Source organism: Larus michahellis, chromosome 7 (assembly GCF_964199755.1).
Source record: "Larus michahellis chromosome 7, bLarMic1.1, whole genome shotgun sequence".
NCBI classification, from domain to species: domain Eukaryota; kingdom Metazoa; phylum Chordata; class Aves; order Charadriiformes; family Laridae; genus Larus; species Larus michahellis.
Window position 1 is genome coordinate 18,842,696 of NC_133902.1, and position 70,670 is coordinate 18,913,365.

At 44.9% G+C, this 70,670-nt stretch overlaps 2 protein-coding genes across 4 annotated transcripts in view; one reads left to right on the top strand and one right to left on the bottom strand.

Annotated features, from left to right (window-relative positions):
* Positions 1–5,455: 5,455 nt before the first annotated feature.
* FN1 (fibronectin 1) lies at positions 5,456–60,076 on the top strand. Of its 3 annotated transcripts, XM_074593576.1 has the most exons (46): positions 5,463–5,745; positions 6,128–6,256; positions 7,733–7,870; positions 9,709–9,840; positions 9,956–10,093; positions 12,608–12,766; positions 14,162–14,362; positions 14,846–15,025; positions 16,465–16,641; positions 17,539–17,691; positions 19,589–19,717; positions 21,341–21,484; positions 23,915–24,036; positions 25,162–25,339; positions 25,464–25,640; positions 27,274–27,402; positions 27,523–27,612; positions 28,148–28,342; positions 29,749–30,021; positions 33,255–33,521; positions 35,108–35,202; positions 35,549–35,717; positions 36,024–36,110; positions 36,879–37,070; positions 39,452–39,724; positions 40,781–40,963; positions 41,933–42,022; positions 42,572–42,841; positions 43,247–43,363; positions 43,772–43,936; positions 44,633–44,788; positions 45,574–45,687; positions 47,416–47,685; positions 49,542–49,729; positions 50,838–50,925; positions 51,107–51,283; positions 51,527–51,616; positions 51,829–52,008; positions 52,563–52,652; positions 53,492–53,958; positions 54,551–54,689; positions 56,162–56,326; positions 57,589–57,714; positions 58,304–58,410; positions 58,665–58,775; positions 59,239–60,075. In XM_074593576.1, exons 1-46 carry the CDS (start codon positions 5,586–5,588, stop codon positions 59,311–59,313), a joined length of 7,455 nt encoding a protein of 2,484 aa, XP_074449677.1. In that variant the 5' UTR covers positions 5,463–5,585; the 3' UTR covers positions 59,314–60,075. The 3 variants fall into 3 exon arrangements, with proteins under 3 accessions (XP_074449676.1, XP_074449677.1, XP_074449675.1); XM_074593575.1 differs by lacking the exon at positions 39,452–39,724 and having other exon boundaries at positions 5,456–5,745; positions 59,239–60,076; XM_074593574.1 differs by lacking the exons at positions 39,452–39,724; positions 47,416–47,685 and having other exon boundaries at positions 59,239–60,076.
* A 5,666-nt stretch (positions 60,077–65,742) lies between these two features.
* Positions 65,743–70,670, bottom strand: part of ATIC (5-aminoimidazole-4-carboxamide ribonucleotide formyltransferase/IMP cyclohydrolase) — a 24,463-nt gene continuing 19,535 nt past the window's right edge. Inside the window, exons 14-16 of the mRNA XM_074594790.1 lie at positions 68,238–68,420; positions 66,594–66,749; positions 65,743–66,095 (exon numbers count right to left, since the gene is read on the bottom strand). Coding sequence (XP_074450891.1) covers positions 65,976–66,095; positions 66,594–66,749; positions 68,238–68,420 — 459 coding nt within the window. The 3' untranslated portion in view covers positions 65,743–65,975. The remainder of the gene's footprint in view (positions 66,096–66,593; positions 66,750–68,237; positions 68,421–70,670) is intronic.

Sequence of the window (70,670 nt, forward strand, 5' to 3'; positions counted from 1 at the left end):
CCAAGTTAAAATAAATACATCAGAAACCAAGGAACATCTTGCTGGCCAGGAGACCTGGACTGCCAGAAGGGAGAGGGTGGAAGAGTAGGGAAAAGAAAGTGAGAATGAAGACAGGGAGAAGAACTTCCCCAGAAGCTGGAAAGTATAAACGGCGGCCAAAGAGAACTTCTGGGCAGGGCTGAAAAACAAGTGAAAGTGAGAGCTTCTCTCATCTCTGACAGTGCAGCCAAAAAATCAGGTTACCAACAGTAAGACAAGGAAAAAAAATAAAGCAAACCCTTCAAAATTGGCAGCAAAGAACTATCCACACTCCTTGGCTCCATGTAAGGCTGGGTGGAAGGGGTAAGAAGGAAACAGGGGACAAACTGCAGCTTGGAGCCAAAATATTTTCCTTCTGGATGCTCCTGGCTCCGTTCAGCCCTTTGTGACTCTCAATTTCAACCCGTTACGCATTCCCCCATAATCATCATAATAAATAGCTGTTTGCTTGCTCAGTGTATTCAACTTCCTCACAGCAAGCCAAGCTCAACCCAGCACTAGCATTTATTTCTGGATTTTGACCAGGCCTGCCTAAAACCAAACGAGACTCGGTGTGACTTGCCATATTCACTGGGAGAGAATAAAAGCAATTGCACTCAAACACCAGGGTTTGTGGCCAAGTTCACCTCATGCTGCTGGTGGTGATATCACCATTATTTAACTTTGCTTTAGTACTTCTAAGACTGCTGTGGAAAAAGGGAGGGTTTCAATTCTGTTTCTGGGCTTTCAGGGAGACGCAAGTTATGCTAACAACATGGACATAACTAACTGTTGTCCTTCCATCAAAAGAAAAAAACCATCTATTACTCAAAAGTCAAATCATTGTTAGAAACCCATAATGACTAAATAAAAAAAGCCACTAGATTTAGGAGCCTTCCCCCATCAACACCATTGGGTGGGATTTTGGCCAAAGCACAAAAATTAAAAAGAAAATAACAGTCATAAGAAACTGTGCTTTTCCAGCTGTCATAACTTTTTTCCTTCCTTTGTCCATGCTTAACGTGTACAGGTTTCCACATGATTGCAGGCATTGCTAATTCTCCCCTGCTAACTGTGGAGGGAGCTTCTGGCTCCTGATGGGTGATCTGTCCCCCCCTGTGATGAGCAATGCAAACACCCATGCTGCGCAGGCTCCTTGCAGCAATCCTCTCTAGCACATTTTGTCCCAGGAGCCCCATTTCAGGGACTTTTGGAGCTCTCTCATCTTTGCCTTGGGGAGAAGCTGCAAGATTCCCATCTCCTTCCACGCAAGGAGTACTGGGCCATGAGCTGGAGGAAGAGAAGGTTTGCCCGTTCCCTACAGTGCTCCTTGGGGGCTCCTTCACCTCTGAATGGAGGAAAGTAAGTGGCACAAGCAGCCAGTTAGAGGGGGTTTTCCTTTGAGCAGGGCAGACATCTACTGGGGAGATGGAACATCCCTCATTACGACCAAATAGTTCCAACTCTGCCTAAAATAACATGTTTCAAGAGGTGGCAACACCTCTTGTTCGGGTAGAACCGATTAAATAACATAATCCACGGACAGCTACAGAAAGCAAATGCGTTTTTCTGCGTTGATGACACTGAACATTTCATTAGGAAAGACTGGGGGGAGGGAGAAGAGAAGGGAATTTCCATTGAGAGTGCCAAAGGTCTAATTAATGCCCTGTTACAGACCGTTTATACATGATGAAATTCATTCCTACACTGAGAGCCGGCATAAAGTTATGTGCCGCTGAAGTTGCAGTTAACCGACAGAAGGAATGAATTTCATTTAAAGAGTGATGATCCAGATTCCTGGACAAGACTTTCAGGAGTGAATGAAGCACTGTGCAGTAGAGCCTCAGCAGCCTTGAAATGAATTTTGCTGTGACCTAACAAAAACCACAGACTTGAAATTGTGATGATTCAGAAATTTTCAGCTCGCAACAGGAGTTCTTGCAAAATATTTGGGAACTGCAGGAAGCGTTTAATGGTCTCCCTATGTCAAGGAGAGGAATCCTGACCTCTTGTCTTTATGGTTCTTGTTCCTACGAGTGATAATTTTAGAAGATGATTCAGCCTGTGTGGCCTTTCTTCTAAGGTTGCTAAAAGAATAGCAAGTGACCCGTCCTTTCTGTACTGATTCATCTTCTCTCTTTGCTGTTGGAAATTGCAGAATGGTTACAGGGACAGATCGTGCTCCCAGTCCTATGTGCAGCCCTCCACGAGTATGTGCGGTAAAGGAAATCAAGTTGACCCAGTGGAGGGGTTTATCTGCAGAGCGATACAATGGAGCAACAAAAGTCAGGAGAACCTTGTAAGGGCATGTACCTTGTCTAACCAAGAGTAGAAAAGTTATGATTTCAGTAGGAAAAAATTTTGAAAAGACCAAGAACATGAATCAGAATACCCATGGCTAAAGCAAAGTTTTAGGACGTTCTTAATCCTTAATCGGATGCAAAACCCACAGAAGGGTTGTTATAAATTCAAACTGATCTAATCCTAGGAAAGACGTCAGGTGAATCTTCCTTTCATTTCCTGTTAGCTTCGGGGATGAACTGACAGCAGGACAGACAAAAGAGTTGCATCCATTTCCCGAAATAAGTAAGAGACATCTCTGAAAGTCTAACAGCATGCAATATAATAATTACTACATGTTTGTGTCATAATTACTGTCAGAGATTCCTTTAGAAGTGAAAACCGGCTGTTCCAAATTGTGTTGAAATACAACTCATAAGATTATTTCTGGCTGCTAATAAATGATGGCTATGCAAGAAACTAATTTGAGCACTGTTGAAAATTATCTTTTTGTTTTGTGTGCTTCCAGTAATGTTTTCTTAAAGAAGAATCTTACATTTGTCCCTGTATTTGTGTAACTAATGCCATGGAAAGCATTAGACACAGTCACACACTTGCTAACACTGTATTTCTCATTCAATTTTCAGACCGAATTCCATTTTCAGTTTTGTGTAAATACTTACACTGTCCTTGAAGACCTAAGTGCAACACAAAATTACATGAACTGGACTTAAACCAGACATAAATGAGGTCAATGGCAACCATTTAGCCTTCATGGGGGGTATATCCCATATATGAACCTTTTAAATGCTACTTTAAAATAGTTGCTGAAGGCAGCATGCTGGAAATAGGGGGTGACTAAAAGCAGTGTTCTGGAAATGCACCTAAAAGTCTTATTTCTTAGGACCAGGGCCTCTCCTCTTCTAATGCCTACAGAGAGCTGATAGGTACTATGTACCTAGACCTACAGAGGTTATAAACTACCCGGAACACTCTTCAGCTGTGTTTGCCCAGCATCTAGCACCCACGGGTGAAGGCTGCTGGTTGCTTCCTCAGGTTTGCTTATTCCACCATAGCCTGTTCATTAGGGATTACCTGTGCCATTACCTCCTACATTTTAAGCAGATTTCCCCTAGCAATTTTTGTGTATCATAATCCTCCTGTACTTGAAGACTCCTCGTTACCTTTTCCTTTTCCATGTCAATTGAGCTTAATTAGCAGCTCATAGCAGCAGCAAGACCTGTTCACATGTTCATTGGAAGGGTACTCAGAAACAAGCATTGTGCAGAAGCAGCGCTACGCTGAAAATTTGACCAAGACCTACACACAGTAACTGGAAAAATGACCTAAACTTGCCTTCTTATTGCACATATGTGTTTCCTAGAAGGAAAACCCCTCTTTTCCACTGATTTCCATTCAGTAATGCTTCCTTTGGAGCAGGCCAAGTAAAGTACGTCCCAGTTATAAGCGGTCATACAGCATCATCTGTGTTTTTCACCTTGCTTTTATCAGAGAATTCCAGATATGTTGCAAGATGGAATTTGAGGATGACACTTTGTATCTTAGGCCTCAGAAAAGCAGTAACACTTTCTGAAAGCAGGTTCTCATTTTAAGAAACCAGGTATTTGCTGGTGTATGATGATATGTCCCGCTTCAAAAGCTAATGATCTCCCTCACTATGGCCACCGTGGTTCTGAAATTATTTTGGGGGATAATGTGTGTCTGGTAACTCAAAAAAAAAAAAGCAGTACAGTAGATCTAAAAATAAAAATTAGGAAAGATAGGAATTAGCTCACCACAGCTCACCTCAATTGCCAGGTAAGGTTTCAATTTCCAGTAAGTTTTCAGCAGGGAAGCTTGTGTTAATGTATCTGTGGGCATTTGTCACACAGAGGAATAGAAATTTCTTTGAAAACAGATACCTGACATCACAGCTATGTGCTTTCCTGGAACAAAACATGTGGTGGATCTTCACACTGCCTACTGAAAGAGTCTTCATCCCAAGTGAGGTAGTACTGCTTGCATTTCAGTAAACGTAATACAACTGGTTTGCAGTAAGTGGGACAAGAGCTTGGTGCCCCGCTTGCTGAAGAACTCTTATGGAGACCTGCAGATGTTCAGCTTAAGAGGTCTGGAAACACCGTAGACCACTTCACACTCACGTTTGTCTGAAGAGCTGCTTTAATACATTAGGAACAACAGCAGACTTTTAGTTTAATAATCCCTTTGTCAAAAGAGTATGCATGAGAGGCACAAAAACAGTTAGTAACGTGGCCTTCTTACACAATTTGAGTGCTGGTCCAGGCACTGTACCAGATCGGGGCACACTGTGCTTTGCTCACTAGCAGCTTCCTGCTTGAGAGCCACAGTGCATGCTCTCTGCCTTGCAGTATTCCTTCAAACTAGGGAAGAGACACCCCCAAAGCATGGGAAGAAGACAGGGAAAAGAGATGACAAAATTTGTATACAGCAGGGTTACGTTAGACAGTCACACTGAAGATCCCATACACTTAAAAGGGGTTCAAAGCCTAGCATTTCTTTTTTCTTTTTTCTTTTGTTCTCAGAATTGATTTCAGACAGCAAGAAATAAAGTCAGAGAAAGAGGCTATTAAATTTATTTTGAACGGAATGTAACCACACCGTTTTTTCCAAGTGAGGTGTGAAAGATTTTAACCTTGAGTCACCAGCAGTAGATGAGACATCACTTCGGTTTTCCTGTTTCCAACCTGTACACGTATGTTACGCCTCACCTTCTCCCCTGTGCAGAACGTTATTGCTCCTGAATGGAGCGGTATCAGCTTACAGGCAGCACTGCTCAAAGGAAAAAGAAAAGTTTGTCTCTCCTCAAAAAAGCCATTTTGTTAAGCCAAACATTCCACAAAATGGCACGGCCGCCTTGCAGCCCGCTCTCCTTGCGGGGACGGGCCTCTCGCCCCGGCCGAGCTCCCCATCGCTCGCAGCCCCCACCCCACCCGGGGCTCAGCCCTTTGTGGCGACCGGGCCGGGTAGGGCCGGGCAGGCTACTCTCGGCGGGGCGGCGGCAGCCCCCGCCCGGCCCCCGCCTGCACCGAGGCCAATGGGCGCCGGGGCGGCGGCGGCCGCCCCCTCCCCGCGCCGCCCGTCCTATATATGTCCCGGGCGGCGCCGCTGTCCCGTCTGTCGGGCTGCCTGCGAGCGGCGCCGCTGTCCGTGCCGTGCCGTGCCGTGCCGTGCCGTGCCGTGCCGTGCCGTGCCGTGCCGTGCCGTGCCGTGCCGTGCCGTGCCGTGCCGTGCCGTGCCGTGCCAGGATGCCGGGCCGCACCGTGTGGCGGCTGGCGCTGCTCGCCCTCTGCCTGGGGGCTGCAGCGGCGGGGGGTGGCGGCGGGCAGCGCCGTGGAGGCGGCGGCAAGAGCCGGCGGCAGGCGCAGACCACCTCGGTACCTCAGGGCACCCCCGCGCAGGGCAAGCGTGAGTACCGCGCCGGGATGGGGTCCCGCGGGCAGGGCAGGGCACGGCACGGCCGGGGGCTCGGCCCGGCCCCTCCGCAGCGCGGACGGGTCGCGAGCGTTGCCCCGATCCCCCGGGACGCGGCGGCAGCGGGAGCCCCCCATCCCGCCGAGTGATACCCCCCCCGCGTGGCTTTTTTGCTTCCCTCAGGCCGCGCAGCTCAGCCCTTTGCTGGCCCTCGGGCTCGGCAGGGCCCGCACATGAGCGAGGCCGGGGCAGAGCAGCCGGTGCCCGCTGCAGGCGGGGTTTGCCCGTGCCGTGCCCCTGCCCTCGCTAACTCCAAACTTTTCTTTCTCTTTCCCCGCTGCTTCCTTCCTCCTCCTCTTCCCCCCCGCCCCCCCAGAGAGCTGCTTTGACAATGGAAGATACTATCAGATAAACCAGCAGTGGGAGCGCATTTACCTGGGAAACACGTTGGTCTGTACCTGCTATGGTGGAAGCAGAGGGTTTAACTGCGAAAGCAAGCCTGAACGTAAGTTGGTGATCTCTCTTTCTCTGCATCAAGACCCCAGAATGGCTTTTGGTGCCGAGTAAGCTATGCCTTGTACTGAGTTATAACTTCAGCTGAAGTTTGGTACTTAGGGTCAGTAACGGATCTACACTCAATTACATTGAAGATGTGGCTTGGGATTTTAAGAAATGCTTTTCATTAGCGATGGGCCTGCCACCAGAACCCTGAGCCAAACATCACTCATCTCTCTGGAGGATTGGATCTAAACATTAATTTTGGAGCCAACCTCTTCTTTATAATGAACTGAACTGACTCCTGGACTCGCATGGGGGAAGTTCAAATCTGGACTCACTTTGCAGCTCTGGCTCTGTGCTGTTTGATTGCTTCACCCCAACTTTTCATAGCTGTGCAGTGTCGTCAGCATGTTTAAAAATATTTCAACTTACAACTTTCCACAGCCCCCCAGCCATGCTGTGAGCTTTCTATAATTGAGTGTAAAATGAGATTGTTTAGTCTTCTGCAGAAAAAGTTTAGGTAACAAAGAACTTCAAATGCAAAGTCTGCTGGAAGATGCCTCCTTCTGGGATACAATGTGGTTTAGGTAATCAGATGCGATCTATCTGTATTTATTGGTCTGAAGCCACTGGTTTGCCATAACTCCTTTATGTTGCCCTGGAGATATAAGAGAGAAAAACTGGTTCCTGGCTGACAGTGTTCATGTAAGACAGATGGGAGCGTCCCAGCAATCTGTTTTGTAAGGCTTGTGTGCTGCCTGCCTCACAGCTACAGTATTTTAAAGACGTACTCAGTTCTCTTACTCCCCCATAAAAGGGGGTTTAATCTAGCTTTCCTTCCCCTGCAGGAATTCCCAAGCTTCAAAGTCCAACAGCAAGTTTCCCTTATGGCACAGTTAACTTTATCTGTCCAGTAGTGAAGAAGGTTGTTCTGTTGCAGATCTCAAGTCTGGTGGCAGCACTGACATAACCATTCTGTAATCACTCATGCACGAGTGTGAACAATTCACAAGTAGGGCTGTTGACTTTGATGGGACTGCTGTACAATTTGGAATTAATATACTCAATTTTTTAAAATTTTTTTTTTGCCAGATCAGAACAAGGAGGATTAGCATGACAAAGCACACAGTTTCTAGGGGGTGTTTGCTCCCTCCTGTCTTCTGTACTGTTGCCCTTCAGGCAGATGGGATTGATCCTTTCAGGGCATGGATGTCCATGTGCCATGCTCAACTTCTGGCTTACTGGGGGAGGGAAGCCGAGGTTATTCAGCATCATGGGGACCTTGAGGGGGGCAAATTTCACATGGCTTCCTCTCTGCTGTTCCATCCCAAGAAGGAAGAGGAGACTGATAGCATTTTTCCCCAGGAAAAAAGAGCATCTGTGTGAGGAGGCGAGGAATGTGTGTTTCTGTTGACTGTACATGTTACTGGCACGGTTACATGAAGTTGATTTTTTTTTTTTTTTTTTTTTCCTCCCCTCATAGCTGAAGAGACTTGCTTTGACAAATACACTGGATCCACTTACCGAGTAGGAGAGACGTACGAGCGCCCCAAGGACTCCATGATCTGGGACTGTACTTGCATTGGAGCCGGACGTGGGAGAATCAGCTGCACCATTGCCAGTATGTAACCAACCAAGAGCCTGTTACTACAGCTATTGTTCCTTAGCGTCATATTTTCCAGAGCAATTTACACAATATTCCCAATGCCCATTAGCTAGAATTTGGGGGGTGGTTTAATCCAAAGTCTGCTAAAATCTTGGAATTTAAAGTCTTTGTCCCATGTACATACATTTGCACAACCAGATTCCTCTTTTATTTAAGAGGTAAAGTGCTATGTGTAAAATCATACGCCAAAAACTACTGTTAGCGTCCAGCCATACAGGTTAGTACACTTACAATATACAAGAGTGTGTTACACCTTCACAGGTGAGTTTTATGAAAGTAGGGCATTTTTACTGGAAAAAAAGAGTAAGGGTCTGCTGTGCAGCTGGTGAGTCAGAATAACATCATCAGCATTAACAGAACTACTCTGAATAAATAATAATAAATAAATACCACCTGAGAGCCAGTCCCCCTGTCCTCCAAAAATTTCATGCCAACACTTGTCCCTGAAGGAGCTGGGATTTGGTATCTAGACACCAGCTCAATGTGTTTCTGCAACTCCTTTTTCACCAGTCTGACCCATATTTTCCTCTTGTTCCTCCCTCTCTTCCCTTGATCCTCTCTCCCCAGCTCTCCCTTTCAGAGAGAAGGGAGAGCTTTCTCTGTCTCTGTCTGGAAATCCTTTCCTTATTGAGTCACTGAATTGTTCACAATTTCCCTTTGGTTCATAATTAGACTTTCTGTGAGCACAGATGAAGATCACTGTGTCAGGACTTTTAGACTGAGATTTCAAAGTCCCTGAGGCACCTTTTGAGAAAAGTCTTGTTCTTAAAAGTATCCAGTTTCTTATTTAAGACACACATGCTGATGCTAGTAGCATTGCCACAGAGGACTCGGAAGCCAGCCATCATTAGAGCATGGAAAAAAACCCAAAAAGTATTGAATCTAACAACTAGACCTGAAGCCCTTCTGAATTCAACGGCATTTTATTGGGCAGGGATAAGTGTTGTAAGAAAAGGAGTCAGTAAGGAAACTGCAGACATAAGAGCAGTCTCATTTCCTCATCATCAGCCTGGTTTAGAGCTTGCTGGAGAGTCTCACTGACTGCAACTGGCTTTGGCTCAATCTTCATAACTCTTAGATTCCCTGCTTTCATAAATGAGCCAACAAAACATTTTAGTGGCTCCTTAATAAATGAACCGGATGTGTTTCTCCTTTCTTTCTTGGAAGAAGACCCTGTGTTTGCAAGCTGCCCTTCACCATGTTTCCCTCCCTGAGCCTGGGCCAAGCGGTGGGTCCAGGCTGCCTCAGCACTGTGGGGCATCAGCGGGCTGGGGATCTGCCTCTCCAGGGCAGGGTTTCCAAACCCAAGAGAACCAGTGTCCCACTGTGGTGTCACACCAAGCACCTCCTTATTCTCCACGTGCTGGCCTTGCCACCATGTCCCTCATGCTGTAGAGGGACAGCCACAGAGAGGCCCAGTGGCACCACCTCAGAACAAGATGGAGGCAAACCGTCTTTCACCAGCCCTCAGGCTGTGAGCGGAGTCTGAGGGAGAAAGAGCAAGTCCTCGGACCCTTGTGTTCCCCTTTCACCAGCTGGATCTCAGCTGTGGTTTGAAACCTGGAGGGGGTTTGTGGAGAGGAAAGAGGACAGGGCCTGGGAGCTTCAGAAAATGGCAGGTGCCATTTTGGAGGTTGGAGAAGGAGGTGGCCGTCTTCTCCCCCACTCCTCAGGGCTCCCCACCTTGCCCCCAGCTGACTCCCTTTGCCCCTGGCCAGGTGGCCCTTACCTTGTCCCCACGATGCTGTCCCTGGTGTGGCTCCTCACCTCAGCTCCCCTTTCTCTCACTGCAGATCGCTGCCATGAGGGGGGCCAGTCCTACAAGATTGGCGATACCTGGCGCCGTCCCCACGAGACCGGTGGCTACATGCTGGAGTGCGTGTGCCTGGGCAACGGGAAGGGCGAGTGGACCTGCAAGCCCGTGGGTAGGTAGCACTCTTAGCTTGGTCAAGGTGTATGGCCTCTTCCTCCTTTTCTTCTCTCAGGCGTCCCCATCTGGGATAGCCCTGGGTGGACTCTTATGCCCTTTCCCTCTTGCAGCTGAGCGATGCTACGACAACACGGCCGGGACATCCTACGTGGTTGGCGAGACCTGGGAGAAGCCCTACCAGGGCTGGATGATGGTGGACTGCACCTGCCTGGGGGAGGGCAGCGGCCGCATCACCTGCACCTCCAGAAGTAAGTGCTGGCCTGGCATCCACCGCCTGATCCATTTTATTTATCTTACTTATTTTTCACATCTGTCCTGCATCAAAAAGAAAAGATGTTCCTTTTTCTGCCCCATTGCAACTGATGGTAGTTTTAGAGGGATGGCTGTCTCCTGAGGAGGGGTGGGACACAGACCCCGCTGAGGTGAGAGGGAAGCGTTTGCTCATCCCGGTTGCCATTTGCGATCTGGGGACACGCGGGGGAGTTGGTGATCTATGCTGGTGACAGAGTAGCTGGATTATTTGGCGTTTTAACCTGATTTAGAGGGAAAAGTTTTAAGAAATCCGCAGGCCAGCTGAGTCACAGTCGCGTGTCTCCCAGGAAGTCGGGGGAATTGCCTGGTCTGCAAGGTGGCAGAGAGTTTGGCCTAATATCTCTGTTTCTGTTTTTTTAAGTAGCCTCCTGAGGGAGAATTAGGCGCTTTTAAAGCGAAATAGTTACCTGCTCCAACAGCAGGATCTGTCAGATTAAAATGTCTTCTTATTTTTTTCTCTTTATTACTGTTTAATATATATGTTAGCTAAAACGGGGTTTATTTTGTCTGCTTTTGCATCTTGCTTAGTTTTTCCCACCATTTTGCCTTCAGTGTAAACATGCATCACCAGCGCAGGTGACTGGTTTAGCTTTTTAATCATTGAAGGAGATTACTGTAAATATTCCATTTTATTTGTATTTGCAAAGCAAACAAGGCTTTTAAAAATCCAAAATCTTGTTTGTCTACCTTCTGCTCCGATTTTGTTAGGAGCAAGCTCCGTTGTGGAGTTATCACAGTTTACACCAGTTGCCTCAAGAAAATTTAACTTTGTACTTTACACCTTTGTTATGCAAGGTTTGAGAAACTCTTTTGTAGCCTTTAAATTGCCTCATAATCAGTTGCCTTGGGGCGCACAGATAATGGCTTTCTGCTGATATAAAGTGCAGACCGGTAGAGAACTGAAACACTAAGGAGGGTTGTGATTAAACCTGAAGATCTGGAGAGACTTGGTCAAGAAATAGGCTGTAAAAATCAAACCAGCCTTGACAATATGAAGTCTGTAAAAACATATGGGGAAAAATCATTAACTGTCAAATAGGAATGAATAAAACAGAATGTGTTGTTTGTGAATTTTGGAGGAGTAGTTATTACTAGTAAAAATGATTTGGCAGTATCTTTCCTCCCATAACTGGGGTCTGCATTGTTGTATCATAGGGGAAATTGCAATAAAATGACCTGTTCATTTTTCATTTTGTTTTTCAAATGTAATCAAACAGAGAAATTCAAATTTATGTATGTAAAATGATAGCTGTAGCCCACAAAGTGACATTATGCTTCAGTATGTGCAGCTGTTTTGTGTCTTTTATGGCCAGTGTTTTCCAGAATCACAGCTGATTTCTTGGGGAGCACTTCAGCTTTTCATTGTCTAACTTGAGAATCTGAGTGTCCATAAGACAGTGGGTTTTTTTCACATTTGCCAAATTACATTATGAATACTTCACCAATTTACCACTCTTCTGGTAAATACTCAGTTTTTGGTCATTTTAAATACTATGAATTAGTAATGTGTTTTCCACATTCATATTCTATCCCCTGTGCTCTCTCAGTGGCAATCTGGCATATGTCCTTCCACATTTCTTCATAAATCCATGTTCATTGATCCATGATTATATCTGAGCTCTCAAGTTGCCCTTGCATGAGAAGGTAGAATGTTGTAATGGAAGAAGAACTAGTTAATCCATGTGGATCTGGCACCCAGACAAAAGTAGTTTGTTATGCTGTCCTTTGAACCGATTTACTCAATTCATCAGGGGCTGTGGGTTATTAAAGACAACAGGGAGATTTAGAAAGTCTAATATCCTTGGTATGACATGAGCAACTTATATTAACTTTACTGGAGCTTCATGGACACTTCTTTTGGAAGAAACGGAATTTAACATATTGCCCTCAAACAGATTTTAGTTTCTTCCAGCTGAAGTAGACCCCCAAACTTGAACTGTGCCCTGCGTATAGTATGAAATGACCCAAGCTACAAAGACTTCTGCTTCAAAAAAAAAAACCAACCCAAAAACCAGACATTAAAACAACTTTAAGGTGTGTGCTAGACAGAATGGTCTTAGAATCGCTGTAAAAGTAACTAGCAGGAAGGTTTTCAATCCAGAATGTGCTTTTTCACGTTGATTTTGAACATAGCTTACCATGTTCACACTGGGAAAGTTATGATGCTAGTTTTGACAGTGGCTACAAAGTGAAATTGCAGTTCTGGAAATAAATGGGAATTTTCCCTTAGAATAAAGTATCAGGATTTTCAGAATCTCTCAGCCTGTGAGGTTTAGCGCAGGCTTTAGTGCATATAGGACTTGTAATACTGGGCTGCAGAAAATGAAGAGGGCTGTCAATAAAGGCTTTAAGCTATCAGTTTGTTTGATTGTGTTGGTGGTTCAGTACTATAAATTGTACGGTGAAGCCATCCAAAGCAGAAACAGCTAACAGTCTTGTTCCTTATACAGATAGGTGCAATGACCATGACACCAAGACTTCCTACAGAATTGGAGACACCTGGAGCAAGAAGGATAACCGTGGAAACTTGCTTCAGTGCGTCTGTACTGGTAACGGCAGAGGTGAATGGAAATGCGAAAGACACACATCCCTGCATACGACTAGCACTGGTAAGTGGGGCATTGTAGTGTGTCAGGTAGGGGAAGGGACAAGAAATGGCACATTTTGAATGGTTAGGATTTAGTGCCGAACTGTGCCATCCCAATTTAGGCATCTAGGCATCTTGTCAGGGAAGGATCATCAACAAAGAGGGTCAGAGTTCAAACGTTTGTGCGTTTGTAAATAAGATTAATTTATATCTTGTTTCTGTGCAGAAGTGAGGCTTGCAGATACAGATGTGATTGCCTGCACAATCACAGTGCAGTAAATCACAGGTAGACCCATGCATCCACAGGAACTAGCTTTGTTTTGGAAGCATGGCACTTCAAGTTAGTATTTGAACTTTATGTATTCGCCTCAGGGTAACTTTGTTGAAATGTCCTTAATTTAAACTCCACTGAGACCATCTGGTTTCTTTGACAAGATAAATACACCTACTAATGGTTGAGCTTTAAAAAACAGAAATGCCAAGGAATGTATACAATGCTATTTAATACATGTACATAGTTTGTAATTTTGGTATGAAATATTACTTAGTTTATGGGTAGCATATGTTTTTTGCCCAAGGTTTGTTTTCAAGTCTTCAGCTTCTAAATTCTTTTTTGCAGTTTCAAGGATCTAGGTTTCCTTCTGGCGAATGCAATGTAAAACTTCCCTGTTTTCCTGCCATACCTACACTAAATTTTTCTTGGTAAATGACCTTTAACTGTTCAGTACTAGCAGGCTAACTTCAAACTCTCAGAAGGTCTAAACTTCAAAATACACAAACCTTCAAGGGTGCCAGTGTTTTGTTTCCATTAGTATTTCCCCTGTTTTGTCAGAGCTGAATTTATGGAGATTCCTGTGGGAATCCTTAGCAAATGTTTCCATAATGTACACAACAAGCCTCTTTGTCTTTCAGTATTATTCCAAATTATAATGGACCAAACCCTTTGATTCAAAGTTTAAAAATTCTGTGATAAATGAATCTATTTGTGATTTTTCTTTTTCAATGAAAAATTAAAAATGAATCCTTTTTGCATTATCCCCCTACTTCCTTGGTATTTTTTAATTGTCTTTTCACTATGTTGATTTTTCTATTCTACACTTTCTTCAACTAAAAAGATGTTTTACAAAAAAAAAATGTTTTTAAACAATTCCTGTGGAAAGCAGTTGATGCTCTTAATCCTTTCTAATGCCTTTCTAGTGGTAGAAACGAGAGGCTACCGTTAGCAGAACTGGGAGTTGTTATTTTAATTTTGAGGTTTGCTAAGTGGAATAATTAACATATCTCTAGGGAAGAGAAGAGAGTTGTACCTTTGATCTGATGGGGTGCCTAAGGTTTTATTATCCCAGCATTTAATTGAAGCATTCTGTTCTTTAACTTTGCATGTAACATCTCACTTCTCTCCCATGTTCTGCTGCAGGATCTGGCTCTCCTAGCTTCACGAATGTACAGACTGCATTGTACCAGCCCCAGCCGCAACAGCCCCAGCCTCAGCCGTATGGCCAGTGCATAACTGATAACGGAGTGGTGTACTCTGTGGGCATGCAGTGGCTCAAGACACAGGGCAGCCAGCAAATGCTTTGTACTTGCCTGGGCAATGGAGTGAGCTGCCAGGAAATAGGTATGAGCTTGTGTTTGGTGCCTGGTCAGTCCAGTGAGATCTTTGGGACTGCCCTGTTGTTTAATTTCAAACTAGAATCCTTTGTGTGTGTATGAGAAACATCTTCTGAAGAAAATGTATTGGAGAAAGGTGTAAGGGGTGAAGAAATAGTTGTTTTGGTTATTTGAAGCCTGGTTCTGTAGGGCAGGAACGTTTCCCATTGAGTTATATATAACCTGCTGAGGGAAAGCAGAGCCCTTGGGGAGCGGCATTAATAACTTTATTCAAGCCAAGCTGCAATAATATATGTTTGGAAAAGAATGTAAAAGAATGACACAGCTGTGGGGCTAAGTTCTCTGTTGGTGTGTATTGGCCCAGGTCCATGGCAGTCAGTGTGGGTTCACATCAGCCAGTGACTTGGCCCAGAGGCTCTATTGCTGTATTAGAACCCTAAGATTTGGGGATTGCTTTAGAGTCTAATGCTGTGGTTTGCTTGCTTTAAAGCTGTGACCCAAACATATGGTGGCAATTCTGATGGAGAAGCTTGTGTTCTGCCTTTCACCTACGACGGAAGGACTTTCTATTCCTGTACCACTGAAGGCCGCACAGATGGGCACCTCTGGTGCAGCACCACTTCCAACTTTGAACAGGACAGGAGATACTCCTTCTGTACTGAGCAGAATGGTAAGTTCTCGGAGGATCTTCACATGCATGTGACCCTCATGCGCAGATGGAGGAAGGAGCAGAGAATATAGGGACAGGCTTCCTGAACAATTCCGGTAGTCTAGGCATGCCTCAACAGCAAGGCAGTCTTGTGAATGGAGGGCTGCCTGGAGTCAGGGCATTTTTGTGATCTTGGCATCTTTGGAGCGTGCTCAGGGTGATACAGGTGTAACTTTTGAATCCTGTTCTCTCTCCTGTGAGCTTGACCTTTCAACAGGAGTACCTTGTCCGGACAGAGCTTTGGCCCAAAGGGTACTTAGACTTTGCCTTTGCTTGGCTGAATTGCTAGAGCAATGCCCATATTAGGCTGTGAAGAGAAAGATATCCATGGAGTACAGTTTGTGCAGTCCTCTGTCATTCCCCCCGTCCTGACTATCTGGCCAGGTTGCCATATATAGCAGTAATCTTAATGTGGTTTGTGATGACTGATCAAGAGCTGTTGTATGACTAATGTGTCAGCATTCCCTCTTGTCCGTGGATGGTCAGTGTTCTCTTCATAGCACAAATCTACCTGTGTGGTTGCATTTCCTGGAAAGCCCATCAGACATCCATGGAACAGCATCCAGGCAGCTTCTCTGAGACCTGACCTTGGAGAGAATTTTTCACGTTCCCACATGAAAATACTTCTTACTCTGCATAGACTTATTTTTTTTTTTACTCTATTCTACTTCAGTTATTTTTTTTCAGATTTTCTCTCCAGCACATATAATATCCTTTCTTTTTAAAATAAACCCCAAACAACACGAAACAAAAATATCCACTGTCCTTGTCCACACACATTCTTGTTTTATTGAGGCTTCTTGTGATATACTGTGGGGAATGAGAAATACCAATATAGAAAAACTTCAATAAATGCCTCCGTGTTCTCCATTATTTGTAAAGCACAGTTGCTCAAGAGGTGAGTAGTTCAGGTAGATTACAGCCCTCTTTCCACTGCTGCTTGCAAAACATGAAGCTTCCAACCTGCAGGGGGGGTTTGACTTGTCCTGTTGTACCTGAATTGTGACCCTTTTCTGAGGACTAAGGCTTTACTTTAAGCCAAAAGGGACAATTGGGTAATAGCCTCAGTGAGACAATACAGGTGTGCTGAGTGGGTTTATTTGATTTGGCACAAAGGGTCTGCAAAGCCACTTCCCAAACACAGTAGGCTTTGGTTTTCCCTATTGCTCAGGAATTCCCATGGCTGGCTCTGGAACTCCTTCCAAAGCAATGTTTGAACTGAATTGACCTTGTGCAAGACTTGTGTTTCCAGATCTGAATTAATTAAAGCCAAGAAAAGAGGCTTGTGGATAATATACACGTGGGAAAAAATAGTGCTAGTGGTTTGTTTTTCAAGCTCTTCCGTGCATGCTGAGGGAGAGTGCAGGCTTCATTTGCATCTGTTTTCTCTTTTTGTACAGTTTTGGTCCAGACACGTGGTGGCAATTCCAATGGTGCTCTGTGCCACTTCCCCTTCCTGTATAACAACCGCAACTACACTGACTGTACTTCTGAGGGACGGAGAGACAACATGAAGTGGTGTGGAACCACTGAGAACTATGACGCTGACCAGAAATTTGGTTTCTGCCCTATGGCTGGTAAGGCTGAGAACCATAAAGGGATTATGGAATACCTGTAAGTGGTTCTTTGAGCTGAAAAGTAAAGAGCTGTCAGTCATTGGTCAGTTATTGATGACTTCCAGTGAGCCGTGTCCAAGTCCAAGACACTTTAAGGCATTTCTGAAGTTTTGTTTTGTCCATTTTCCCTACTGATCACCTCTAGCAGAGACTTGGGCATTGCCAGGAGAACGCAATTTTCATTACTCCTTCGCTACAAGCCAGTGGTAGGCATGCTTCTCAGCTGGTGCAAACTGTGTAGATCCATTAGAGAGCATTGGACAGCAGCGCTTTATAGCGAGTGAGGTTTTTATCTTCCATCTGCCAAAGCTTCTCCCTCATGGCTCATCGCTTCCTCTTGCCCCATCTGCGGTTAGGAATAAGTCTGCCCTTGGAATATCAGTGTGTTACCCTGGAAGTGGCAGTAATGTTAAAATCAATATCGTGATCCATTCTTACAACCCGTGCGCATCTCCATGAAGTTAGGAGGGGAAATGTGGGAGGGAATGTGACTACCAATTCCTAACTGAAAAGCCTTTTGTAACTAATGGCAATGCAGCATCTTGAATCCTTAAACAGCTTGTGGAACATGCGGATCTTCAAATGGCTATGTTCATATAAAGGCATGTATGTAACAAGAATTGACTCTCTCACACAGCACCCCTTGGATGTTGTACAGAAGCTATTTCTAGTAGCTTTCAAAAGAAAGTTAAAATTAATGAAGTCCTACAAGGGATCTGCACTTAGAGAATGCCATGACCCAGCAAAAATACTATTTGAAATTGAGTGAGTGCCTAAAGCTGCAGAGTCAGAAAGCTCACTACACAGTATGAAGGGGCTTTGCAAATGCTCTAAACCTCTAACTTTCTTCCCAACCAGCCCATGAAGAAATCTGCACAACTAACGATGGTGTCATGTATCGTGTTGGGGACCAGTGGGATAAACAACATGACATGGGCCACATGATGAGATGTACTTGTGTAGGAAATGGCCGCGGAGAGTGGACTTGCATTGCATATTCCCAGCTCAGAGGTACTGCTTGTCATGTTGATGTCACCACTTTAGTCTAAGTGTTTGGGAGGTGGGAGAAATTGGTTATCTTTTCTGTCATTGTGAGTTGGAACCCAGGCTAGAGAACTGTGTATTATCAAGCTTTTCTTTGGAGTAGAAAGGGAATCAGAGGGACTACCTGGAGTTCCTGTGTTGTTTACATGCTGGAAAAGTACTATTTCAGCCTTTGCAGGCTAGCTAGCAGGAGGAAAACTTGATAAGCTTTATCAGGAGGTATCCCTACCTCCTTTTGTCTATGTTTAGGATCAGAGCGCTGTGACTTTACAGTGAGCTCAGCAGAGGCACCTCTCCCCTGCTTGGGAACAGACAAAATTCCAGACTAGTCTGAAGTTTGATTGCAGAGCTGTCTTGTTTTATTGTCCTGCAGTGAAATTTTCAATTCCTCTGTGCTGGTTTAGCCCTTTGCTTGCTAATCTATATGAGAAGTTGGCAGGACAGCACTGAAATTACTCTTATTTATTTACTTATTTATATGAGTGGTCCAAGTGGAGAAGTGCTTAAGCAATACCAAAAAAAGAAGACTTAAAAGCACAGACATTTGATCATTCTACAGCTAGCTCACAGCATTGGCTTCATGTCTGGAAAAGGCAGGGGGGTTGCTGTCAAGCAGCCAAGAAAGGACTCTTAACACCAGTGCTGAAATGAGACATAATTTATAGGGAAAGGCTCACTTAAGGGCTTTGGGATAGTTTTTTTTTTTTAATGCGTTTACTTCAGAACAGTGAGAAATGCACTGCTAAAAGTTCTGGTCTGTGAAACTCCTTTTTCCATTCACGCAGCTAGTTTTCGGCTGTTTTATTCTGGAGCTAAAGTGGTCTTTCTTGGTGGGGACTGGAGATACTTTGCTTTTTCAAAAGGCAAAGGTTATCTAAGTAGAGCTGTTTAAACATAGCAGCCAGAGGAGGGTCCTTGGTGCCTATAGGAGGGTCTGAACACTGCTTGCTTTATCCTGATGCCATGCCTGTGGTGTGGGAAAGTATGGTGGGGAATGAAGGCCTGGGATTAACTAAGTCACTTCCCCAAGGACAGATGGTCTGTGATTGACTCCGGAACTGAACTTGTGTCTCTTGGGGCCCAGTTAACAAAAACAACATGCTTCTGGGGTGGTTTTCTTGTTTGTTTTGTCTTTCTGCTCCTTGCTGTGATTAGACTGGCGTTAGGAATACTGGACCAGATCACTGATTGACACATTGCCATTGGACTTAATAGACTGATGCCATTGTACTTATGCATGGGATCTGGTTACTGTGTTTTGAGGGAATAGTAGATTAGTAGGTACCAGTAGCATCTTGGGTTTGTAATAGATTTGCTCCTGTCTTCAGATTACTACAAAGTGTAGCAGAAATACACGGCAGAATAACATCATGAGGATGTTTTACCTCTTCATGGTATCTTTATGAATTTGGATTAGCCCTTTTGTCCTTTTATAGTTCTAATGATTTCAGACAGTACTCACCGAGGTATTCCAGTCTAGATCTTCCTAAGAGGAGGTAGGGAGAGAGTTAGTGTGCTACTTTAGGTTTTTGTTTTTCACATGTGGAATATGTCACAAGGAAGAACCAGGCAGCTCTGTAGTTTGAGTAATGCATAGTACTTTGGACTGCATCCTACAGACCCCTTTTCTGCAAGTGTTGCTTATTTACACACTGATGATAAATGAACTCAGGAGCAGTGATATGCAGCACTAATCTGTGATGATCACAGATATCAGGAGGGCTCCCTTTTGTATGAATGGAGCTTGTCATGGTCAGTCTCTGTAAGTTGATCAAGAGGAGGGAACAACGTGCCAAGCAGAAGGATTTTGTGTTAATGCTTAGAGCTATTGCTGACAAAAGTGTTTCTGCTCTTTCTCAAACAGACCAGTGCATTGTGGACGGTATCACCTACGATGTGAACCAGACCTTCCACAAGCGTCATGATGAGGGGCACATGCTGAACTGCACATGCTTTGGCCAGGGCCGGGGGAGATGGAAATGTGATCCTGTTGGTAAGTCACCAGCTGTTCTTGCTAGCTAAACACAGACTGTGGCTGTGTAGGAACTGGTTGCGGTATGGTCAAACTGGTGTGTGAATTTGGACCCAGTCTTTGCCCACTTTCTCCCCTGAACTGCACAACTGCAAAAGTAGAAGTAACGCTGGATTTGCTGGAGGGTAAGTGAAAGGGGATTCCTAGTTTTAAGGAGAGAAGCTTGGGTTATCAGATGTGCCACAGAAGTTGTTGATGATGATGCAGTAGTAATGGATTGTGGCAACATACCTCTTAAAATGTAACAGGTTGTGGTAATAGGGATATTAGCCCCAGGCTGGGGTGATTTGGCTGAATTCTGGTACCTGAACTGCTAGCCTAGCAGGCAGGGCGCTCAGACTGAGCGCTGATAATATGCAGCTAGGTACTGGTGGTAGGATCAGTTTTCTGTCCTTTCTCTATCCTATAATCTTTAGGTCTCCTCATTCAACTGGGAATGGAGCACCAGCGTATATTAACTTACCTTGGACTAAATAGATTTTTTTTGGCTGCCCTTTGTTCTGGCAAAGAGAGAAGGCTCAGGATGAGAATACGTGTTAATAGCACTCTGGAGGTTAGCTAAAACCATCATGGTTCTCTGCAGGAATGAGATTTCATCTCTTCTGCCTCCCCCCCCCTCCTTCCCTAGTGAACCTTGATTGGCAGATAAGACCTGTCTGTTTGGTTTGCAATTACTAAGTCCAAGAGAACTTCGAACTATTGCCAAGAAAATCTATTAGAAAGTACTGGTGGTTAAGTTCTGCTTGATTTACAGTAATATCTGCACAGGTTTACTGGAGGAACTTGGATTGTAAAGCTCCTGAAAATTACTACTCTGAAAGAAGGTGGGGGAGGGGATGATTTCAGCTATGTGTAAAGGTGCAATTGTTTTAATTTTGTCTCTCTCTAAAGAAGGCTCCTGTCTATCCAAGCAAGCATAAAGCTAGTTCTCACTGAAAATTTTCATTGACCCAGAAACACAGGGATAGGTCAGACTAGAAAGTATACTGAAGCGCTGGTACTGTGTTGTAGTCACACTAGGTAAGCTGATTTCATGATTTGGTCTGTCCTCCTTTGGTTTATACAATGGCAAATCTGGAAAGACTGTGCTGAAAATTAATGAGTCACTTTGGACTTGTAAAGTACAACTGAATTCTGCTGAAGACAGTAGAAATTTTGCCATTGATTTCCTTGAAAGCAGCATGGTTTAGCTTTGGGTGAGAGATAAACTTAGTTGACTGGAGCAGAATTGGGGTCCACAATAGATAGTTCAAAATAAATCCTTTCTTGAAGGAACACCCCATTAACTTCAGTGGGAAGCTTGCCAGGTGGATGGTCTGTACTTAACAGCATCTTAAAAAATGCATCACAGCTGAATTAGCTCCCTAGTATCTAACCTCACACATGCAGTACTATATCAAATTGAATCTCAAATCAAGGTTCTTCTGTTGCCACTTTGTCTTTATGTAACTATATTTGCAAAAAAACATCGGCATTACATTTCTTTGTGTAAAAGTTTCTTGTGACTTATTCTGTGTTTGGCGTAGGTTTTTCACTCTAGTTTCAGTAACATGCAGTGGTTAACTGTCTCTTTTGTGCCTTTAGATCAGTGCCAGGATTCAGAAACCCGTACCTTTTACCAAATCGGAGATTCATGGGAGAAGTATGTCCATGGTGTTAGATACCAGTGCTATTGCTATGGTCGTGGTATTGGAGAATGGCATTGCCAGCCTCTGCAGACCTATCCTGGTAAGAAACACAAGAGATGATAACTAACTCATCTGCTGAGTGAGACACGAGGAAAGCAATCTTTCTACCCCTCACCTGTTCAGATTTCTGTACATTATTCCTTTTGGTTTCCTTTTTAAACAGAACTGTTTCCTACCCTCTGCCTTGGCAGATGCAAACAGGTGTCATGATTATAAAGAGGGGACCAGGCTTTTAACAGCTATTCCTGAGGCCAGGGTTAGTTTAGGGAATGACCAACAGTTTGCACAACAACTTGGGTTTCCATTGCCTCTTGGTATTTGGCGATATCACACCTGCAACGTTCAGTTGCTTAAAACTCTTATATGTGTAGCCTTTCATTTTCCACTCACTACAGAAGCAAAATCTGCCAGGGAATGAAGCGTTTTTCCTGATCAGTGCCCTGAAGAAATTAAATATTTGAACTTTGTTTTGCTCAGTCAGTTCCAGGAAATCTTTATGGGTACAGGCAATGCCCGTTTGTTGGCTTGCTCTGTTTCAGTTCCCTGAACAGAACATGATAAGGAGAACAGCTCTACTTTCCTGTGTAATGTTGCAACTACCACTGTCTTAATTTAAATAAGATGAAATATTAAGGCTGTGTTGTGGCTTCCCTATTGGGAGGAGAAGACTATGCTCAAGTCATTGGTTCCCCAACCCATCTCTGAGCATAAATATGGAGGAACCGCGTAAAGATTGGAGGTAGCAGCTTCAATGTTGAGTTGATTCTCTGTTTTTATTTTAAGATAGATTAAGAAGCATCTGTCCGCTTAGTAGCTGCAATGTATTTATCCCCTAAGTGCCCTGCAAGGTAAGAAAGGGAATGTGAGACCCATTCAGAAAGAGGGTTTTAATACAGGTGACCCTGCTGTAGAAGGGGACTAGCGCATTTGAAGTCCAATGCAATTCAGTGCTTCACATAAGTGAAGTGAGTACCCCTTCTCTGTGACTTGCTTCATGCACATGGTATAAAGGGTTTTGTGACAGCACCCTATTGAACCTGACCTATACCCAGCAGTGTTGTCACTGAAATAACTGCATTTCTATCCGTGGCCATACAGCTAGTGAGCCAGACGCAAGGGAATAGGACTCTTGGCAGACAGAAGTAGGGACTACTTTTCTTTGGGGCAGGAAACTAAGGAGGGCAAGAATAGGAAGCAGGCCTTCTCTGGACTTTTTTTTGACCCTGAGCTTTTTACTGGGCCTTGCTGAGCTTCATTGACTCCTGTCAGACTGCTTAAACAAACATCCCCCTAAGCTATGTGAAATATGCACGCCTCCAGACTGGAGACCAGGGCTTTGGGCTTCTTTAGACACAAGAGTGACTGAAAATGTGTAAATAAATCAAATCTAATGTTTCTGAATGTAGATTTGGGGTTAGATGAGCTTTGAATTTTTCTGCCTGTGGGCACAGGTTTGTTTGCCTGGAAGTTCCGTTAAATATGGAACAGGCATATATGTTACACAGTTGTCTAAATACATTATAATTAGAAATATTGGGAGTGGAGGGTGAAGGTATTTAATGGCTAAACCAAGACACTTTCCTGCAGATTCCAAGCTGCTCTTCACTGGCATTTTCTGAGAACTAACACAAGCACAGTGATGCTGAATGTTCAGTGAAACCTCCCCAGCTGGGCTGGGAGGGACTGAAAGGAGAACCGTAGGGTCATAAAACCTTCCCCTTCCCCTTCCCTATTAGAGGGCTTTGTGGAGAAAATACACCTGAGCCTGATCTAGCTAAATGCAATTGGTGGTCTTAAGCATTACAACACTGCTGAAGTTGTATTTTCATGAGTTTATGGGCCTGATTTGTCTCAAGACTTCCACCAGCCCTTCTGGTGGTGGGTATGTGTGGAAGACATGCCTCACTGCCTGTGGAGTGCTCCACAGAGTCATGAAAATTCAGGGTTGCAAATTAACTGATGAAGAAATTCAGTAAGATAGTAAAAGATTAGCATCTCTTTGCAGGGTATATTCAATGTCATATCAGGAATTTGCCCTCACCATGCCACAAGATCAGATCTGGATTGGGCAGACATTTCTCTTCTGTTTCCCTGCTCCCATACAGAAAATATTAATTGATGAAAGCAGTTTGTTGCTGAGAACCTCCCTCTCTTTGAACAATATAACTTTGCTTTACAGACTTTTTCTGTACTAGACCACTCCGATTTTCTGTTTAACTGATAACTCCCAGGAAATTAACCCAAACGGCACATGTTAACTCCCCCACAGAATACGTTCTAAGCCATCAGTCTTCTAAGGAGCAATGAAGCATTACAGATAGAAAGACAACATAACTTATTTCCTATAAATGGTATAATTCCATAGAAATGGTATTTGAGCCACACAGCTTTCTTGCTTTTTGATGACTCCTCAACAAAGGCAGAAGAAAAGCATCCCCAGTATGTAAAATACGACAATTCTTTTTTTCAGGGTCAAGTGGGCCTGTTCAGGTGATCATCACAGAGAGTGCAAATCAGCCAAACTCCCACCCCATTCAGTGGAACGCTCCTGAACGATCTCACATCACCAAGTACATTTTGCGCTGGAGGCCGGTGAGTGCCACGTTCATCATTTGTTCATCAAAAATACTTTATTTGGCTTTTTCTGTGTCTGAAAGAAGTGGCTGATACAATTTCAGCAAACTTTAGTTGCTAATTCATTCAGTGTCCTTGTCCTGTTGAGGTCAACATTACTCTGAGGATCAAAGACAACCAGTGCTGTATAAACACTTGATATTTTCCTGCCCAAGCTTCACTGGTCAGTGTGTTCATGAAGTATCTTATTAATCAAAGCACTAGCACAGTAAACAGACAAGTTTATATCCTTCTTCACTTTAAGTAACGTAAATCCTTGCAGAAGCTTCCTCATCCTGAGAAACATTGTTTTAGTACCATGTGCATATCCAGAGACAACTGGGATATGAAGATATAAATAGCTAGCATAGGATTAAATAAACAGTCATCTCATATCTTCTGTAAAGTCTAAACCAAAGCGGGTTAACCACTGCTTCTTGGCTCCTTCATATTTGAGGAATGATTTGTTTTAACCAACGAAGATGAGTTCTGTTACAGTTCCCCTGAGTACAGCTTCACAAAAGACCACTTAATGATTAAGAACATTAGTACCTCGATGGTGCCTGTTATTAAGAGAACAATGAAGGCCCTGATCCAAAGCCATTAAAGGCACTCAAGTCTTTTTACTGACTTCAGTGTATCTTGGATCAAGGCCTGAGTGAAATGGGCTTTAAAGCACTGGAGTACAAACCTCAGAGGATGGAGCATTATTTTAGAGCTTCCCATAGAGTTCAAACGCAGGGTAGAAGGGAAGCACTTTTTCTGTATATTGTTTTCAGATGATGGCTTAGAGTGTTACTGTGAACAGCCTTCAGATATGCATTTTCCAGCCATTCCTTCATGCCTTAATGCACTTTTGATGAAGGAATGAGTTTAGTGTATGTATTCCAAATAACGCTCCTTTTAAAGGAAAAAGTTCAAAGCTAAATTGTTTTTCAATTTATCCCAGTAAAACTTAATCACCCAAAATGTCATTAGCTCTGCTTCCTGACATACCTTTCTCATCTCCTTTGACTTGGTAACCCTGTAGAAGATTAGGTCACTAGTTACCTCTGTTTGCAGGTGAGGGAGTCTCTCACTGTTTGGGTGTCATTGTTCTTGCAGAAAAACTCTGGGAGGCAGTGGAAAGAAGCCACCATCCCCGGCTACCAGAACTCCTACACCATCTCAGGCCTGAAGCCTGGTGTGATATATGAAGGACAGCTCATCAGTGTTCAGCGGTATGGCCACAAAGAAGTCACCCGTTTTGATTTTACCACAACCAGCACCACAGCAGTGACAAGTAAGTTGAACAGTGGGGCATCCAGAAAAGTCCAATCTCCTTCATCTAAGTCTTTGTCTTGTGCATTCCAGTTAACGCAAAAGTAGTGATGGTTAACTAAACCTCTCTTTCTTCTCTCTTGTAGGCAACACTGTTTCAGGAGAGACAACTCTTCTTCCTCCCATGGTTGCTACTTCAGAGTCAGTCACTGAGATCACAGCCAACAGCTTTGTTGTCTCCTGGGTTTCTGCTTCTGACACAGTTTCTGGATTCCGTGTTGAGTATGAGCTGAGCGAAGAGGGCGATGAACCACAGTATCTTGGTGAGACAATATTTAATCTACCAGATCACAGCATTGCTAATAGTACATTGCTGTTTCCTGTGACAATCAGTACAGCTAGTGAAAATAGTGAGGATCTCGATATCTTTCAGTACGATTCAATTAGGATATGAGAGTGGCAGGACTAGTTCAGATTAAAAGATCACCTAGTTCATTGTCCTTTTTGCATCAGTGGCCGTAAGTTCATGTCTAAGGAAGAGGATGAGAACAAGGCAGGTATTTAGCAATGCCCCCTCAGAATACTGTCCCAGGATCCTGCAGAAGAAAAGTCCCTGAGCTAGGGGTGGTGGATTTGTAGTAACTGTGGGTAGATATATTTATTCTTTTTAGCTCCATGAATTTGTCCAGTCTTTTTTTCCTTTTGAAATCATGTAAATTTACTAGCTTCCACAGCATCCTGAAGTGAGCAGCAGTGCAGATGAGAAAAAAAACAAACTTATTTTTCAAACTTGCCACCTGGCTAATTTCCTTTGCTATATCTTTTTCATACCTTTGTCCTTCCATCAGAATGCACAGAGAGAAGTCTTTCCCAAATGCCCTCTCTTGGCTACTTGTCATCTGATAGATGTCTGTTCTAGTCTGCTCGGTCAGTTGTTTTGTTTGGATCGGATCTTATTCATCTTTGATAAAGTGACAACTTAGCTAAGCCAGGAAACTGGTCAAAGGCACTGAACTCAAACCTAAGAATTGAATCCACTTTTCAAAAATCTACAGTAGAGCCTGTGTCACCACACATAATTTCATCTTAACTTCTTTTTCCTAACTTCCTGTCTTAACAATGGTTATAGCAATATCTCACAAGGATTTGAGGTTATAATAGCTATTAGGACATGAGTGCAATAGAACAACAACATGAGAAAAAGAACAGTAATCCCCTGACCTATTAATTCTCCCTGGACTGTTGCTCCGCTGAAGTCACGGGTTTGGACTCATGGGCAGAAGTGGCTTACATTAGGACTGCCAGCACTGTCGCCACCTTTCTTGTCTGCACAGACAGCTGAGTGAAGTGAAGCAGCTCCTGAGCTCATTTGTCTACAGACAGAAGTTTACAGGCAAATTGAAAGGCAATTCCCAGTTTCCCTTAAGATACTTGGCTTCAGTCTGGCCAGTAGGGAGCTGCTTCATGGGGAATTTCCTACATCTGGCATGTAGGTGGACGTCTAGGGGAATGCAGCGGGGAGAGTTGTTCATCAGCCCTCATAATGTCATTCTTCTCCACTCATGAGTCAGTCTTTCCACATAACCTATTCATGGGAAAACTTGTCCATATATTTCTGTATTGAAAATACAGCAGGGTATGAAATGAGTACTCGGTTAGCTGCGATGGCTAAATGCCAACGGTGTGCGGGGGCCTGCTGCTCAAATTGCCCTGCCATATACACATCAAGCCTTGCTGTCCTAGGTGTTGTCTGCTTGCTGAGTGTGGAGACCTGTCCCAACACTCCACACAACTTCTCTGATGTGGACTGAAGACACAGTGCAGAACACTTGCTGTTTTATTGCAGGAAGGCTACGATTCAGCCCAGATTAGAACAGAGGTCTCAATTATTTCATTTGGAGAGAAAGCAAGAAGGTAGAATTGCTAAGGCAATTTTTTCTTTCCTGCCTTCCTTAGATCTTCCAAGCACAGCCACTTCTGTCAACATCCCTGACTTGCTTCCTGGTCGCAAGTATATTGTTAATGTCTATCAGATCTCTGAAGAAGGAGAGCAGAATCTGATCCTGTCTACTTCACAGACTACAGGTATGTGTTGGGTGGGTGTTGCTGCACTTCGAAAGCTGTTTTTATTGTTTTCTCAATAAAATTTTGTTACCTCTTATCCTCACACTTGCTGTCTTCCTCTCTTTTTTTCCCCTTAAACAGCTCCTGATGCACCTCCGGAGCACACCGTGGAAAGTGTAGATGACACATCAATTGTTATTAGCTGGAGCAGACCACAGGCTCCAATCACAGGTTTGTCTAACTGGAGTGCACCTATTTCGCGCTGTTGGTAGAATCTGCAATATACGTAAAAAAAACCTCTGGGACAGAGAGCTAGTGCATAGTTCTGACCAGTCTGAGTGACCAGCTGGAAAGCACGTGGGCAGTTTAGCATTTGCTTGGTTTCACTGTCTGAACCAAGCAATTCAGGAGGCTGGATGCAAAACAATTCCTTTTGGATTTCTGTTAAATAAAAACAAGCCCCGTGACCTTCTCCTTCTGTCATCCAGACCATCCCATAACAAGCATGGGAACTGTATAGACCCTAAATCCACATGTCAAAACTCAGAAGTATTCTAATCCGGGTCAGATTATGCTTTATAAGGCATTATGAGTGTGTGATCTGTAGATGGGATGTGAGCACAGGCAAGCCACAGGTCCCACTGAAGTTCAGGACTATTTTTATGAAACCTCAGTGGGGAGATCAGTTTAGTTCTCATTCCTAACATTCCTTGAGCTGGCTTACTCATTGTGGCTAATGACTATATGTATCTCTCCCTTGCTTTAGGCTACAGAATTATCTACGCACCGTCTGTGGAAGGCAGCAGCACAGAGCTCAACCTGCCTGACACAGCTACCTCTGTAACACTCAGTGACTTGATGCCGGGTGTTCAGTACAACATCAGCATCTACGCAGTGGAAGAAAATCAGGAGAGTACCCCTGTCTTCATCCAACAGGAAACCACAGGCGTCCCACGTGCAGGTAATGATCGTCATGTTCTGGTACCAGTCACTGAGTTTTCTGTCGGTACCTAGAGCCAAATGACAATGCAGGCTTACATTGCTCTAGCTGAATGAATCCTTAAATGGACTCAGTTCTGGTTTTTGTCATTGTCGTCGTGGTTTTTTCAATTGTAAATGTCATGGGTATTGAAGTTCCATAGTAAAGTCATATCCAATAATGAATTGACACAGTCAAGCCACCAGTCGGCATTAATAGCGTTGTAGTTCCTATGGATCAGACTGCAGGCAGGTCAAATGGTTGGTCTTGCATTGTGTCTATGGAAAAGAGAGATCAGAGGTTCCTAAGTTGTCTTAAGGGGATTCTGCTAAGAGATGTTTTTAAGAGCCTGGTAAATCATTTTGCCTCAGTACTTGGCCTGCAGATGTGTACGGTTACGTACTCTGACACCACAAATCCACATCGTTCACCTGACTTCTCCCTCTCCCATCCAGCCCTAACCATTATTTTCCACTGCAGTTGGTGGGGATGGGAGATTGCTCAGCATTGACTGATATGCCAAAATAACACCATACCATGTAAAATTGAGGCACCCATGATTTAAAAAACTACTGATTTCAGGGTAGTTTAAGTATCCAATTGGGCTGAATAGCCAAACCAAAAGAAAGAATAGTGAAGGAATTGGGATCTCATGTGGTAGGAGCGGAATTTCATGGTCCTGCAAGTTGCAAACACATGTTTGCAAATGGGAATTTACCAGGAAAGAACTCAGCTCAATGATTTTATGGTTTGGCATCTCTATCTTCTAAAAATGTGCATTGGTTAACCTTAGGGCAGTATCAGTCCTAATCTGAAGAAACTTAATTTGAATGTAGGAATTCAAGGGTGCAGTACTGTGGACCAACACAGAGGGAACTGGATTTTGTCTTTGACTACAATAAGGCCAGATCAGCCCCTATAGTTGTTTAATTATAAAAGATGGATTTTAAGTTAATTATACATATTCAGAACATGCCATGGGTTTTGAAAACCCTCCCTTTTAATTTTAAAAGGAGGCTCCTGTTTCCAGCCCATGGAATACTTTTTTTTTTTTTTTTCACCCAAACTTTTGGTTCTGCATATACTTGAAGTTCTGTAGCATATTACATCTGGGCTTTAAGTTGTATTTCTGCGACAGGAAGATAACTTTTATGTCTGAAGACATAAAATACTTAAAACTATGTAGTTAAATTTTGAATTGTAGTCTGCTTGAATATTGTCTGGGAATATGTGTATAAGGTAAGGTTACCGTGATGTTTTTAATTTGGTAAATATTCTTGGGCTATCCACTGTTCAATCAAAATTCAGTTTTCTCTTCCATGCAAACCTGTAGCTTCTGATGATTGCTAAGTATTCCCTCTAACACTCTTCTGTTGTGCTGCTTTCAGATGAAGTTCCTTCTCCCAGAGAACTACAGTTTGTGGAGGTTTCTGATATCAAGATCACCATCATGTGGACTCCACCGCAGAGTCAAGTGTCTGGCTATCGAGTGGAAGTGATCCCTGTCAATCGCCCTGGCCAACACGGCCAGAGACTGCCTATCACCAGGAGCTCTTTTGCTGAAGTTGTTGACCTGCTCCCAGGAACAACCTATCTCTTTAAGATCTTTGCCGTGAGCCAGGGCAGGGAGAGCAAACCTTTGACTGGAGAGCAAACCACCAGTAAGTGTCTTTCCTTCATGCTTTTTTCAACCTTTTGAAACGCATATTTCTCTGTCGCTCACAGAAATATAAACAGAGCACTTAAAGTGCAACAGTTAGAGCCCAGGAGGTATCCCATAACAAGGATGACAGGGCTGGGAATTCATTCACTCAAACAATGATCTCTTCAGCAGATTTATCCTCCTCCAGGGCTTTCCAATGGGAGTTTAACTCTCATGGCACTTTAAAACAATTTCGTATGGCTGGAATTCAACTTTTTTATTACTGACTGAGAATTGATGGACCCTGCAGTTCTTTTATAGCACAGATTGCAGCCTGTGATTTTTTTTTTTTTAAGCCTGTGATACCTTAGGGCAGATTTCAGCATGACTTAGGATCCGTGCTGAGATTGCTCTGAAAACCCCTATCTCCTTTCTGACAGCTACATACCTATTTGGCTCCACTGTAAGCAGCAGGAATTCTGCGTGAACATGTAAGGACAGGCCTTGTGATTAAAAGGACTGAATTTCAGCTTTGCCAGGTCAGGCCTGGCTTTCCACAAGCTGTCTCACCACCCCAGAAATTTCATTGTCATCCCAGTGAAACCTGGGAAACTGGTTTGCAGTGACCTCAATGGACTGTTGACAAGAGCCGGGGGGAGCATATATTTTTCAGGAAGGGTTGTGCAGGATCTCTCAGAACCCGATTGCTAATGGTCTAGTGGCAGTGCAACACATCAGTGTGAGGCAAGATGACAAGCAAAGTACCACAGTCTGTCAGGCATTGCTTTTTGCTTTACAGAAGTGCAGAGAAGAGAGGAGCAGTGGCTGGGCCAAGGTGTAGGCTTTCAGATGGAAGAGGAGTTTAGCCAGGGTTTGAGTGGTTATCTCCACTTTTGATCCAAGAGAAGCACATTGGACGGAACCTGGGATGTGGTTCATTTGAACAGATCCTCTTGTTGGGCAATAGAAGGGTGACTTGGTGTTTGTGGTGTTCTTTGACTGGGTCACATTATTCAAAGGAACAAAATTCAGCTATGCTCATCTGCTGCTGTTCTGATACTTTTCAGTAAATGAGAGCACCTTTTGAGAATCCAGCCCAACTCATATAAAGATGAGAGGGAAGGAAAGGAAATGGGATAATCTGTGAATATAGCCATGCTATTTGAGAAATACTATTTACTTACATCCATAAAGTTAGGAGCCATGAATAGTGCCTCTCCCTCTTACCAACTCCCTTGACTATGCAGGGAGGATGGGCTCATTATGTTTGTCCTTACCTGATTTGAGGGTAACATAGATGGTGTGAACACTCTCCTTCCTCTTTCAAGTGAGGTTTTTAAAAGCAAGGATGTGACTTAGGAGTCTGAACTATCGTGGAAGCGTTTAAAACAAGAAGAGCTCCGTTCCCAGTTAGATCTGTAAGTTTTTGTGGTTTTTTTCAGGAGCCTTGGCTAGGTGTGGAACCACTCTGAAAGTCCACACACAGAGGTGTACATTGGAGCATAGACGTTTGATTCAGATGGCACAGGGCTAGTTACAAACTATTGGAATGATTTTCCATAGGCTATGATCATCCGCTTAACTGCTTTGCCTAAACCACATTTCAGAAAGTATTCACATAAATTGCATCCTGTAATCGAAAGTCCTGGGAAACAGAAATCATTCAGAGTTCCCAAGGAAAACCCTGCAGCAAAAGTCTCTTCCCACGGTGTAAATGTGATTCTCTTTTTGGCCTTCCGTTAAAAAGCAGCCTACAAATAAACTCTGTGTGTGTGTGGCTTTTTAATCTTCCCCTTTTCCTTTAGTATGGGGAGAGGAAGTGATAAAAGCCTAATAGAGCTGACAAATTAAATTGTGCAAAAAGGAACTGACTGTAGGCTACAAATCAGAAGAAGATACAATCCTTGTAGATGAGACCTAGCACAGATCTAAGTACCAAGAAGAGATAAAGTTGGAGATGGGCCTAAAGAGGGTCACGCTCATTCTTTGTCTTCTAGAATTATCTCCCCTACCTTGCAAGTGGTGGAAGAAGAAACCTTCCTTTTCCCTTCCTCCTCAAAAAGGGAGAAAGCAACTGGGGAGAAAACAGAAAGGACAAAACCTGCTTCCCGCTTGAATCACTGGGAAAGTGATGAAAACAATTTTTATCACAAAAATGTTATTTCCTTGGGGGGAGAAAAAAGCATTTGCCATCAAAGAAAAGCATTGATGGAACCTCTCCTCACGGCTTTTAATTTCAGTATATGATTGGGACCTAGAAAAGGTGGGGCAACTTGCCATATAGACGCTATAAACTCTTCGCTGCAGCCAGTGCTGCCTCGCCTGCTGTGGTGCAAATTGCTCAAGTGTCTTTCCCCCCTCTGAGCCTCATCTTGTCTCAGCCAAAGGTAGTAAAGTCTCAGCCAAAGGTAGTAACATCTCCGTCATTCACTGGACTCCAGTGTAGTGCTGTAGAAGCTGTGTTGCTTCAGCCTCTTGTTTATGTAGGTTTTTGGGTTACCAGTTTCAGCAGCTTCCCAGGAGTAGTGATAAAAAGGGGAGGAGGCCTGATAAGAGCTGTTGCATGAATCCCATGGGAGAGATGAGCATGCTTAGAATTGTTGTATCGTCAGTTCCATGGTGTGGTTATTTTTAAGTAGACCTAGGAACTGTTTTTTTGCAGAAAGTCACAGACTGTTACTTATTTTTACATTAAAATGACAAAGTTAGGGGTGTTTTGTTTTGGGAAGGGATTTTGAGAGGGCAGGGAGTAGGACTAGGCAAAGATTTAAAAGAATAAATCTTTTTAATGAAAAAGGGCTGAAGTTAGGTTTCCGTGCTTATGCTGACAAGTCTAAACTGAGTTGATTTCTAAAAAATGCTCAGCATTCATGAGAAACTACTGAAATTCCTGAGTGCAGTTGGGTTCATCTGTCCCGCCTCAGCTGTTAGCCTGTCTCCCCCATGGGATGGGCATGTATGGCAACGACCCAAATCCACGCAGCCCAGACCACGTGGGTCTGCCTGGCCCAGCATATTACCGGATGTCACTGAGGCACAGGTAACAGTTATTGCACTTCTATTTCCAGCTCTCTTATGGTTCCCGCCTTCTCTTTTCCCCACTGTTGTAGTTTTGCCCTAAGTGAGAAATACAGGCTCAACAACTTCATTGTACACCCATGTTTTTTGCACGGTAACGGACGTGCTTTGGAGGTAGAGGTGAAGTAGAGATTCAGCTGGAAAATTGATGCATGTTATGCTTTTTCTTCCCAGAACTCGATGCCCCCACCAACCTCAGATTTCTCAATACCACGGAGCATTCAGTGCTAGTGTTGTGGACACGGCCCCGTGCTGTGATCACAGGATACCGGCTGACTGCAGGTCCCACAAGAGGAGGTCAACCGAGGACCTACAATGTGGGACCTTCTGCCTCCAAGTACCTCCTCAGGAACTTGCAGCCTGGCACCGAGTACACTGTGTACCTTGTGGCAGTTAAAGATGACTTGCAAAGCGCCAGAGAGACTGGAGTCTTCACAACTTGTAAGTATAATAGGCACACATTCCTCTTCCCTAACGCCCTGGCCTTTCTTCAGAACTTGTGCTGAAAGTGGCTATTGTGAATTGGTTTACAGAAGAAGCCTTTTGAAGTAGCATTCCAGCAGAACTGCTTGGGAAATATTCCTTGTTCTTCTTTCTGAACTGTTTGGCAGGAAAAAGAGAGTTATTTGCATCAAAAAGCTTTTAGTAAAATGTATTTCAGCTTTTTGGTGATTAAAAACAAAAGGGAAAACTTACTACTGGTACCTCAGGTTTTGTTTAACTGAATGAAAAAGAAGTTTGATATTTCCAGTTGTTTGGCTTTAGCATGACAAATCAAGGAAAGCAAAGAGCTCCCTTAAAATGGGCAATGAATAATTAGTCTGTCGTTTGTTTAAAGCTGAAGGCAGTCATTTCTCAAGCCCAACCATACTATCTAAGGCAGCTCAACTGCAGTTACAGAAACTGACACAAACTTTGCATTCTATCCTTCTTTAATTTTTTATTTTCTATTTACATTTCAGTCGTCTGTACTTGTGCTGCTGGCTTGGAAGAAATATTAAGCAAATTTTGGGAGGAAAGGGAGTTCTGTAAGAACCCACACATATTTCTAGAAAGAACAAATAGATTCACTGTTTAAATAATGATGAAGCAGTCATATGAACTAACAAAATTCAAAGCCATCCAAGCCCAGAACCACATCCTCTTTTCAAAGGAGAATGTGGTTTCTTTTAGAACAATGTGAACTTAAAATAAGGGTTCAGACTTTTAATCAGCGTAACACTGTTGACATTGGCAAGGTACTTTTTGCTGACAGACAGCCTTATCTATAAATATTTCTCAATTAGGATATGATTGGATATCTTTAGATGAATTCTGACTTGAAATTCTGGCTTATCTGAATGATAGCAGTCCAGTTTAAGACTATAGCTTAAAAAACCAACTCTCCTCATTAATAATGAGGTCAATTCAGATTAAACCCAGTGGAGTTATTTAGACTGATTCTGGAGTACACAAAGGCTTTGGTTTCTGTGTGGTGCTCCTGACAGATACCAATGAGACCACAGATTCCTCAGATTGACTTTGAGTTTCCTTTCACTCTACTGACTTCAAAAGAGTTGAAGAGGTTGGTGAGGGATGAGATGGTCCTAGCTGGGACAGCTGGATGACAGACAAGGGTGTAGTGTTCTGCTGATTGAATGGCTTGCAGTGGGTGAAGGAAAAAAAGCTGGTTTTTGAGGAACACTTTAGATATCACGCCAAACACTTTAGATATAATGCCAAAACCAATATTCCCCAAATTTTGGGGGTTGGCTATGTGGAAGACTTAGGAGGCCCTCTTCAATATTTTCTTTTTTTTTCAGGAACAATAAAACCACTGACCACTTACATACTGTGTCTATCACGCCCAGCAGCAGGCAGAAGTCATCTCTCAGATCCCTCCCAAGTCACTGAATTTTCAGAAGTAACATAGTTCAGCACTTACTTATTACATACCTCTTGCTATTTGGAGTGCTGTAGGTCAGGTTTTCTAACTGTTTGGTGCTTTCACAGCAGCTAGACTTCAACTCTGTCAATTCACTTCACAGATCAGCCTGTTGGCTCTGTTCCTCCTTTTAACACAGAAGTGACCGAGACTTCCATTGTCATTACCTGGACACCTGCCCCAAGGATTGGTTTCAAGGTAGGAGAAACTGAAATCCCATGTTTCTTTTTCCTCTCGCTTCATTGTGATAGGGAGGACAGATTAAAGCTGTTTACTATGGACTGCAGTGAAAATAGAAGCATGAAGGAAGGAGTTGCAAAAGACATGTTGCTTACAAGGGGCGCAGAGGTCAGTGCAAGCATGTCCTCTGGGCTTCAGGTCAAGTTCATCGGTGAGACATCTAAAACACAAGTTACAGGATTAACAGTTGGCGTTCAGCATAAGGGCCCATGGTACTCATGTTGGATGATTAGTGAGGATGCGGGTAGTGTGCTGGGATAGGAGTATCTGAGACTGAAAAGCAAACTTTGCTGCTTCTCTGCAGCTGGGTGTGCGCCCAAGCCAAGGTGGAGAGGCTCCCCGGGAGGTCATCTCTGATTCTGGCAGCATCGTGATATCTGGCCTGACCCCTGGAGTGGAGTACACCTACAGCCTCACAGTCCTGACGGACGGCCAGGAGAGAGAGACTCCCATCGTCAGGAGAGTGACTACACGTACGACACATTTCCTCTTCCACAATTATTCCTTCTTCCACTTGCTTCCCCTGTGCTCTCCAGATGAATGGCTGTCTTCTGGGAGTCAGTTCTAGTCTTTTCCTCCTGTTGTGGTCTGGAAGGTGTTTTTCTTTTTGATGCATAGGCAACAGTGGCACTAGCTTATGCAGTGCAGGGTGACAACTTCAGAAGAGTATTTTTTAGCCGGTTCTGAAGGGTAATGATGTAATCTGGGGAGGAGGGTTGCTGAGGGACCTAGCATGATTCTCAGTGCTATAGATGACCCATTTGTCTCAACGCTTGCAGCATTGTCTCCACCAACCAACCTGCGCCTGGAGCCCAATCCTGATACTGGGATCCTGGTAGTCTCTTGGGATAGAAGCACAACTCCAGGTAACTACGTGAACTCACATTGTGCTCGAATGTCCTGTTGTACCAGAATGCTAACATTTGTTCTGCAGTGCCTTGCAGTTCATTAAGGAGACTTTGATGGGGAGCTTGCTGTTGAGTAATTTAAGGAAAAATGTACATATTTCTAGATATATTCAAGGATATAATTCATAGTTAAGTGTAGGTAGCCATAGGACTCTTCATGATTTACATTCCATGTAAAATGCTATTTTGGAGTATGAATGTGTTTAAATATTTCAGCTGGTTTAGGGATTTGAAGGATGTCTTCAAATATTGCCAGTGGTTTAAAAAAAGTCCAAGAGAGGGAAAGCAAAATGGACGAAAAAGATTTCTGGCAGTTGAAGAATGAGTTCACGTCACTGAGAGTAAGCATGGGATTTCTGAAAGTGTTAAAGATGAACTCTTCTCCCACAATAGCTGATGGGAGCTGTAAAATTGACTTCCTTAAAACAAGGATTGAAAGCTTTTGCAAACCCCACTTCTCAGTCAGTAGATGTATCTTTTCTTGGTATGTCATGAGATTTTTTAGTTTGGTAAGGTCTCAAAGGGAACTGAAATCATGCTGTGCGAGTGGCATGGTTACCTCCTGGGAAACTCGTTTCGGGGTGCTTGACAAAGCAACCTCTTGCCTACTGGGTTCAGGGCAGCAAAATCACTTGTAAAATGTGTTTGCTTCGGTTGTTTATACTGAGACCTGATGTAAATAAATACAGCATGAGATTACTGCATACTGGTATATCTGTATTTCAGGCATCAGTGGGTACCGAGTGACCACTGCTCCTACCAGTGGGCAGCAGGGCTCTACCTTGGAGGAAGTAGTAGGTGCAGATCAGACCACCTGCACCTTTGAAAACCTAAACCCTGGTGTGGAGTACAACGTCAGCGTTTACTCAGTCAAGGACGACCAGGAGAGCATCCCCATCTCTGAAACCATCACACAAGGTAATGAAAGGCTTAGCAGCAGTTTTAGCTACTCGAAGTCAAATTGCTGTGTCTGAGAGCTCTGCATTGCAAAACATCTGTGAACCCGATGGCAGGGGGCTGAGACTTTGTATTTAGTCTCAAGAAGCAGAATAGTCATGTGCCAGCATGTGACAGAGCAGTTTTTATACCTGTGTACTTCTCTGCATGGGCAGCCTACATTGTCTGTCAACAGGGTGACGGTAAGGGCATGGATCAGTTGTATCAGTACACGGAGCTGGAGAGCAGCAGAGATTTAACTTGGCCTTGCAGTGCCCCAGCATCTGGAGCACAGCTGGTGAGAATAGGAAGTAGGTGAAGAGAGGTATGAGTGGGAAGCGAGCACAGGAGAAATTTTGGCAGCAAAAGTGGCAGAAGATCACTTCAGCACAATGGAGGAGAAAGCCAAGATTGAAAGGTCCATCACTGTAGCACTTCTGGGACACAAAGTAGTATGTGCCACCGCACATTACATGCTGCAATGACTGCAGAAACTACCTTTGTAGCCACAGTAGCAAAATTAAAATGCATCTCCCCAAATGGTTTCATTTCATTTTCCTTTGTCAGGGCTTTGTTTGTTTGTTTTTGTTTCTGCTCAGCCCTGAAATGATGCCAGCTACTGTGTTTGCTTGCTCTTATAACACTGCTTTAAAATTTCCGTGCTTCACTGAAGTGCTGTATGCTCCCTGGGGGTGAACTAATACTGTGATACTGCATAATTAAAGCAGTAACAGCTTTAGCCCTTTACCATCTTCTGGTGGGGGAAAGCTAAGAATGTATGTCTCTGGCTTTTAGCACTCTTTAAAGGTGATATGGTACATGCATTCCACGTGGATAAACAATGATTTTACAGAAAGCTGGCATTTTTTTGCATCTGTTCTGTAAAATAAGCCTTTTCCTAGAAGGACATTAAAATAGAACATAACCACGATTACTAAAGCCAGTCTTTTGCAATATTACGGTCCCATAATTCCTTTTCAAGCTAACTTGTAATCCAACAGAATGGCTGCTGAGTCCTGCATCTTTGACTCACCTGCTGGTGTCTGATCCTGAGTGAGGAAGAGCATCCATTAGCTCCCACTGATTTCAGGATCACCCTGCTAAAGTTACACAGCCAAACCTTGTGGCTTAAATCAATACCAGTCTATTGACTTGAGCAGCTGAGAGTTTGGCCATTGTTGATTAAAGATGCATTTAACATTCCCCACCAGTTCTGTTGGCCGTACCATGAACGAAAACAACAGCTTTGCTAAAAGGAATAATATTGATAGGGAGAACAGTCACAGCTGTGCTTTTTTGCCATACAGAAACTTAGGCAATATGGAGAAGGTCATTAAAGAGGATCCTTATTCAGTTGCTCAATTTGGAGATTTTGAATGATTTAGCCAACAAATCAAGTCAGCCTCTTAGCCACATAATGTGCTGAGCATAACCTCTGAATATGGGGATGTTGTCACTCTTACAGAATTTTTATCATCTAAAGGTCATTTTTAACCAGTTGCCATCTTCCCAAGAAAGTGTTTTATTGCTCACCGTTCCGTATCATCTGTTTTTAGCACATATATTGCAGCAGTTAGTGGTAAGTAGAACTTGAAGAATTCTGGGCCAGATCCTCAAGCCATTACAGGGATTTGAGACTTTTTTTTTTTCCCAAGTCCAATGTAAATAGTTTGGATGGTGAATGATCACCCTGAAGCTTTGTGATGGTTCTCACCAGCTGAGGGTGTAGGCCAATTTAGCCCTTTCAAACGGGTTGATATTTTTATGATCCCAATGATAAAAGTTAGATTTACCATTTGAATAAGACAAAAATTCTAGAGGGTCAATCAATTATTATTTCAGAGGAGTTGTTTTATTTATATGTTAATAGACTTTGAGCTCTTGTTTTCTACCTAAAAAAAAAAAAAAAATCAGGTATGGGGTTTTTTTGTTTCTGTTTTCATCAGAAAATGATGGGTCTTTAGGGCTTATCATTGCTCAAAGGAAATTTGTTGCAAGACCTTTTATAGGTCTTTTTGAAAATTGTATGTCTAAAGTGGAAGTGCATTGTCTCAGGAGACTGGGGTTTCAGCTTCTGTTTGTCCAGGAAGGCAGCTGGAGACTGCGTTGAATGGTACAACATAAAAAGGCAAAAAAAGAAAAACCAAAACCAAACCACAAACCCCACAACAAAAAAAAAAACAACAAACAAACCACCAAAACCCCTCCTTTTCCCCCAGACCCTGAGAGAAATTCTGCATATCACCGCAATTGCTTCTAAAGTTCTGTCAATGTTAATAGTGATGAACACTGCTTTTTTCTCCCTTGTCTTTCTTTTGCCTCTGTATGTCTTTGCCTTTCCCTTTTGCTCTTTAACTCATTAGAGGTGCCCCAACTCACTGACCTAAGCTTTGTTGACATAACTGACTCGAGCATCGGCCTGAGGTGGACCCCGTTAAATGCCTCCACCATTATTGGTTACCGCATCACAGTAGTTGCGGCAGGAGAAAGTGTCCCTATTTTTGAAGATTTTGTGGACTCCTCAGTAGGATACTACACAGTCACAGGCTTGGAGCCGGGCATTGATTACGACATCAGTGTAATCACACTCATTAATGGCGGAGAGAGCGCCCCTACCACTCTGACACAGCAAACGGGTGAATTTTGAAAACTTCTGTGTTTTGTGACGTGGACGGTGTTTCATGCTGTCACTGGCTGTCGGGATGATGGGGCTTTGTCCAAAGAGAAATTGAGCCGCTCACTGGGGGGAAGCCAGACAGACCCAACTCGCTCCTTTTTCTAAATTGCCAGTGGGTGTGGATATGTGCTGCTCAGTTTTCTAATTTGAGGCATTTTAATACTGCATATATGGCTGCAGACTTGCCAGGCTCGTTTACCTTCTGCTGTCGGATTTCTGGGACCCAGCTGGAATCAAAAGCCCGAAACACGAGCTGTCTATTCACCAGACTTTTAAACTGTGATTCCCCAAAGTAAGAGTGCCAAAGGGCAGAGCAGCTCAGCAGACAGCCTCCGGGCTTGATAAGTGTTTGAGCTTCCAGCAGTCTGTTTCAGTGGTGGCCCCACTCTTTCCACAATGCCCCAAAGGGTGCGGATGAACCACCAGTCCCGGAGTACGTGCCATTGACAGCCATGCCACACCGTCAAGGGTCTCTATAGTGCATGAGCAGAAGGCGAGCTGAAAACTGGTTCTTGCATGAAATCCTATTGTGTTTGAAAATCCCGAGGCTGTAAATCCTTCGACACGATTAGAAGTAGAGTCATAGGAAATTAGTGATATACCCTCTCCTCTTCTGTGTGTGCATGTATGAATTCTAGATGAGATTACTCTTCCATCTGTAAACTGCTGTATGGCAACTTTAAACCTCTCTTGGCTCCGTATCTCTAATACAAAATCCAGCTGCAAGCAGCACGTTACTCTGAAACTTGCTACCTTGTTTTCAAATTAGCCCCACAGGAGATATTTAAAGTATCGGGAACTGCCAAGAGGTTAAAGGAGCCTGACAGTAGTACAGGCGTATTTTTCTCTTAACTGCAGTAGAACCGAATGTAGTTTAGAAGTCTGTTTGCATGGGTCTGACACAGTAGTCTGTTATGCATGAGATAGATACTTTCAACGGTGATTCCCTGAACGTACCTCTCAATCAACTTTTATGAATCGGAGAACTAAGATGTATTCATTCTTTGCTATGTAGCTGTGCCTCCTCCCACTGATCTCCGCTTCACTAATGTGGGGCCTGATACTATGAGAGTGACTTGGACCCCACCAACTTCCATTGTGCTGAGCAGTTTCTTGGTGCGCTACTCTCCCGTGAAGAAGGAGGAGGACGTTGCAGAGCTGACAATTTCACCCTCAGACAACATGGTGATCTTAACAAGTAAGTGGGTTACCTTCATAAGTCAAACAAATGTAAGAGGCTCTCTATATAGTGAGGCAAAAGAAAAATTGCTTACTCTAAGTGCAACTTACAGGCAGATTCTCAGGTGACTTAAGCTGATGCCAAAGGAGCCTCATACAAACTCACACTAAATGGAGTTTGCTCATTTGCTTTACCCAAGTTAAAGCCAAACCACAGGAAAGTTTTTCCCATCAATCCAAGGACAGTGATGCATCATACTATGGGGCAATTGCATTGATTTGCAGCCTGGTTAGGTATTAAGAGTAAACACATATTACTCACATGATTTGCCAAAAATGTCAAGGACTTGTGCTGCAGAGGATCAGAATGTGGAAAAGGTCATTGGTCCTTTGGCTTTGTATGCTCAGGACCAGAAAATAAATACTGTTCGGAACGTTACAGGACATGGCAACAAACCATAGGCATTTTCAAAAAGCTGACGTTAATTTTTCCTGGTGCAAAAGCTGTGTTATATCTTAAGGTTTTTTTTCTCCATCCTAGAATCGGGTTGGTTGAGTGAGAGACAATATCCATTTTCAGAATAAGAGACCAGATCTGGAGCTCATCTGAGTTAGAATAGCTGTGTTGGAAATGCTTGTCCCTATTCCAGTTTATATCAGCTAAAGCTTTGGCCTGGTGCATCGCTAAACTACTAGATAACTAGAAGGGACCTTGTAGAAAACTAATTGCTTCTAGCCAGTCTCCACAAGCTAATGAAGCAATGATATAGGATGCCATGCTCCTTCAGGCTAAAACATTGCAAGCAACCATAATGCCACAAAAAGAACTGATTGAAATTTTTGGCTGTCCTGGAGGCTCAGATCTTCCATCAAGCAAAACCTGATTACCTTGCTTAAGAGGGTAAACACAGTTAAAATTGCGTAGGTTGAGTGACTTCTAGATATTAGTAAAGAAATATGTCTAAATTCCTGTACTTAAACTCCACAGATCTGCTCCCTGGTACTGAATATCTGGTGAGAGTCTACAGTGTTTCTGAGCAACACGAAAGTGCACCTTTGTCTGGGATCCAAAAAACAGGTACTTGACAGAGCCTGAGACATGTGTGATTAATGCTATTCATTAAGTATTCATTAATGGGACTTTGTTGCTATTTCCTGTGTATTGTCACCTCGTTGATGGCTCATCAGCTAGGTATCAAAGAGCAATGCAGATGCACATCTTGGGAAAGGCTAGGAAATCTCACATACCGTTATGCCTGAGGGACAGAACTTCTGTTGGTTTTAAGTAGAGCATTGTAGACCCCAGGAATGAATGTACCGACAGTGTCTGCCTGAGAACAAGCCTAGGCAGAGTCCGTCATATCTATCGCTGAGTCTTTGTTTTGTAACTGTGTAATGTTTGCTGGTCATGTGTGTTGTTTCATGCTGTATTGTCTGCGTGTGCCATACACTTTTTTCCTGCAGTCGCGTTGCAGTGCTTGTTTATCTCACTTTGATCCTGAACACATTTAGTTCCATGGCTGAATAGCATTTGGCTTAGGATCTGGCAGTGTAGTGGTACTGAGCTCAATGGAACATGAGCAGTAGTTCAGCTGATCTTAGTCTCTTGTCTCTTTGAAATACCCAGGTCTTGATTCTCCCACTGGCCTTGACTTCTCGGATATAACTGCTAATTCTTTCACCGTCCACTGGATTGCTCCTCGTGCCACCATTACGGGCTACAAAATCCGGCATCACCCAGAGCATGGTGCTGGCAGGCCCAAGGAGGACCGCGTGCCCCCCTCACGGAACTCCATCACCCTTACTAACCTGCTTCCAGGGACTGAGTACGTGGTCAGCATCATTGCCATCAACGGCAGGGAGGAGAGCGTGCCCTTGGTCGGCCAACAAACAACGGGTAAGCATTGAGAGAAGGCTAGCTAAAAGTTACATTGACAATTTTGGGTGTCCTCTAGCAAAGTGGTTGTTGTTAAATTAGATATTTATTCCCTGCCAGATGGTGAAACTGCTCATGAGGAAAGTGCCTGTGATAGTGAGGTAGGGCCTGACTTAGAAAAAAGGTGGGAGGACTCGAGCTACTTTCAGATCAAGTCAGATGTCTTTAGGGCCAGCAGAACTTTTTTCACTGAATCTAGCCCAATGCCTGATGAATTTTAACCAGATACATCTCTTGTTAGAGGTGTGTGCACTGGGCTAGAACTAAGGCAAATAAGTAGCAGAGGAGCACGGTATGATAAGTGGAATACATAGCTGATGTACATTAAGTGTACTTAAACTCTCTCTCCGTTCTCTGTTTTTTTAGTGTCTGATGTTCCCAGGGACCTGGAAGTCACCCCCACCAGCCCAACCAGCCTTGTGATTTCCTGGGATGCTCCTGCAGTGACAGTCAGATACTATCGGATCACTTATGGTGAAACAGGTGAGAGCAGGCTGCTATGGCCAGTCACAGACCAGAAGCTCTATTCCTGAGGCCATTAGAAAGCCACAGAAAATAGCAAAGGCAAGTTTGACCGCAGCATACAAACTCTTGTATCTCTGGGATTCTTGCAGCGTATTTATTTTTTTTTTAAAGAAGAGCAAGTTGTGTTTTGTCTACCAAAAAGAAAGTACATCTGGAGCACTCCAGTCATTTTAGAGGTGGTTCTGTGTACATATTTCATTCTTTTCCTTGGGTTAGTCTGAAAAGGGCTTTGACGCAAGGTCCTCTAAAATCAACAGGGTCCTCTCTTGAACTTGATGCATATAGGATTGTTCTGGTTTTTGTAATGATTTAAAATGTATAATTTAGAGATCCATTACACTTCTTTTTCTGCTCTACCTTCCTTAGGTGGAAGCAGCCCTGTGCAGGAGTTTACAGTGCCTGGCACCGTGTCCACTGCTACCATCACTGGCCTCAAACCTGGCGTAGACTACACCATCACAGTGTATGCTGTAACTGGCCGTGGAGACAGCCCTGCCAGTAGCAAGCCAGTCACTGTCACCTACAAAACAGGTGAGACCTGTTAAAACAAAAAAAAGAAACCTACAAAAAAAACCCTACCGCTTTGTGTTGGCTTATCCCCATAAATTTGCATCATTGATCCCTGGTTTCTTTTAGAAGTCATGGGCTATGTTGTAAGCCTGTCACTTTCAGTGGAGCTGCATTGCGTGGTGGCCCAGCATGATAATGACATGACACAGAAGGGGATCGTGGACTTGGATTTTTGGAGGAGGGAGACCCTGTGGAGTCCAGATGGGGATACAAGCAATATTTGACTGCTTATTGCAGAGTGGAAATGTTGTTGGACTCTCATATCATGGGGACACTGTTGCCTTAACTCTGGCTCTTCTGGTGCACTGTCATATTATGTGATTCTGATGAGACCTGACTTTCTAGCTCCAGGAGTGTTGTCTCACTGCTGATCTGGATATAACTTAATCCTACTGTAGCTGCAGATAAAGGCATTTAGTAGCCTTTAAAACAACAAAAGTCCTCAACAAATGTTGATATGAGGTCAGTCACCCACACATCGTGGTTAAGGCTTTTTCTGGGCTAGCATGAGGGACAAATAAACAGCAACATGTGTTTTCAGTTCTAAGAGGCACAGCCTGGAAAAGGGAGAGCAGAATAAAATTCAGCTAGGAGGTAATCGTGGAGGGAGGGTTTCCTGTAGCAACATACTCAGAAAAAGTTGTTTTTGTTGCCCAGAAATAGACACACCATCCCAGATGCAAGTTACCGATGTCCAGGACAACAGTATCAGCATCAGATGGCTCCCTTCAACATCCCCGGTCACAGGGTATCGAGTGACAGCTGTGCCCAAGAAAGGACATGGGCCTACAAAAACTAAAAATGTCCCTGCAGGTAAGAGGACATGACATCCTTCACCAGATCTGTAAGGAACGCAAGATGTGATCACTAGAATCAACACTATCGGGCACTAGGCATGTGCTCAAAGCCAAACTTTCTCCTGCTCATCCCTTTATTTGCCATCCTGCTGACTTCAGTTGGGTCTCATCCAGGAGAAGCTAGGGCAAATTTTTTCCCTGAAAGCTTTGTGTTTCTTTGACACCACTGTGCTGCAAAGGTTTGTTCTTGGCAACCTCAATGTCTCTGAAAGGCACCTGAATTTCAAAGAAATGCTATTGGATTTTCTAGCATCCAGCAAAACTTCCTCTGAAGTCCTTCTGAAGGTCACATAGTGTGACCCTTGGTCACAGCATGGACTCAGTCACATCTGCTACAGGCTTGACCTCGTTACCATAGAGTCTGCCAAGTTAACTCTTGGGAACACAGTGGGTTTTGTGGGATCTGCAGAGATTAGCACTCAGGGATGTTTGTGGTGCAGTTGGGTTAATGGTCAATCCTATCCCAGAAAATGGTGAAAGCTGGTCTGCTCTTCCTTTATTTTTTCTACTGTGCTAACCTGCCATTTTAGCTGTGGGGCCTTTGAGCAGGTACCACGAGCAGACGCTTTGTCCTGCACTATCAGAGAGACATAGTGCAAGCAAAAGGTAAACGTGATGTGTCAATTTTCTCATTTTAATGACGTATGGCTAATAGAGGCCCTTCATTCAAGGCTGATTAGAGGCCAGTGCTCTGCAGCTTTGTGTATCTGCAGATGGGTTAATGTTGTTCTTTCCTGCCAGATCAAACACAAGTCACTATCGAAGGTCTGCAGCCCACAGTTGAGTATATGGTCAGTGTCTACGCTCAGAATCAGAACGGAGAGAGCCTCCCCTTGGTTGAGACAGCTGTCACCAGTACGTATTTCACTTCACGGTAACAAAACAAATGTTATTTATTAATGTCTGAATCTACCGTGCAGCACCACATCCCCAGTGAAAGCCAGTGGCAGGTGCCTAGTCTCCAGGAAAATGCAAGGTGGTCTGCCCTGTGATAAGTACCATGCACCTAAATTGCAGACGCTGGCAAAAATGCAGTCCCTCTCCCTCCAACACTGGCAAAATGCAATTCCCCACTCCATCAAAATGCTGTGCTTCTGATTTTCTTTCACTAAAGCTGCAAAATCTTCTTGGGTTTTGTTTGCTGTCAGCCAATCAGTGGAAAAAATGTGCAAAGATCTCCTTTCTGGAGCTAGGTGGCAAAGGTGATTACTGTTAAGGGACCGGACTTGGTTTGGGAGCACTTGCACGTGCAAAGGGAGTAAAGGGAACCACATGAGTTATCAAGAACTTGAGATGAAGCACTGCAAAAGAAAGGAGAGCTCAGCCTTTGAATTGCTATATTTGCCTGGACAAAACAGCAGTACTGCTGGACACAAAGAGGAGGCAAGAAAGAACATGTAACTGGGAGGGTTCTCTCTGATGTAAAGTGCCTTTTTCAGAGACGCCTCTGGGGTAGGGATTTGCATGCACGTTATTCGCTTGCTCAGGCTTGTATTCAAAAGCACAGCTCAGCCCCAGATACTTAACAGAGTTGTCCTAAAGACAACAGGAGCTTCTCTGAAACTTTGCAGAGACGGGAAAAAGAGTCCACATCAATTTCAAGCCAACAAATTCCTGGACAAAAAACACCTTTGCCAACTAGAAAATGTACAAAATTCGGGACTAATATAACATGGCAAATAAAAAGTTGAAATCTTATAGAAAAAGATAACTTGGATCCAATATAAAAATGATATGCCAGATCCCTCCCATTTTGTGTAACAAATGGGTATAGCTCTGTGGTAGCCACATCAGAATTCTGTGGAGCGAGGCTCGCTTACCTTGCTCTCTAGCACTGAGCTCCAACCTCACTAGGAAAATCCAATGAATTGGTCTAATTAGGAAGTGTGTGAATTGCCCAGTTGCACCTGTGGACATTCCCTGTGCACTCAATACAAAGCTGAAAAGTTTGTTTCTAACTGATTTTAAAATGTAATATACCGAGTAATTTGCTTTCTTGATAAGTGTGTGTTAATTGGATTTTAATTTATGAAAGAAAATAATGGGACTGATTCTCCTTGGACTGGCACTTTGCACAGCAGCTTCCAATAGTGAAAAGCAAATGCAGCATGAATCCAAACTTACCGAGTCAGGTGGGTTGTCTGGCTGCTTTTAGCACTAGGAACCAGTTACTGGCTCTGATGGTAGAAATGGACTTTAAATTCCCATTCATTTTATTTCTCTTGACCACTTTAAGGTAGCTTAATGCTGCTAGAGTTGTGTAAAAGGGGTTTCAGTGCCAAGGGGACTGAAACACAGGTAAGGATTGGTGTCCTGGCTGCTTTGAAGGTGGTAATGTAAGTCCTTTTGGTTTCAATAAGGCAATGATTGCCTTCCTGCTGTCTGGCACCTGCGAACTCTCAGCCTTACTCTGCACGTGTGTAAGTAAGCGTGTGTGCAAGGTGCAGCACAGAGGAGAATCAAATACTCCCTCTCCCGCGCAAAACCGAAAACTGCTTTGCATGTAATAGAAATGCTTTTTATTTTCCTCACCCACAACCTGCTTTTTATCACATAACCTCTTACCGTTAATTTGCCTAACAGACATTGACCGCCCTAAAGGACTAACATTCACTGAGGTGGATGTTGATTCCATCAAAATTGCTTGGGAAAGCCCGCAGGGGCAAGTCACCAGGTACAGGGTGACCTACTCAAGCCCTGAGGATGGAATCCATGAGCTATTGCCGGCCCCAGGTGGCGAAGAAGACACTGCTGAGCTGCATGGCCTCAGGCCAGGTTCTGAGTACACTATCAATATCGTTGCCATATACGATGACATGGAGAGCCTGCCCCTCACTGGGACCCAGTCCACAGGTACACCTTTAACTACACCACCCAGCAGGCCGTGGCAGCAGTGGCTTCTGCCCTGTTGGGTAAAGTGTGCTTCCATGCGCAACTAGTGCTCTGTGCCGGGAAAGCCCCAGGGGCAGCCAAGGGGATGTGATTGCTCTTGAGAGATGGCTTCGTTGGCGCTGGAGAGCTGGCTGCAAGTGGAGTCAGCCTACATGCACATTAGGGAAGGCAGGGAATGGAGGAAAGATCAGCAGGATGGAAGGAGCAGATTCTAAAGGAAGGAGGGATGTTACCTTATAGCTGCCTCTCAGTCCCCAAGTGGATCAGCAATGTCCGGTCCCTAGTCATGTAACCTAATTCATGGTGAATCACCCTCTCACAATGCTCTTGTCTTGTCTTTAGGATATGGGGCCCCTGCAAGCAGAGGCAGTTACCAATAACTGGGAGATTAGGGCAGTTTTCATCCCCCAGGGTCCTCGCTGGTGGATGGAGCACAAGATCAGCACAAAGGGCTAGGAGATTGCTTAACCCTCAGGTCTCACAGAGCCTCCAGATCCTTCACTGGCACTGCCCTAAGGACTACAGCCCATGTGCATGCCCACACCCTGTGCTCACATCACCTCCACAAGAAGAGGACACGCTCCATTCAGGAGAGACCCTTATGTGCCAGTCTGATCCAACTCCAAGTAGAATACATTTAAATTTCCTTTGTGAAAAAGGAAAAGGAAGCTAATAGCTTGAGATAAAAATTACTTCCAGCAATGTGGAATCTATTGCAAAGCTTCCAGCATTACCAGATGTGTCTTTATTACAAAGGTAGCACCTTTGTAATAAAGCTGTACCGTTATTTGTGAATGAAAAGTTGGCACTATAGTTCCAGGTGTGTAATGAAGACAGTACAGGTTGCTATGCTAAACTGAAGCAAACTGCTGTAAAAAAAAGTCAGCCCGTGAAACAGGTGGCTGACTACCTGCCACAAATGCAAATATAGTAACTTTTAAAACCCATGCTCTGTGGGTTTACCCTTTGTGGGCTGTTCAAAAGCATATTTGAAGTCTCTCACGGGCTTCAGATAGAGCTCCGAGCAGAGCAACAATGGAGAATTATCTTGTATTTCCACTCTGTAAAACTAGAAAACTTGACAGCAATATGCCGATAGCGAGCACTATGGTAAGGTGTATTTTTCCCGTGTTTACAGCCCAAGGATTACCAATAGTAAGGCAAGAAAATGTTTCAATGGGTGCTTCTTTTTTTTAAGCTGATGTTTATTTTTTTAAAGATATCAGATGTGTTAGCTCATGAACAGGCTCTCGTGTGATGAGCCTTATGGCCACCACAGCTCTGCTTTTCCATTGCCTTGCTCTCTGTGTAGTAATTTACACTTGTGTAAGTGGCTGTAAAGTGCTTCCCTTCTGCATTTGCAGTATTTTATCTTTGCGATTCCTGAGCCTGCTTCCTCCTTTTGTAAACCATCCATCGTATTTTAGAAATCAACAGAGATAGGCAAGTGAAGCAGGACTAAACTATTAGCTGTATGATGAAAAGCAGAGACAGGCAGAAGAATTAAAACAGACTGGCCTACCGCAGATTTAAGCACCTCCCAAAGACTTCACCTTATATCACAGCAAGTGTCATTACTCACCTAACTTCAGGGAGCACTGAGATCTCCTTATTTCTCATGAAAGGTGTTACTGTAGATTTGAGAATCTCCTCCTGAATACCTTGTGCCCTTCCACGGGGCTTTATGCCTGTGTTTGCAGAAGGCGCACCACTTTCCTGCCCATGTATTTCAGCCTGTCTCGTGTTCAGGAGAGAATATTGTTTTATCCATGACTGTCTTCTTTAAACTAACCATATGTCAATCTGGATTTTTGCAGCAATTCCACCTCCAACAAACCTGAAGTTTACTCAGGTAACTCCTACCAGCCTTACTGTCAACTGGAATGCACCAAACGTTCGCCTCACTGGCTACAGAGTCAGAGTCAACCCCAAAGAAAAGACTGGTCCTATGAAAGAAATCAACCTTTCTCCGGACAGTACATCTGCTGTTGTGTCTGGATTAATGGTAACTCTGCTCTTTGTGGAATGCAGACTGTGTTGTGGGAGGAAGATGTTAGGAGAAGTTTAAGCAATTTCAAATTCCTGGGTCAGGAACCTCAGCTGGAGTAGATCATTACAGCTCCTAAGGGTCTGACTCTGTTTGAAGTCTGACTAGCCATCAGCTCTAATTACTCATTTACCATGGTTTTTAAAAGGCAAGGAATTGGCCTGCTGAATCTGCATTCTTTCCCCTTCCTCATTTAGCACAGAGAGATCGGATGCCTTAATGAAATTCAAATTATCAGGTTCATAATCAACAGTAACAGTAAAATGCTTTTATTCATCTTTCACAAAAGAGGTCAGATAAAGCGACCTAACGTAGAAGTTGTCAAGCTGTGATATGGGAGCTCTGGCAGTCTGTTGCCTATTTTTAAGACATGTGCAAGAAGTAAGTAAAAAATGCAAGTCTTCTGTGAGTAGGCTTAAATTTGCTATATAGCCATCTTCTCCACTGGAAACATTTCAGGAGTTCCTGAACTGGGAAAGGCTGAAAATCACTGCTTTTATGGTTCCCGCTATCTTAAAAATTTACTTATCTGTTTTTAAGGAATTTTATGAATCATTTTCAAAAATGAGCCTTAGAAAACATTCTAATCTAAGTGGACTCCTGGTCTGATGCAGTCAAGGACTAAAGACCACACTGTAACTTCCACCATTCTCTTTTCTTCGCAGCAAGAGCCCCTTATCATAGCAAATGGCATCCATTAACCCCAGGAAAAACAGGATGTAAATTAGGTTTTTCTGAAGAATCAGCTTTGAAGCACAGATTCCAAAATGAGGGATCACAGATAAGCTTCTTCCAGGATTTCCTCTGCTGCGGGGTGTGCACATGTGCACTACTAGTGTTATCAACAGCACTGTTTATCAGGGTTCATGTCTACTCTTTTATTACAGCTGGAAATAATTAGAACTATCCCATCGATGCTTCACTGATTTGAGTTATTTTAAGATGTCATACTTCAGTAACGGGTGACCAAGAAATGTGGCTCCACCAAACACTGAATGAGAGCAGGAGTATTTCCCACTGTGCCAGGTCCTTCTCATAACATGGTATATAACTTTGTCCATTCTAGGTAGCAACCAAGTATGAAGTGAGCGTGTATGCCCTGAAGGACTCTCTGACCAGCCGACCAGCCCAGGGGGTGGTCACCACTCTTGAAAGTAAGTAGTCACCCTCCACAAATGAGCAATTAGTCCTGTGCTGGGTGCAGAGGCCGAGATCTTGTTCTGTGTTGAAAGTAGGGCTCTATAAAAAGCTCCAGCAAAGGCCTTCACAAGCGCTTAGCTGGGCAGGTTCAGAATCCCCACAGTACTGACAGGAGATCTTTTCCTTCTGGTGCAGATGTTAGTCCCCCTCGCAGGGCCCGTGTGACAGATGCCACTGAGACAACCATCACCATTACCTGGAGAACCAAGACTGAGACCATCACTGGCTTTCAAGTTGATGCTGTCCCAGCGAGTGGCCAGAACCCCATTCAAAGGACCATCAGCCCTGATGTTAGGAGTTACACTATCACTGGTAAGTGAGGTGAGGGGCTTCTGCAGGTTCAGGAGCTTCTGGGTTCATATCAGAACATACACTGAGTTCTTGTTTAGTAGTTGAATTTCCTTGATAAGAAACAATGTAGGAACAAAAGGTAAGAAAATAGATCTGAGTCATAGAGACTAGTCTCGTAGGAAGAAGTTGTTGAAAGACATTCTGATGTCCCTTTTAGATGGCTTCCTCAGATTAGCTAACATTTACATTTCAACTTCATTTTAGGCTTGCAGCCTGGCAATGACTACAAGATCTACCTTTACACTCTGAACGAGAACGCACGCAGTTCCCCAGTAGTGATTGATGCCTCCACTGGTAATGATCTGACTTTTCTCCTGATGCTAACACATAGTAATCACACATGGTCAGGCAGAATTTGTCTTTATCTGATCATATATAATATTTACTGTGACTTACAGCAGTAGGCTTTACTCCTGAGTTTGAAAAGGATGTCAGAAGATGTAGTTCAGGTGAAGAATACGCTTGCCTTTACTTCATTTGACTTGTTTCCCTTTGTTTTCACCTAGCCATCGACGCTCCTTCTAACCTGCGCTTCCTTACAACCACAAGCAACTCCCTCCTGATCACCTGGCAGCCTCCACGAGCCAAGATCACAGGCTACATCATCAGATATGAGAAACCTGGCTCACCAGCCAAGGAGGTTCTGCCTCGCCCTCGGCCCGGCACCACCGAGGCTACTATTACTGGTACTTGTCTCTGGTTTGTTTGTGAGCTCTTCACCTGAAACACTTAAATTTGAAGAGAGAGGGGGAAGGCCTAATTATAAAACGTGTTGATGGTCAGCTAAGACAAAGACAAAATTTTGTTCCTTTCTTGTGGTTTCTAGTGACAGACAGCAGTTTTATAAGCACAGCTGTCCTACAAACACACTTTTCTGATCAGAGCAACCATCAGGTTTGAACAATCCACAGATGTTTGTTTCCACTGCCACCACAACCGTCATTCATTCAAGGAAAAAAGCCCATGACTCTGGCACGCCATCAGTCACACATTCTGAAGACTCGTTATGTTTTGTGTCTGCAGTGTCCATGATCCCAGCTGACATGGTCAGATTTCAAACTCCCTCTGAGGAGCAGGAGGCCAGACTCTTTGTACCGTCCTAAAAACCTCAGCTCCGAAACGTGCATACCCACTCTATAGCCATACCCACCTCTCGTTCTGCCTTAGATCCCACACAAAATCATAAAAGAAAAGCAGCTCTTAAATTTAAGATTGTTCTATGCGTTTCCTCCCTCCCTAGGTTTGGAACCAGGAACTGAATACATCATCTACATCATTGCTGTGAAGAACAATCAGAAGAGTGAACCGCTGGTTGGCAGAAAAAGGACAGGTAAAACAAAGCTCTGCATTGTTGTGTGCCAACAGGCGATGATGTCTTCCACTTGGGGAATACAATCTCAGGACTGAAATAATAATGTTATTTAAAATACCCTGTTCACACCATTCGGCCACACCTTTTTTTATGAATCAAATAAGCTTTGTAAGGAAGTTTTCCTTTCTAGGATGCAGGAGGTAAGATTATGAAGTTACGTGAATCACATTTAGCTGTGTTTGAACACTAAAAACAGAATAACCTGCTTGGTGCTTGATTCTTGCCTGGGTACCTAATTGATAATTAAATTAGGGTTAACACTCACACTTGCATATAGCACATGATGACATCAAAAGGCAGAATCTATTCATTTGTTGCCTGTTGCATTTCTCTTAATTTATGCCCTCCACAGCATGAGATTGAGATACCTGTAGCAAGCAAAATCCAGCTGTATATCCGAATGTGACCCAGGAGCAAGTTTCTTACTGCATAGCAGTGATTTTTCTTAAACTGATAGCCTGTAACTATCTCTTGTAATCACTTCTTCTCAATTTGGGCAGTGGTGGCTTCTTTGGGTTGCAGTGTTCAAAAGTGTTGCTCAGCTGTATGAAAATTTCATACCAACACACTTCTTATGCCTATGTATGAAAGATATATATTTATATAGTATATAAATATATAGAAGGGTAGAAAATACCTTCACAATCACAGTGAGGTCATAAAAAGTGTGTTGCGTTTTAGGATGATTGCTAATCTTTGATGTATGGAGTGGTGTACAGCATCCCCGCTAGCTGTTTAATTTACCATCGTTAATTTGCCATGCTTTGCTTTATGGCTTCTAACCTTTCTTTGGCTAGATGAGCTTCCCACGTTGATTACCAGACCGCACCCCAACCAACCCGACATTCTCGACGTACCTTCCATTGACGAGGGGACCCCTTACCTCACAAACAATAGGTATGACAATGGAAACGGTATCCAACTTCCAGGCACCTCTGGGCACCCACAGACAATAGGGCACCAGGGTCAACAAGTCTTCTTTGAGGAGCATGGCTACAGACGGCCTGTACCCACTACGGCAACTCCCCTTAGGCCGGGGTCAAGACGGCAACCGCCAAACGTAGACGAAGCGATTGAAATCCCTGGGTACCAAGTGCCTATCGTAGTCGAACCTTCATACCCTCACTCCCGTGGGCCCAGGCGCAACGACACCACAGGTCAAGAAGCTCTTTCTCAGACAACCATCTCTTGGAGGCCGTTGCTGGAAAGCTCCGAATACATCATCTCATGTCAGCCAGTCAGCCAGGATGAAGATACTCTGCAGGTAACTGAACTGTCTTAGCACAGGAACAGCGTTAGCCTCATCTGTGGCAGCAGACGTCTCTTGGGAGTGTGTCCCTTAGCTGTGTCCCCATCTCATGGGGGTTAAGAGGGGCAGTCAGAGTTGGCTTAAAGAGTCTTTTTAGCATGTAGCTTAGAGTAGGATAAATGCCTCCCTCCTCTCTTTCATGGAGAAGGCTACAGGTTAAAACTGCTAAAACAGAAAGCCCTTGAAATGCTGCCAGCATCACCATTTCACCAGGGAAGGGGGCAGTCAGGAAGATGACTGGGAGTTTCAAAGACCGAGGTGCTGCTTCTCCAGGCCAAAGACTCCCTTAGCCCTTCTCCTTTGTCTCCCTTGGTTTCTGTTTCCCTGAAATAAGGGTAATAAAGTATCCCTCATGAACCATAGTCCAGAGTAGTCAAGTTTAACTTGGTAACATTTGAAGTTCTCAGAATGTCTAAGGGGGATGGGCTGGCTCCATCATGGTATAGAGATGTCAACCTAAACACCCTGTCTGTCCTATGGGTGGGGTGATGCCTAAGGAGTAATCACTCTTCCTTTGCCGGTGACTTGGCATTGCCTTTTGTTGCAGTTCAGGGTTCCTGGCACTTCCTCCAGTGCTACGCTCACTGGTCTTACAAGAGGGGCCACCTACAACATCATAGTGGAAGCCCTGAAAGATCACCGGAGACAAAAGGTGCTGGAAGAGGTGGTCACAGTTGGCAATACTGGTAAGTAAAAGCTTTATGGAGCCTGGGTAAACCGTTGCTGTCCCTGTCTTGTTGCCCTTACTCAAGACAACCTACCTGGTGCCCAGGCTCGAGAATAGTTCAGGAAGGAGACTTTTCCTAACACGGAGACTTCATCGCAGGATGCTAGGACAAGTGATTTGTGAAGTCCGCTGAAATGGGATAACTAACTGCCACACCGATGGCGTGACCAGAGCTGTTCTGGTCTGTTGTCTGTTCATGAAGAATGTGCTCCTGTAGGGTCAGTGCCTGAGAGAGACCAAGAGGTCTGGTATTTAGTGCTCTCAAAGGAAGTCAGGGATCACGCTGGTGTTGCAGATTCCTGCCCAGCAGTGAAGATCTGCTGTCACAGTAACACATCATGCTTATGGGAAGGAGCCAGTGGCCAGCTCAACTGTTCTGTCAGTCATTTGCCACATTTGTTATCCAGCTGTCAGCTATCCAGCAGCACCGCTAGACCGTTCTGAAGGTCCAGCAGCAGGACAGGCTGCCTGCAGAGATGCTGATTAAGGACAAACAGGCAGCTCATAGAAGCCATGTGACTAACCACAAGTACTTGTGGTCAGAGACGCAACTTGCTGCAGCTGGAAAGCCCAGAGCCCACACACACCCTAAGGGACCTGGGCTTTGCTATTACCAGTACAAGGATCTGGTCAACAATTCTTTTTCTCTCCCTCCATCTCCTCCTGGGTGTATTTTGAGGACAAAAAGAAGAGGAGGGCAGGATAGGAGACGAGGAAATGAAGAGTTAAGGATTTGCGTTGTCCACCCATTAGGTGTCTCCATGTGGGTCCCTACTCCCTCCACTTCCCTGGGAAAACAAGGCTCTTTCTCCCCTTCCAGCACCCGAATCGCCTTATGTCTGTCACAGACTGAACAGAGGGCATTAACTCTTGACCCTGGTCATCACACACTGAACTGGTGGTTGTAAAACACCCATTTTTCAATCAAGGCGCACACCTAAGGTGGAAATCTGTACACAACAGCATGGCTATAAGGCCGGGTCCCCTTCTTCCATCCTCCTGCCATGAGCTAGAGTCTGAAGTGCCCAAAAAACAGTGCACATGCAGCTACCAACCTCCTGCTGTTCCCCAGCATCGCACAGCACGTTTCTCTTACAAACCGGCTCAGTCAAGTTGCTGCTCTCTAGCAGCAAATGCAAAAACTCACACTAGCTCGAAACTTGGCAAGTCAAAATGAAAATAGCCTTCATGTCAGGTTTTTTTTTTATCATTCGACTGCTCTGACACATGCAAATGGAAAATAAATCACAGGGAGTCTGGACTGCTGACAGAACCATCAAGTATATGCCCATGGGGTAGCTCCATTACTGCCAGTATATTGTAAGAAGAAAAAAAAAGCATGTATTCGGTGAAAATTCTCCTGTCTTTCAGTAGTTCCTATTGCTGTGTGTGATGCCTGTTTCTCTTTTTTTTTTTTTTTTTTCGTTCCAGTGTCTGAAGGACTAAACCAGCCAGCTGACGATACCTGCTTTGATACTTACACTGGCTCCTTCTATTCCATTGGCGAGGAATGGGAGCGGTTGTCTGAAACTGGCTTTAAACTCTGGTGCCAGTGTTTAGGCTTTGGCAGTGGTCATTTCAGATGCGATTCTTCTAGTGAGTAGCTTGCTTTTCACCATCCCTGTCTCTAAACTCCCTGGGCACTAATAGCATGTTTGTCAGAACCAACCTGATCCAAACATGATGCAAACGATTGCAGACTCCTAAGTTTTTAAACCAAATCAGTGTTTTGCATCATGAGAAGTGATGGAAAACTTTGGTTACGTCTGAGCTGTGCAGCTTATCTAGTATTGCCATTCCCTGCCGCAGCAGCAATCGATGTTGTAGTGATAAGTAATGACTTTTTCACCAAAGTTAAATGTTTGCTGTATTTTCCTTACCCTTGCCAGGTGGAGAAGTGAGATAGGCAAGATGCCTAAGTGACAATATCTGAGTAGCCATTTAAGAAGACAGTTTTGAGTATTAAATTATGGTTGAATTTTCATCTCCCTAATTACATACATCGTTGCATTGGGCCAGACAGAACTTCTCTGGATTGCAGTGGGCATTACAGCAAGTACAGTCTGTTTGGCATTGCAGGCAACCCTCTGCAAAGCATCTTGTGGAACCAGTTTTCTAATTTCGTCAGCTGCTTTTTGAAGCTCTGTCAAGCAGGCAACACCTCTGCCGGGGCACTAAGTTTTATTCCTTGCAGGACTGTGGTTTACATGGAAGAATATCAAACTTCACATAAGGGAATGGAACAAACATCTGTGATTGAGGGGTCAACACAGCACATATCCAACTAATTTAAATTGTGCTTTTAAATTGTGGAATAAGCTGAGTGAAGAGAGTATTTCTGCAATTTGCATGGATTCAGAGGAGTGACTGCAGGGAAGACAGTTGTTTTACAGGACTAATATTTATATTTCATCGTTTGATACACAGGGCTTACCCATTGTGTTTTACAGTCTCTGTGATATGGTTTTACTGCATATTTGCTCAGAAAAGAGCACTTAAAATATTTTTCTCTCCCTTCTTGCCCCATGTCTATTAAATTCCCTTTCATTTCTCTTCCTCTCCTATTAGCCAGCCCTCCTCCTCCCCTCCCCACTCTTCGTCACATCCTACTTACTCTTTTCCAAAGAGCCTCTAGCCATTTCTTGGAGCTGTAACAGTCCTCAGCAGTTAAAAGCTGCAGGAACTGAACCCATTTCCAGCAGGAAACCATTTCCACCTTGGGACTTACGTGAGCTGAAAAGATTCTTTCTCCTACCCCTCTGTTGGTTCCTGAGACAACACCAAGCTGTTCTCCTCCCGCTGTGTCATTGCAGCGTGGGGAATAACTCCTGCATCTCTTGTTCCCCTGCCTTCTCCAGAGTGGTGCCACGATAATGGTGTAAACTACAAGATTGGGGAGAAGTGGGACCGGCAGGGGGAGAATGGCCAAATGATGAGCTGTACCTGCCTTGGAAATGGAAAAGGAGAATTCAAGTGTGAACCTCGTAAGTCTCCTTATGATGTTAATTTAGTTGAACTTCCATTCAGGAAGTTTCAGCTTCTCAGGGCTGTTCCCATTAAGGTCCTGCCACCGGGGCAGGCAGAGTATCAGTGCGTCTGATTCAATGACAGATTGAACCTGTTCTCACAAGAGCTGAAGGCATAAAACTCGCATTCCCAAGCTTAAAAAGAAGAAAACCCTCTCTTGTTAGCTAAGGTTGCAGCACACTCAGCATCTCTCTGCCTTTGGCACTGGAGCTGCGCAGGAGGGCCACGACACTGCACTAAGTGGTGTGGATTACCCTCATCAGTAACACAGGACTTTTCTGCAGGGCCTGTCCCCTGAAGATCCTCTAGTCTTCACACTATGAATTAAACTGCATTGCTCTTGTCAGGCAAACACCTTCATGTTCTAGTTTAAAGTGTCTGGAGAGCTATAAAAATGACTGACGTTCCCCCTCCTGGTTGGTGAGCCTCTGGTCAAAGAGGGAAGAGCGTACTGGCCAGAGGCTCCTGTTCAGCTCACTGAGCTGCTCTGAGAGTACTTAAAGCCAAGCACAAGCCATGAACTGAGCTCTGCCTGTCCCTCCACAGATGAGACCACGTGCTACGATGATGGGAAAATGTACCAAGTTGGAGAGCAGTGGCAGAAGGAGTACTTCGGGGCCATCTGCTCCTGCACTTGTTATGGAGGACAGCAGGTAAGCAGGAGGGACTTTGCGTGCTGAATGGAGGGAAATGAAGAGAGGCGGCTGCGCTGGAGTGCAGTCCTATGTCTTCTGGGTTTCGGGTCAGATGGTGTCTAATGCCTGGCCAAAACAGGCCCATATAAGAAGAAAAAGAATTGGTATGAACCTTACTGGTGGTGGTGGAGCTGTACCCGCTTGTATGAATACTGACAGCTCCTCGGCCAGCTGCGTCAGCATGGTCTGACCGGCACATTCTGTTTTTCTAGGGCTGGCGTTGTGACAACTGCCGCAGACCCAGCGTGGAGGTGGCCCCCGAAGGCTCTGCTGGCCATACCTACACACAGTATACACAGAGATACCACCAGGCCACAAACACCGTGAGTACGCTTTCCTTCTCTGCCCACCCTTACTGGGAGTCGGGTCATAGTCATCGGCACAGATACGTGGGGTCTGTAGAGGGCTCAGGGTAGAAGAGCAGCATGTAACTCTTCTGCTTGGTCAGAAGTGCATGATAGCCACTCATCCAGCCAGCCATCGCTCTGCACAGCACAGAACGTAACGCTCGAGCTCACACTTCCACACACAGTGCCCAGTGCCACACTCACGTCAGCGGGACGTCTCCCTTACTAGTGCTGGGATGCGGCTGCATGCTGTGGCTGCGGCGGTAGTGCATGCAGTGATTTCCTAGTCTTCACTTGCTGCTGTAAACCAGCTGTGTGCTTTGTGCTGAGAAAGCTGAACGGCTGCACGGGCTGGCAACAATTCTCAGCCCAAACCACACCGCAGAAGTGTCCGTCCTTACAGGACAGAGCGCTAACTGATTTCCTTCCCTCCTGACAGAACGTCAACTGCCCAATTGAGTGTTTCATGCCCCTAGATGTACAGGCAGACACACAACATCCACGGGGAAAGTAACATCCAGCAAGACTTCTTGCGGCAATGGCAACAGACAAACCAAAGTATAAATACCTATCTATCTGCCACGATTTACCATCCAAACTGGAGTGATGCTAGCCAAACTGCATCTTTTGAGAATGGCCCTCTGCTCTGGAGCCATTTTCCCAGCTTAAGCTCAACTCACAGCTTCTCCAAATGCCACTCTTGGAGTGTTTCAGACTTTTCTCATGATTGATAGCGATTGCCTTGTTTTTGCTCCAAGTGTTGAATACCAGTCAGTATTTTCAAATTTAAAGAAAAAGGGGGGAGATGCTAAATCACAAAGCGGTGGGGGATCAAAATACTAAGGGTGAGGGAGCATGTAGAAATTCAAGGTTCCCGTGCCATGCAAAGAACATTGGAGTACTGAAGTTTAGCAACAGGAAAGTCCACCAAACACTTCTGCTTTCACATAAGCGTGCAGCCAGCAATAAGATAGGAACAGCAAATCCAATCACTGTGATATTTAAAATATGCACAGTCCTAATTCTTTCTCGATGATCCTAGTATTTTTCTAGCTGTATCTTTATATCTCATACTGTTATTTATCAGTTTTGTTCCCCTGACCTTCAAGTGTTTTTATATGGGAATAAAATGTATTGAAGACACTTAGTATGCAGTTGACAAAGAGGAATTTGGTGTAATTATGATCAGTGATTATTTTTATACTGTAAGTGCCAAAGCTTTACTACTGTGGAAAAGAAAAAAACAACTCTTTTAATAAAAAGATTTACAAACCAGACATGTAGTTTAAGTGCTTCTCTTTGCTACCGTGGAATCTAGGATGAAGATTATTATTCTGAGCTGGAGTAACATTGCCTTGAAACAAGATGGAACAAACATCTCCATGAAGCATGAAGTAAACCTCAAGAGAATATTTGTAGAGCAGTTTGTTAATTAAAGACTTCCAGCTGCACCCCCTGCCCCAGTAGAAGGCAGAGACACTCTGAGTATGTATGCCGTGCTTCAGGAGGCAGAGGCTTGCTTTGTGGGAATAGGTGGAGGAGAGAAAAGGGGGAGGGAAAGGAAAATATTCCCTGCTTTGCACATTAACTGAGGCAAAGAGATGGTCCTCAATCCAGCCAGACACTTCAACACCTAGAATCAAATATGCTCTTTGTGTTTGAGTTGCCAAAATTAGTGAGGCCATCCACGCCCTTGAAGTTGGATGTGTTCAAAGATTAACTGTACTTGGGCCCAGTGACCCCCACCCCCCACCAGTCCAAAGGGACACTGGGTCTCCCAGACCCTGCTCTGTGCCTTGCCCTGGGGGCGGACCACAGTTCCCCCCTCTCTGCAATGGAGGATAACTTGCCTGTGACCACCTCAAGGGTTTATAGAGGGGCTATCGCACCCTTCTTTTAACTCTCACCTATTGCATCTCCATTTGCAACGAGGTAAATTCAAATAACTAGTACAGTGATGCTGCAACAACGCCAGAGAAACCCTTCCGTTACCTCTGCAGAAAGCCCCAAAAAAGAGGGGGACAGTCAGCACCTGGGTCTCTGCCTGCATCTTACAGGCCACGACCACTTCCACATCTACTCTGCTTCTGCCTCGCGGGGTGGGGAGGGAGGTAAAGGAAATTCTCCTCAAAACCTTTTTTAAAACAAAGCCAGTCTTGATTACAATGAACAAAGTTAGCAACATGTCCCTTTAGCTTGCGCTGCCAACGCTGCAAAAACCTGCACAGCACTTGCACATACAGAGCAGGAAAGGTTGTGTCGTGGTTCCTCAGGCCACGTTCCTCTCTTGGCTACGCAAGCACTGTATCACCCAAGTCAATGCATTTCTCTGGATTGAATAAAGCAGAGCATGAAAATAGAATCCGGCTTCTTGACATGAGAAACACACATGGCTGTTGTTTTCGCAGATTGCTATCTACAGAGCAACCAAAACATTTGCAAATAGTAAAACGATTGCAGCAGAAATCAGTTGTATGCCACCACTGCTCAAGAGCCAAATGAGTTTCTAAAATACATGAGAACTAAAAATGGCGTAGACACAGAAGAATGCTTTCCTGATAATCCGGAGTTCTATTCATTCCTCCTTCCCAAGTGAGGGTTATATATTGGTTTCCAGCAATTGCAATGATCCCTCCTTGGTCACTTTGCCACTAAGTAATTCATTTCACAGACACAGGAATTGCCCAGCTAAAGAGGAGTCAGAGTCCATCCCATCTCCTCACTCCAACGTCACACTGCCCCCCCCCCCAGTAACCATTACTGGATAAAATGATTTAAACAACACATTTGCTGAAGCTCTCTGCAGAGGTTTGTCCACGCCTTAAAGCACGAGGGTTTACATTGCTGACAACTTCTGTTTGACATTTACTGGTGTAATGCCGGGTATTTTGTCATTCAGCTAAATCCTTTCTTTTTAGTTACACTTGGAAACCACTCCCAGAGCGCAGCGCGCAGGCAGGAGAAACTTGTGAGACCCAAAGTATCAACCACAAGTCTTCCCTTTTAGAAACAATCAATCAGCAACAAAAGGAACCAAGGGTTTTGATGGTTCCCATGCGTCACCCAGGCCGTGGCGCATCAAGTGGCAACAGGACGGCAGCTGGACTTTAAAACACAGGATCGATTGATATCCATGGGCCACTTGAGTGCTAAGATCAGCTAGTGTTGTCCAACCCAAGTTACCGTCAAGGCGGGGATGAAGGGAGCATCAGCCCCTGATGGCGGGGAGCTTTCAGGCCCCCAAACAAGGCACTGACAGCTACACCAAGCTCGGTGGCATTTAAGCCCTTCGCTGTTCTTTTACAGAGGAGGAGGCACATCTCCACATGGTTTGTCTTCTCAGCTAACACACAGCTTCGGTTAGAGCGCAGGAACCACCAGAGTCAGGACTCTATTCCAGCAAGGCTGAAGAAAAAAAAAAAAAAAAAAAAAAAAAAAAGGAAAAAAAAATCCCCTGCTAGTGACAACACAGGCTGAGAATGATCCCTCCCTGCCCTCTCTTCACTTTCGGGAGCTGTTCTCATTCTGCAGCGTGGGACCTGCCAGGGGCAAGGTGCCATATGGTGATGGTGCAAAACAGCCTGTCAGCAGCTCGCGCTTCAAAAAGCATCAATGGAGGGGCGCAGACCTATCCCTCCCCCCCCGCGAGAAGGGACATGCCCTTTCCTGTGGGAACCAGATCCTAAGCAGAGCTATGCGCTCCGCTTTTAATCACTGTAAATATCAAAGGGAGAAGTAATGCATTCAGCTAGCAGGAGGTCAGCGTACCTCAAAAGGAACCCTTCCAGACCAACAGAGCCCTTTCTTACCAAGAACCACTCATCTGGCCTGCTGCCCTGGGGAGGGCTCACAGCTCTTAAGCCCAGCTGCCAGCAGGGACCTGCTACCAGGAAGGACTGGACCCCCCCCGCTTTTAGGGCATCTCTCAGCAGCTTAAAAACAGCAGCTCCTGACCTGACCTGCCGGAGCAGCAGTTGGAGCCGTTGCTTCCAGACCTGCGTACTCCTTCCAGAAGGATGCCCATGGCTCCATGCCCAAAGCAGGAGCCAGTCAAGTGCCGGGCTTCATGCACTGCCAATTTCCTTCAAGGGGAAGGCTTCAGGGTGGTTGAAATGGTCACCGCAGCCCAGGTGACAAACCACCCTGAAAGGCATTCCTATGAGGTCACCTCACACCTGGAACTAGACCAGAGGGTTTTCAGCCATCAGTCAGACAAGTGAGGCAGGGTAGTCAAGGACACTTGCTGGGGACATTGGACGCTTAGGTGCCTTTCTCCAACTCGGTGTGACTTCTCTACGTCCTTTAACCCTACCGTAGGCAGAGCAGGAGGCAAAAGCATCCCTCTACAGACGCCGTGAGACGTTGTGTGTACGTAGAACATTGCGAGTTGCTCAGCACAAGTAACGCAGCAGAGAAGCCCTTGATAGATCTCACCTTAGTTAGACATTTACTAGCACCTCATGCAGAGAGCTCACCTGGAAGATCAGTACCTATTAACTTCCATCAGTAGATTAAACGGTGCCCCAAGGACAGCAAACAAAGGGTAATGATAAGCGGGAATGCGTGAGAGCAGGAGCTGCCGGATGCTTAGCACCAGTCCCTATTTTAGCCAACGCTTCAGATGCAGGTAAAGAACAGACTAACAGATCCCTGAGAACCTCACAGCGTGGTGCGAACCAGCCACAGTCAAAACAGCATGACAGAAAAGACGCGTAAAGAATAGAAGAACGCTGGAAGAAAGAGAGTCCAAAAGCCAACTTTTAAAATATAAACACCACAGAAGACTCCGAACACTGACTGTCCATGGGAAGCACTGGCACAGAGAGCAGCCCAACAGGCCAGGGCTGGGGCTCGCACAGCCAGCAGGCAGCTGTTGAGCCATGCACCATTTTTATTTTGGACTATTGGGCCCAAAAGGTAAAATCCTCTCTACCCTGTCCTGCCTAAGCCACCCACGTGGAAATAATCCACGGTAGACATCAGAAAAGAAAAAATAATCCGCTTTAGAGACCAGAAAAGAGAGGAGACTGCTCCCTTCGCAGGCCAGAGCAAGGGCAGCACTGGGTGCACAGAATTCCAGGGTAGTGCCTGGGGCCTGGGACACAAGGAAGCAAGGGGGGCACATGGACATAGAGCAGTGGAGGGAATGGATGCACTAAGGTAAAGCCAGCACACGGATTACAATCGCCTAAACAGCTCACGTCATTTTCCATCATTTACCAGCAGTCCTGACAAACCAGGGAGGTCCCAGTTGACTGGCTTATAGCAAGGGTGACGCCCATCCACAAGAAGGGCTGGAAGGATGATCTGGAGAACTGCAGCCTGACCGTGGTGCCTGGGAAGGTTATGGAAGAGACCATCCCGAGTGCCATTATGCAGCACATGAAGGACAACCAAGGTGTCAGGCCCAGTCAGCGTGGGTTCATGAAAGGCAGGTCCTGCTTGACAAACCTCCTCCTGTGACAAAGTGACCCGCTTGGTGTATGAGGGAAAGGCTGTGGATGTTGTTTACCTGGACTTTAGTAAGGCCTTCGATACTGTCTCCTGTTATACCCCAGATTTTCCTGGAGAAACTGGCTGCCTGTGGCTTGGACAGGAGTGCTCTCTGGCTGGGTAAAAAACTGGCTGGAGGGCCAGGCCCAAAGAGTGGTGGTGAATGGAGTTAAATGCAGCTGGCGGCCGGTCGCGAGTGGTGTTCCCCAGGGCTCGGTACTGGGGCTGCTTTATCAACGATCTGGATGAAGGCATCAAGTACACCCTCAGTCAGTTTGCAGGTGACACCAAGTTGGGTGGAGCGTTGATCTGCTGGAGGGTAGGATGTCTCTACAGAGGGATTGGGACAGGCTGGATCCATGGGCTGAGGCCAATGGCATGGGGTTCAAAGAGGCCAAGTGCCGGGTCCTGCACTTGGGTCACACCAATCCCACAAATGCTACAGGCTTGGGGCAGAGTGGCTGGAGAGCTGCCTGGTGGAAAAGGACCTGGGGGGGTGGGTGTTGGTTGACAGCTGGCTGAATATGAGCCAGCAGTGTGCCCAGGTGGCCAAGGCGGCCAGCAGCATCCTGGCCTGTGTCAGGAACAGTGTGGCCAGCAGGACTGGGGCAGTGATGGTCCCCCTGTACTGGGCACTGGTGAGGCCCCACCTCGAGGGCTGTGTCCCTTCCAACCCAGGCAGTTCTATGATTCTATGCGCCCCTGCTATTGCTCAAGCAAAGGGAACACATGGAGACTTCCTGCTCTGTACCAACTGAGATCAGAGCCACAACAGAAGTGTTTATTGCAAAACTGTGGATCATTCCTTGCCAAAACCAAACAGATTTTATAAAAAGGAACCAAAAAAAAAAAAAAAATCCCTTTGAAATGGTCAGAGGGATTGCCAGCAAAAACGTGTCTGGGCTGTTACTTTATTCATCTCGCTGTGCTCCAGATTTTCACTTTGTTTTTCTAATCAGAGTTCAAATCTGCTTCATGCAAACTGCGCACAATGGAGAAGGGAAGTGGCTTCAGGCAAGATGCTTCCCAGATGCCCGCCTATGAACTCTGAGTTGAACTCCCTGGTATGAGAACAAGTATGTCAAACTCGCAGGAAGGAGTCTTCTACCTTGGACAAAGCAATCCCATGCTGTCTCTCAGCCCAAAGCAGGATTCAGAGCACCAAGATTGCCGCAAAGGACCCACTCCCTTCTCCTCACAGGGAAAGAGGATAATGGATTAGAAGTGCCTGGAGAAAACTACCTGCTGACTCCAAAAACAAAAAAAGCCGCTCAGTTCAGTTTACAACACAAGATTTTTATCAGTTCATTAAGAAGCTGGGCATGAGCCAGGCTTTCATACCATTCCATAGGCCTTCTAATGAATTAGTAAAGTCTGAACCATAAGATTTACCTCAAAAATAAACCTTTTTCCTGAGGACACAGTATTTGGATGACACAAAGACTACAGATTTCACATAGCTAAGAACCGTATGTTTATTTGCAAAAGACGCTTATTTTCTACATTGGAGGCCAACTTCTGGCACTGTCATTCTGTTAACACAGGGAAAGATCTCATGTACAGCTCTTACAAACACTTGCTAAGCACAGACTGCAGATGCCTCCTAATTAAGCTGGTGATATTCCAGTTGCTGCTGCTGGTGAGACTGTGACCAAAGAGGGACCACGACAGCCCAGGGCAAGCTCAGTGATGGAACAGCCGAAGATTGGTGTGAATGAGAGTTATCCCCAGCTCATTGCAAGCTTCGATCACAACCTCGTCGGCAGCTGAGCCAGATGGAGCAGCGATGAACTGGACTCCACTCTGAACAAAGAGGGAGATAAGTGGAAGGATTAGAGGATGGAAAACCAAAATCCCCCTGAAAAGGAGCTGGCAGCCCCAGTCCTTCATCCACATCCCACGATACTAAGCGTTGAACAAACAAAGGCTTCCATCGCCCAAAGCAAAGCCATTCACAAGGGAGCTCCTCATGCGAGCAGTCAGTTCTCCCCACAGCTCAGAAATAAGAGTAAAATGGCTCCTCTGGAGGCAATAAGGCCTTGTCTTGATATTCTTAAACAGTTTAATAAACTTTAATCCTCTATTCATCCCAAATCAACAAACTGAGCAATGGCTGGATAATTACTATCCATGTGAGACCAATAACCATGAGAAACATCCTTCCCAGGATGCGCTACCCTAGCCCACAGTGCGGAGCAGAGCCATTCCTCTGCAATCCGCACAAAATTCAAACAAAAAGCCCAGGTTGCACAGAGGTTTCCTTGGAGTCACCTTGACATCCTCTCCCCACCATGACCTTACCCGTTTAGCTCTGTCAACGTTATCCCTAAAAGGGAAGAACGCATCAGAGCTGAGGGAGACAGCTGTCAGCTTGGCAATCCACTGCTTCTTCTCCGCTTCCGTTAATTGCGCAGGCACCTCCTCAAACATCGCCTGCCATTTCACCAGGTCTTCATCCTGCGAGAAGAGCCAGCTCAGCCCCAGAGCACGGGTTTCCCGGCAATCCCCTGCCAGAAGCACGTAAGGAGGAGGGATGATGACATCCCTCTGACACCCAGCTCAGCTGCGCCTTCTGCTCCCACAGCTCTGCCGCTGAGAGCTTCATACCAGGGATTTTAAAATCCCAAGTGGTGGTGGGAACACATTAGCACCATCAGCTCTTTCTGCATCCTTTTAACTCCCTTCCTTCCCCCTCCTCACCCCAGGGCTTAAGGGATTCCTTCTTGTCCCCTTTAATTCGGAGATGCTGTGCTTGGCTGCCTGCAGTATGCTGCTCTGTGTAAATGCCAGCACACACAAACAGGATCTGGTAGATGACTTAACACATGACAAACAGCAGCTTGGTTTATGATTCACCTTCTGAAACAGCAACCGCTCCAGTTCTTGCCCCCTTAAACAAGCGACTGCTCACAAAGATGATTCACCAGGTCCCCAATCCAGCTCTTGGCTTTTGATACTTAAAAAGGACATACTATTTTCTTGTCTCACTCTTGCCTGTAATGGGGAGGCCAGAGGGATTGTGAGAAGCCAAAACGCCGCACAAGCAAACAGCAGTGTGCAAGGGAAGGGCAGCTGCCCCGACAGGGCAGTGAGAGCTGAAACATTAACTGCAGCTTTAACCCTTCCTCACTGCCGGGGGAACTACCAGATGAAACCAAGCTGCAGAGCAAAGTGCAGGGCAGTTCCAGCACGTGGGGCGGTGGGTAGGGTATGAGAGGGGTGAATGAGGACACTTGGCCACTGGCCATGAAACGGGGAAGTCACCATCCCAGGCCCTGGCCACTTGATCACCCATTTCTTTGGGATCACTTACTGCTGACACCCAGGCACAAAGCTCAACCCAGGCTTTTAAGTACTACCTAAAGATCAAATCTGCAAATGCACCCATCACCTCTGGCACTGACAGTTTGGCAGCCAGCACGGGGGCTTCTCATGAAGAATATCTACGGACATTTCAAGCCATAGTCAAAACACTCTAATCCTGGTATCTACAGCTTCCTGTTGGCCGGCTATGGAACTACAGGGGCATCAAGGGAACTCAGTGACTCAGGTGGAGTTAAAGGTGGCTAATGTCCATTGCCCTAACAGGAATCACTGCCTTTATAAAGGCTGACCAGTTCCAAAAGTGGTAACCAACCAAACGCCCTCTTGCCTGAAGCCCATCCAAATTTGAGAAGGTCTCCCCAGCATGGAGCCAGCAGAGAAGCAGCTCGGCATAGACAGGAGGTGGAAATGGTAAGGGCCTCATTTTATGCCAGAGGAAACTCTGAAGCGAGCTATGGAAGGACTTGGTTTTTCCAGGGCCGGAATTAAAACTGAGGTGTATGAGAAAAGGCCCAGGCATCAGGATGCCTTGCCAGGTCCTAACACAAACAGCTGATATTTCAAGCAGCTTTGTTTCACAGAAGCTGGCCTCTCCAGGGAAACTTCTCAGCCAGCCCTTACCTCACCAATGGTCCCAGTGACATACTGATCAATGGCGTTGGAGATCTCCGCTCTCTTCACACCTGCTTTGAACTTCATGGAGAGCACGCGCGGGTGGTGCCGGAGCCACCAGTTGTTTGCCTTGTCACCAGCCAGACGCGTGCAGTGGATCCGGGACTGCTGGCCGGCTCCAATACCTATGACCTGAAGCACATGGATACAGAGCACAATCACACCTTGCTGCACAGAGATCGCAATCAGAGCTGCATTCCAGCCAAGCAATTAGGAAAGACCTCCCACAAATCAGCTGCTCCTCACTGAAGCAGAGAGAGAGAGAGAGAGTGGGTAATCAGTGAGGAAAACCTTGAAAATTCCTGCACCCCCAATCCTGTAAATTGGTTACACTGGTTACAGCTCTCTGCACAGGCAGCTTCCATGGCTCTGCTGAGCTGACAGTCACTCTGAGGACACAAGATTGTTTCCTCCCTATACATAGCATAGCCCCAGCCATCAGAGCCAAACTGTTAACCTCAGGAGAGTTGATACAATTATGGCTTTTGTTTAAGGCAAAACAAAATGCTGTTGGATGTAGAAACAAATGTGGCTGCTAAGAGATGACAGGCTGCCTACCTGTTCTTGGAAAGGGCACTTGGGTTAGAGGATTAAAGTCTGAGCCCACCTCATGCAAACACCATCATCTCTCCCAGTGGGCCAGGCATACGCCGCTTGAACAGACCAAGCGACATGTGGTGGGTGACAGGGCAGTTTGTCTGTCAAGGCTGATAAGAAGGTAAATACACTGCTCAGTCAGGAAGGCTGGTCAGTAGGACCATTACATCCCATGAATTGTCAAGGCCCCGGAGCTACCAACACATCTCATCCTCTGCCATTTGCCAGAGAGTCCAGGATTTTTAAAATAGCTGGTGCTAACCTTAATAGCACTCGTGCTTGATATCAGACCTAGTGCTTCTGGAAGCAAAATCCAAAAGGTGATTTTTTCCCCCTGAAAGAGGCTGCTATGAAAATACGGTATTTGCTCCATTTCCATTTGCTTTTATCAGACCACTTTCTTTAGAGTTCTCATCGGATATATTCAACCCCTGACAATTTTTTCAGGTACACTATAGATTAAAATACATAGAGACTCTTTGGAGCCTGGCGGTGGTAACTCCGCCAGCCATTTGTCACAGGGTATCACACAGTGCAAACAAGCTCTTGCATCCCCTCTGGGCTGCTGCAAACTCACACTGGAGACAAAGGTGACTCTTAGGTGCTGACACCACTGAAAATTAGACGTGGCTGGGGACATCTTGGTTACTGGATGCTGGCAGAACAAGCCCTGCTTCATCGTCCCCTGCGGACATGGTCTGCCTGCAGTCACAACTGGCAAGTGCAAGGGACGGAGCTGAGGTCTCTTGGGCTCCAGACTGTCTGCTGTCCTTCAGCTCTGCCATGACAGGCACACAAAGGGCAGACCTCAACACCATCAAACTCGGGCTGATAACTTTTCTCCATGGCTTTCAGAGCTGTGGGTCCTGCTTTCCAAAGACAGCTCCCACCATTTCAAACCAGAGATCTGATGGAAAACAAGTCTCTCTCCCGTAATTTCCTCCTCCTCTGAAGCCACAGCTGAACTGCTCAGCAGACTGCTCGCATGGGAGACTGCTCCAGGGACACTGCGTTGAGGCTAGCGGGTCTGGCCAATGCCTCAGAGTTTCCAGCTCAGACTGAAACAGATGGTAAAGCTATAAGCCAAAGGCTGCCCTCAAAGGAATGAATCATTTGTCTTCTCATTCATCAAGACACACAGTGACTTCACCTCTTACCAGAACCATAAAACATGCTGCTGGATACTATTCCCCCAGGGAGCAAATGAAAGACTTGGGCTGCTATCTAATATGATCTGCTCAGCTATAACTGAAGTCATCAGTGCTTAGTAAACCCACCAGGATATTAGTATTATCATAAATACTAAATATATGCAAAGTTTCTCATGGTTTAGTGACACCTTCACCCCCACAAACACTCCTGATGTCCAGCCTCTGCTCTCCCATCCACCCTGTTTAACCTTCAAACTTGCAGGGGACCCTGCATCTCAAGGGAGCTCAACACCAGCTGCGTGTAGGTATATCGTCTCTTCCAAGGAAGTTTATCCTCTCTCCCTGGACAAAGGAGAGGGCTTAAAATAGTGTCATACACTGCACCCAATAACTCACCCAGCCCTTAAGAGTGGGCCTAGCAAGCCAGGCTAGGCTAAAGCAGAAGTTCTCATCTGGAGATGCAGATTGTAGAGAGTACTGGACAGACTGCTGGTAGCAGGGGCCAAAACACCATGAAATGTTCCCAAGTTTCTAAAAAATGTGATATCATGTGCCAGAAGTGCCACATCCTCTCTGCCCTTTCCCAGCCAGAATGGTGCCTCCTCTTCATCACGTACTTGTGAGCTGTGGCCTT

Excerpts from the sequence above, each read along its gene's own strand:
- FN1 (XM_074593576.1), top strand. The coding sequence starts at position 5,586 with ATGCCGGGCCGCACCGTGTGGCGGCTGGCGCTGCTCGCCCTCTGCCTG. Across the intron at positions 10,094-12,607 it reads CATCACCTGCACCTCCAGAA|ATAGGTGCAATGACCATGAC; the intron begins GTAAGTGCTGGC and ends TTCCTTATACAG. Across the intron at positions 35,718-36,023 it reads CGTCAGGAGAGTGACTACAC|CATTGTCTCCACCAACCAAC; the intron begins GTACGACACATT and ends CAACGCTTGCAG.